General features: G+C 52.0%; 5 protein-coding genes and 1 long non-coding RNA gene across 8 annotated transcripts in view; 5 read left to right on the top strand and 1 right to left on the bottom strand.

The window, feature by feature from the left end:
• Window positions 1–5,120: 5,120 nt before the first annotated feature.
• Window positions 5,121–22,358, top strand: LOC117009818 (class I histocompatibility antigen, F10 alpha chain-like). Of its 3 annotated transcripts, none has more exons than XM_033084188.1 (8): window positions 5,121–5,231; window positions 6,735–6,998; window positions 7,193–7,465; window positions 7,767–8,039; window positions 8,132–8,239; window positions 8,338–8,370; window positions 8,489–8,520; window positions 22,091–22,358. In XM_033084188.1, exons 1-7 carry the CDS (start codon window positions 5,156–5,158, stop codon window positions 8,512–8,514), a joined length of 1,053 nt encoding a protein of 350 aa, XP_032940079.1. In that variant the 5' UTR covers window positions 5,121–5,155; the 3' UTR covers window positions 8,515–8,520; window positions 22,091–22,358. The 3 variants fall into 3 exon arrangements, with proteins under 3 accessions (XP_032940079.1, XP_032940077.1, XP_032940078.1); XM_033084186.1 differs by lacking the exon at window positions 22,091–22,358 and adding an exon at window positions 9,211–9,484; XM_033084187.1 differs by lacking the exon at window positions 22,091–22,358 and adding an exon at window positions 9,208–9,484.
• Window positions 17,476–22,358, top strand: LOC117009819 (class I histocompatibility antigen, F10 alpha chain-like). Its single transcript, XM_033084189.1, has 8 exons — window positions 17,476–17,564; window positions 18,928–19,188; window positions 19,713–19,985; window positions 20,444–20,716; window positions 20,809–20,916; window positions 21,009–21,041; window positions 21,160–21,191; window positions 22,088–22,358. Exons 1-7 carry the CDS (start codon window positions 17,489–17,491, stop codon window positions 21,183–21,185), a joined length of 1,050 nt encoding a protein of 349 aa, XP_032940080.1. The 5' UTR covers window positions 17,476–17,488; the 3' UTR covers window positions 21,186–21,191; window positions 22,088–22,358.
• A 20,614-nt stretch (window positions 22,359–42,972) lies between these two features.
• LOC117009835 (zinc finger protein 154-like) overlaps window positions 42,973–60,948 on the top strand; it is a 46,082-nt gene continuing 28,106 nt past the window's right edge. The window contains exon 1 of the mRNA XM_033084210.2: window positions 42,973–43,026. The gene's annotated coding sequence lies outside the window, so the exon portion shown is untranslated. The remainder of the gene's footprint in view (window positions 43,027–60,948) is intronic.
• LOC117009859 lies at window positions 52,403–53,357 on the top strand. The gene is made up of 3 exons (XR_004420549.1): window positions 52,403–52,495; window positions 52,597–52,765; window positions 53,136–53,357. It is a non-coding gene; the product is annotated as an uncharacterized LOC117009859 (long non-coding RNA).
• On the bottom strand, window positions 53,750–54,515 carry LOC117009833 (zinc finger protein 239-like). Its single transcript, XM_033084208.1, has one exon. It carries the CDS (start codon window positions 54,494–54,496, stop codon window positions 53,840–53,842), a length of 657 nt encoding a protein of 218 aa, XP_032940099.1. The 5' UTR covers window positions 54,497–54,515; the 3' UTR covers window positions 53,750–53,839.
• Window positions 60,338–60,948, top strand: part of LOC117009830 (class II histocompatibility antigen, B-L beta chain-like) — a 2,612-nt gene continuing 2,001 nt past the window's right edge. Inside the window, exon 1 of the mRNA XM_033084204.1 lies at window positions 60,338–60,556. Within this exon, the coding sequence (XP_032940095.1) occupies window positions 60,472–60,556 (85 nt within the window). The 5' untranslated portion in view covers window positions 60,338–60,471. The remainder of the gene's footprint in view (window positions 60,557–60,948) is intronic.

Below are 60,948 nucleotides of genomic sequence, written 5' to 3'. Positions count from 1 at the left end.
CATGTGGTGGTCTAGGCTATGAGATGACCATGACTGTGGCCATAACACAATCAAAACCATGAAATGATCAAAGTCATGACAGTATTATGACCATGTGCTGACCAAGAGACAACCACGACCATGACATGACCACAGCTGCAAGATGACCATGATGTGATTGTGACCATAAGTTGACCTTGAGATGACCATGAGGTAACAATGAGATGACCATGAGCATGACCATGAGATGACCATGACATCACCATGAGCATGAGATGATTGTGACCAAGAGGTGAGCATGAGATGACCACAACAAACCATGGCCACGTGGTGATCAAGACCATGAGATGATCATCACAATGAGATGACCATGAACATTGAATGACCATGACTGTGACACAATCACAGCTTTGAGATGACCACAATGTGATTGTGGCCTTGAGATGACCATGAGGTGACCATGAAACAACTATGGCCATGAGGTGATCAAGACCATGAGATGACCATGACCATGCAATTACCATGAAACAGTCATGACATTGAGATGAACATGAGGTGACCATGAGATGACCATTACAGTGAGATGTCAATTGGCATGAGATGATGGGGATCAGGAGATGACCATGACATCATGGTGATTATGAGATGATATTGACTGTGACACAACTATGGCCGTGAGCTGACGATGAGATGAACATGAGATGACCATGAGCATGAAATGATTGTGATCAGGAGATGACCATGAACCTGTGATGAAAGCGCTCAGAAAATGACCATGACTATGACTATGGCCATGAGCTGATCACAACATGCCCACCACCATTTCATGACTGTGAGCATTTCATGACCATGACACAGCCATGTGCTCATCAAGGTCATGTGGGGACCACAAGGTGACCATGACTTAACCATGGCCAGGGGGTCATAAAGACCATGACATGAGCAAGGTATCACCATGGCCATGATACAATAACAACCATGAGGTGACCGTAACAATGAGACAACCATGAGCATGAGATGACTGTGACACAGAGATGACCATGAGGTGACCACAACACAACCATGGTCATGAGACCATTGTGACCATGAGGTGATTCTGAGATGACCATGTGATGACCATGATTGTGAGATAACTACAACATGACCATGGCAGGATCCAGACCATGACAGGAGAGTGACCCTGAGTTTGGCACAAGATGATCATGAGATGACCAAGACCATGCAATGACCATGACACAACCATGACCTTGGGATGACCATGAACATATGATGATCATGACCATGATATGAACTTGACAGAACTATGACCGTGACTGTGAGATGAGGGTGATCCGGAAATGACCTGACCACGACCCAACCATGACCACGGGATTACCATCACAATGAGATGACTATGACTGTGCAATGACCATGACCATGAGATGATTGTGGCCAAGAGATGACCATAAGATGATCACAGCACACCATGGCCGTGTGTGATCATGATCGTGAGATGACGGTGAGATGACCATTACAGTGAGATATCCACGAGCAGGAGATGATGGTCATCAGGAAATGACCATGACCCTGAGATGGTCATGAGATGAGATGATCAAGACCATGAGATGACCATGACATAATCATTATCATGTGATAGTGACACAACCATGAACATAAGATGACCATTAGAGTGAGACTACCTGAATGTGACCATGACATGACAGTGACCATGAGATGACCATGAGCATGAGATGATTGTGACCAAGACATGACACCAACGCAACCATGGCCGTGTGGTGATCTGGCCCATAAAATGACCATGTCTGTGACCATAATACGGCCACATCCTTGAAATGATCAAGGTCATGACATAATTCCAACCATGAGATGAGTAAGAGACAACCATGACCATGACACAACCACAGTTTTGACATGACCATGATGTTATTGTGGCCATTAGTTGACCATGTGCTGACCATGAGACAACAATGAGATGGCCATGAGCTTGACCATGAGATGACCATGACATCACCATGAGCATGATAGGATTGTGTCCAAGAGGTGACCATGAGCTGACCACAACACACCACGGCCTTGTGGTGATCAAGACCATGAGATATCATTATGATGAGATGACCATGACCATTGAATGACCATGACTCTGAGATGACCATGAGGTGACCATGAGATGATTGTTATGGTGAGTTGACAATGAGCATGAGATGATGGTGATCAGGAAATGACCATGACTTTGATGATGATCCCACTGTGACTGTGATATGACAATGAGGATGAGATATTGAGACTAAGACATGACAAAGAGATGACCAAGAGATGACCATGACCTTGAACATGAGTGGACTGTGACCCTGAGATGACCATTACATGCCCACGTGGTGACCTGGATCATGAGGTGACCATGATATGACCAACAGGTGACCATGACACAACTATGGCCATGAGGTGATCAAGATCATGAGATGGCCATGACCATGCAATGACCATGACACAGTCATGACCTTCGGATGACCATGAAGTGACCATGAGATGACCATGAGATGACCATTAGAGTGAGATGACAATGGGCATGAGATGGTGGGGATCAGGAGATGACCAAGACCATGAGATCACCACGGCCATGCAATGACCACGACACAACCATGACTGTGAGCATGAGATGATGGGGATCAGGAGATGACCATGAGGTGACCACCATTTGACCATGGCTGTGAAATAATTGTGGCCACGGAATGACCACGACCATGAGATGGTGCTGATAAGGAGATGACCATGGCCATGAGATGACTGTGACCATGAGGTGGCTGTGACCATGAGGTGGCTGTGACCATGAGAGGACTGTGACCATGAGATGACCATGACACAACCACAGCCATGAGGAGATCAAGAAATGTTCATGACTGTGACCGTGACATGACAATGTCTGGGAGATGACCATGAGCATGAGATATTGAGACCGAGATGACCAAGAGATGATCATGACCTTGACCATGAGAGGATGGTGACCATGGGATGAGCACCACATGGCCATGTGGAGGCCAGGATCATGAGGTGACCATGAGATGACCGTGAGACGACCATGACCATGAGGGGATCGAGAAATGTCCATGATTGTGACCATGACATGATGATGACTGTGAGATGACCAGGACATGACCATGAACATAACATGATCCTGACCATGACCATGAGGTGTCCATGAGATCATTGTGACCAAGACATGACCACAATGCAACCATGGCAATGTGGTGATCTGGGCCATGAGATGCTCATGGCTGTGACCATAATACAACCACAACCATGAAATTATCAAAGTCATGACATGATCCTGACCAGGAGATGGCCAACAGACAACCATGACTGTGATGCGACCACAGGCATAAGATGACCATGATCTGGTTACGGCCATGAGATGACCATGAGGTCACAGTGAGATGACCATGAGATCACCATGAGCATGTGATGACTGTGACCAAGAAATGACCATGAGATGAGCACAATACACCATGGCCATGTGGTGATCAAGACCATGAGAGGATCATTACAAAAGGGATGGCCATGACCATTGAATGACCATGACTGTGAGATGAACATGATGTGATTGTGGCCGTGAGATGACCATGGAGTGACCATGACGCCACTATGACCATGAGGGCATCTACACCGTGAGATGACCATGATCATGTAATGACCATGACACAGTCATGACCTTGAGATGACTATGAGGTGACCATGAGATGACCATTACAGTGAGATGACAATGGGCATGTGATAATGAGGATCAGGAGATGACCACGTGGTGACCACAATATGACCATGGATGTGAAATAATTGAGGCCATTGGATGGCCATGACCATGAGATGGTGCTGATAAGGAGATGACCATGACCATGAGGTGACCATGACTGTGAAGTGACCGTGAGATGACCATTATGTTGAGTTGACCATGAGCATGAGATGATGGTGATCATGACTGTGATGATGACCCCACTGTGACCGTGAGATGGCCATGAGCATCAGATATTGATATCAAGAGATGACCAAGAGATGACCATGACCTTGATGCCGGGTCCCCCTGGACCCCATTCCTGCCTTTCCCAGCTCTCAGGTCCCCTTTCCCTCAACACCGGGGACCTCTGAACCCCATTTCTTGGGCACAGGCATCCCCTGGATCCTCCATCCCGCCTCTCCAGGTCCCTTCCTTGAACCTTGGACCCTTCCCGGCTCTCCCGGCTCTCCCCGCTCCGCTTCCTGTCCCCCCAGTCTCTGCGTCCCCCCAGTTCTCAAGCCCCTGCTCGTCCTGCAGGGAGTCCTGGGATGTTCCGGGGGAATTCCCAGGGTTTCCTCTGTCCCCTCCCTCTCCTCACGCTCCCCCGGTCACTTTCGCGTCTCCCAAGTTGCGCCTTCGGGATCTGCCCCGGGAGCGCCCCCGGCACCGGGATCCCCCTGGACCCCCGTACGTGGCAAGAATAACCCCCTGCACTTCCATTTCCCTCCGCATCCATTACCTGGCACCTGGACCCCCTGAACCCCCATTCCGCTGCACCGGAACCCCCGTGCGCCCCCATATCCAGGAATTAAACCCTTCCAAACCCTCCATTCTCACCCATCAGGACCACCCTGCATCCCCTCATCGAGAACCAGTGCCCCCCTGCACCCCCTTTCCTGCCATTACTGTGTATGGGGACCCCCCTTGCACCCCCTTACTTGGCACTGGGACCCTCTCCTGGACCCCTTCACGTGTACTGGGACCCCCTGCACCCCCTTCTCGAGCATCCCGCCCTTCCCAGACCCCAGACGCGCTCTTTTCCTTCACCTTTGCACCCCCAGATCTCCCAAATTTCCGTCTTCCCCCAGTTCTCACTCCCGGCGCTTTCTTAAGGGGTCCCAGGTGGTTCTCAGAGGGCTACAGGGGGGTCGCAGCGGGGATCCAGAGGGATCCAGAGGGATTCTCCGTTCCCTGCCCCCGCCCCGCGCTCTCTCGATCTCTTTCGCTTCCGCGTCCCAACCTGAAAAACCGGGATCTACCCGGCGACCGGTGACGTCATTGAGATATTGGTCTGCCATTGGCGGGCGGGAAATAGCGGAGCCAATGGCGGGGCAGCAGGCTGCTCTCGGGGCGGGGCCAGTGCTGAGGGCGGGGCCATCGCTGGGGGCCGTCCCGCAGCGGAGCAGCGCCATGGCTCCAGCGCTGGGGCTGGGGCTGCTCTTGGGGCTCCTGGGGCTCCTCTGGGACCCGGGGGGCGCGACGAAAGGTGAGTGGGACCTCCGAAATCGCGACCCTCCTGAGCTTCCATTTCCGGGCACCAGGAACCCCCTAAACCTTCATTCCCGGGCACGGAGAAACCCCTGAACCCCTGAGCTCATTTTGGGTCCTCTTACCCCTCCATCCCCTTCCTGGGCACAAGGACCCCCCTGAATCCCCATTCCTGAGCACGAGGACCCCCTTGAGCGCAAATTTCCGGGCAGAGGACCTCCCTGTACCCCCTTATCTGGCACCGGGCCCCCCCTGAACCCCCGTTCCTGGGGATCAGGATCCCTTTGAACTCAGAATCGCGGCACGGGAACCCCCCTGCACCACCATTCCTGGGCACTGGGACACCCTTGAATCTCCATTTCCGGGCCTCGGACCCCCCTGCACCCCCTTTTCGGGCATCCCGCTTTTCCCAGACCCGAGTCCCGCTCTTTTTCTTGACCTTCGGACCCCCTGGACCTCCCAACTTTCCATGTCCCCCCCGTTTTTCTCTCTCGCCGCTTCCCTAAACAGGGTCCCAGAGGGTCCCGGGTGTCCCAGGGGTCTCAGGGGGGTCGCAGCGGGGATCCAAAGGGATCCAGATTAACTCCCAGGAATGCCCCCTTTCTCCCCGTCCCCTCCCTCACCACCCTCCCTCGGTCTCTTTCCCGTCTCCCAGGCTGCGCCTCCGGGATCCGCTCGCCTCTCCCAGCACCAAACCCCCCTCTCCCGTGACTCAGGGACCCCTTGGACCTCTATTCCTGCCTTTCCCAGACCCTCCTTTCCCTCAACACCGGGGACCCCTCGTGCCCATTTCCTGGGCACAGGAACCCCCTGGATCCCTCATCCCACCTCTCCCAATCCCTTCCTTGAACCTTGGACCTTTCCTGCCTCTCCCAGTCCCTTCCTTGAACCTTGGACCCTTCCCCGCTCTCCCGGCTCTCCCCGTTCCGTATCCTGTCCCCCTCAATCTCTTCGTCTCCCCAGTTCTGCACCCCCTGCTCGTCCTGTGGGGAGTCCCAGGGGGTCCGAGAGAGTTCCTGGGATATTATGGAGGGTCCCAGTGGGGATTCTGGGCTCTGGGACTCCCCTGAATTTCCAGTTCTGGGCACTGGGACCCCCCTGTACTCCCTTATCCAGTACCAATCCCCCCTGCATCCCCTTTCCCATCCCTCCCGCCTTCCCCAGCCCCAGACCCCGTTTCCTTTACCCCCGAACCCCCATTCCTGCTTTTCTCAGCCCTTAACCCCTCTTTCCCTCTGCATCAAGGACCCCCAAGCCCCCCATTCCAGCCATCTCCCCACCTTGTGACCCCTTCCCTCTGGGGACACCTGGACTCCCTTTCCTGGGCACAGGGATCCCCTGGAGTGCCCATCCCCTCTCCCAGTCCTTGGAACCCCCTTTCCTTGACCCTGAGCCCCCATTCTTGGACACTGGGTCCCCTTGCACCCCCTTCCCAGCTCTCCCAGTTCCCCTTTCATTGATCCATGACCCCTCAACCCCCCAAATCTCCGTGTCCCCCCAGTTCTCCACTCCCTGCGTTACCTGGATGTGGCGGTGTCAGAGCCCAGCCCGGAGATCCCCCAGTACATGTCCATTGGGTACCTGGATGGGATCCCCTTTGAGCGCTATGACAGCGAGCGGGGCCGGATGGAGCCACTGACAGAGTGGGCAAAGGAGTCAGCTGATCCAGAATATTGGGATAGGAACACCCAGACCGGCGTGCAGAACCAGCACGTGGCTGCCTGGAACCTGCAGACAGTGCGGGACCGGTACAACCAGAGTGGGGGTGAGTGGGGATCTGTGGGGCTGAGGTGGGATCTGTGGGGCTGGGATGGGATCTGTGGGGCTGGGATTGGAATTCATGGGGCTGGGATGGGATCTGTGGGTCTCCATCAGACTCTGGGGTTCCATAGGGCTGGAATGGGGCTCTGTGGGGCTGGGACACAGTTCCATGGGTCTCTGTGGGTACAATCCTCCCAGGTCTCCACACATGGCTACGAGTTGCTGGCTGTGACCTCCTGTCCAACGGGAGCGTCCGTGGATCCCAGCGGCATGGCTACGATGGGCAGGATTACATCTCCTTTGACCTCGAATCCAAGAGATTCGTGGCGGCCGACAGCGCTGCTGAGGTCACCAGGAGGCGCTGGGAACATGGGAACGTGGCTGAGAGGGATACGAATTACCTGGGGCACGTCTGCCCGGAATGGCTCCAGAAATACATCAGATATGCACAGAAGGAGCTGGACCGCAAAGGTGGGAGCAGAATTCCTGTGGGAATGTGGGATTTGGGAATGGAGGAGTTGGGAACACAGGAATTCCTGTGGGAATTCCATGGGCAGATCTCAGCCTCATCCCATTCTCCTGGAATTCCATGAGCAGATCTCAGTCCCATCCCATTCCCATGGAATTCTATGGGCAGATCTCATCCCCATCCCATTCCAGTGGGAATTCCATGGGCAGATCTCACCCCTATCCCATCCCCATGGAATTCCATGGGCAGATCTCACCCCCATCCCATTCCCATGGAATGTCTCTCACTATTATCCTGTTCCAGAGCCCCCTGATGTCCATGTGTCTGGAAAAGAGGAATATGGGATGGTGATCTTGTCCTGCCACGCGTACGGATTCTACCCCAAAACCATCGCAGTCAACTGGATGAAGGGGGATGAAATCCGGGATCAGGAGACGGAGTGGGGCGGGGTCGTTCCCAACAGCGACGGCACCTTCCACACCTGGGCCAGGATCGAGGCGCGGCCGGAGGAGCGGGAGCAGTACCGGTGCCGGGTGGAGCATCCCGGAATGTTGGAGCCGGGGATCTTTGCTTGGGGTGAGGCTGGGAATGTGGAATGTGGGAACTGGGAATTTGGAATTCCCAAATGGGGATTCCCATCCCCCTCCTCACCATCCTGCGTTTCCCAGAGCCGCCATCTGGTGTGACTCTCACCGTGGTGATTGCTCTGTCCGTCATCGCTGCCATCATCATCGTCGCTGCTGTCATCGGATTCATCGTCTGGAAGCGCCAATCCGGTAACTCACGGGATGGGGGTGGGGAAGGGGTACGGATCCCCCTGGCACCGTTCTGGGAATCCTGGGGCATTAATGCTGATCTCACTGTTTTTCCACAGGAGAGGACAGTGCTGGATACAACATGGCAGCTGGTGAGTATCAGGGGTGGATCCAGCCCTGGATGCCCTCTGTGCAAATCCCAGGAGAGATCCTGGGTTAATCCCGGTGTGTGATCAGTGTTGGAATCTCATGGATCTTCTCTTTCTGCAGCAAATGATGCGGAAGCAACGGCTTGAGTGCAGGTATGGAGCAGGATCAGGGTGGGATTGCAGAGGGAGATCAGGGCAGGATGGACAGATTGGGATCAGGGATCAGAGCAGGGGTCCAGAGCAGGGTCAGATGGAATTGTGGAGCTGGATTCTGGAGCAGGATCAGGTGGGATGGATGGATGGATGATGGATGGATGATGGATGATGGATGGATGATTGATTGATGGATGATGGATGGATGATGGGTTGATGGATGGATGGGGATGGATGGATGATGGATGATGGTTGGATGATGGGTCGATGATGGGTGAATGATGGGTCAATGATGGATGGATGAGGATGGATGATGGATGATGGATGGATGATGGGTCGATGATGGATGGATGCATGAATGCATGATGGATGCCTGGAGCAGGATTGGTGTGTGATGGATGGAGAGCAATCAGTTTGGGATTCCAGAGCAGGACTGGGGCCAGGTGGGTGGACAGGATCCAGTGGGATTTATGGTAGAGGATTGGGGTGGGATCACATGGGATGGATGGATAGATTGATGGATGGATTGACGGATGGGGCAGGATTGATGTGGGATGGATGGAGCAGGATTGGGGCAGAATCAGGTGCGATTCCACAGCAGCTCCTGCTCTCCATGGGCTCCAGCCAGGTCCATCCTGTGGGATGGGGACAGGGACAGGGTGACACCGTGACCCTCTCTCATCCCAGCAGCAATCACCACCTAAGGGATCCCTGGAGCTGGATCTGGCCCCTTCCCTGTTCCCAGGAAAGCCAAGAGCTACCAGCAGAGCTCATCTCACAGCTCCCACACACCCACAGCTCTTGCTAATGGATCAATTTCCCATTTTCCAGCATTTTAAAGCCAAGAATCACAAGTATCACCAATGCTTTAGTTCTGGTTTTAGATTATCCTGCTTTGGGCAATAAATCCTGCTTGGGGCAGTAAATCCTGCTTGGGACAATAAATCCATGTTCTTTCCTCCAATGGCTATTAGTTCCTTTCTGGGAGCCAGGAGTGGAAATGGGGATACTGGGGACAGGAATGGGGATGCTGGGAGCAGGGATGGGGACACCAGGATGAGATAGGGACAGCAGGAGTAGGATGGGGACACCAGAATGGGATAGGGACAGCAGAGATAGAGATGGGAACAGCAGGAATGGGAATGGGACACCAGGACTGGAATCGGGACTTGCCAGCCAAGCTCGGCTAAATCTCCCAGGATTCATTTCCCGCTCTCTGTCCCATGTCCGAGGTGTCCCGAGGAGGGTTTGTCCACGTTGGGCTCCTGGAGGGGCAGTGGGATGGGGGGAGGGGTCAGACCAGGCCTTGTTGACCCCAAAGGTCCTTGAGTGTCCCAGAACTGGGGCTTGGGATCTCAGAGTGGTTCCTTGGCCATGACCATGGCCATGAGATGAGAGTGACCATGAGTGACACAACCCTGAGATGACCATGAAATGACCATGACTGTGACCGTGACCATGGGATGACCATGACACACCCACAATCCTGACCATGAGATGATTTGGACCAAGAGATGACCATGGGATGGTCATGGCACAGCCGTGGCCTTGAGGTAACCATGAGGTGACAATGACACGATCATGAGATGACCATTACAGTGAGATAGCCATGAGTGTAAGATGATGGTGATCAGGAAATTACCATGACCATGAGATGACCATTAGATGATCATGGCAATGAGATGACCCCAAGATGACCATGACAGCACCATGGTCATGAAATGCTGATGGCCATGAGATGACCATGACTGTGACCATGACACGATCTTGACCAAAAGGTGACCATGAGATGACCACAACACACTGTGGCTATGTGGTGATCAAGACCATGAGCTGATCATTCACATGAGATGACCACGACCATTGAATGACCATGACTGTGACACAACCATGACTGTAAGATGACCATGATGTCATTGTGGCCATGAGATGACCATGGGGTGACCATGAAATAACTACGGCCATGAGGAGATCAAGACCATGAGATGGCCATGACCATGTGATGACCATGACATAGTCATGAGCTTTAGATGACCATGCAGTGACCATGAGATGGCCATTACAGTGGGATGACAATGGGCATGAGATGATGGGGATCAGGAAGTGACCATGAGGTGACCACAATATGACCATGGCTGTGAAATAATTGTGGCCACGGGATGACCACAACCATGAGATGGTGGTGATAAGGAGATGACCATGAGGTGACCATGACCATGAGGTGATGGTGATCAGGAAATGACCATGACTGAAATGTCGACCCCACTGTTACTGTGAGCTGACCATGAGTATGAGATATTAAGACCAAGAGATGACCAACAGGTCACCATGACCATCAGAAGACTGTAACAATGAGATGACCACCACACGGCCATGTGGTGACCTGGACCATGAGGTGACCATGAGATGACCATGACACAACTACGGCCATGAAGTGATCAAGAAATGTCCATGACTGTGGCCATGACATGATGATGACTGTGAGATGACCACAGGCATGAGGTATTGTGACCAAGAGATGACCATGGCATGACCATGACCATAACATGATCCTGGCCTTGAGATGACCATGAGCATGAGATGATGGTGATTAGGAAATGACCCTGAACATGAGATGATGGTGCTGAGGAAATGACCTTGACGATGACATAACCGTGACCGTGACCATGACATGACTGTGGCCAAAGCTGACCACAAGATGACCATGACTATTTCATGACTGTGAACATGACCATGTCACAGCGTGTGGTGATCAAGGTCATGAGGTGACCATGAGGTCACCATGACTTAACCATGGCCATGGGGTCATAATGACCATGACATGAGCAAGGGATCACCATGGCCATGATACAATAATGACCATGAGATGACCATAACAATGAGACAACCATGAGCATGAGATGACTGTGCCCATGAGATGACCATGAGATGACCACAACACAACCATGGCCATGAGACCATTGTGACAATGAGGTGATTCTGAGATGACCATGTGATGACCATGTGACTGTGAGATAACCACAAGATGACCATGACAAGGTCAAGACCATGACATGATATTGACCATGAGATGGCCACAAGCTGATCATAAGATGACCATGACCATGCAATGATGATGACACAACCATGACCGTGAGATGACTGTGACCATATGATGACCATGACCATGATATGAACTTTACATAACTGTGACTGTGACCGTGACCATGATCATGGCCATGTAAGAACTTGACAGAACTGAGACCATGGCTGTGACCAAGACCATGAGATGGCGGTGATCAGGAAATGACCATGACCATGAAATCACCATGAGATGAGCATTATCATGAGATGACCAGGATCATGGGATGACCATTACAATGATATAACCATGACTGTGATGTGACCATGAGCATGAGATGATTGTGGCCAAGAGATGACCATGAGATGATCAAAACACACCATGGCCATGTGTGATCATGATCATTAGGTGACTGTGAGATGCCCATTGCAGTGAGATGACTGTAAGCATGAGATGACAAAGCAGTACTATGACCATGTAATGACCATGGCTGTGAGACAATCATGACCATCAGGTGACTGTGAGATGACCATGAGACGTTGGTGATCAGGAAATGAAAGCGACCATGAGATGACCATGATCATGGCACAACCACAGCCATGAGATGACCATGATATGATTACAGCCATGAGTTGACCATGAGATGATCATGAGATGACAATGAGCATGAGACAACCCTGACTGTGTCCATGACATGGCCATGGTCATGAGATGACCATTACAATGAGATGACCATAAATGTGAGCTTACTTTGAGTATGTGATGACTGTGACAATAGGTGACCATAAGATGATCATGCTCTTGAGATCATCATGACCATGACTTGGCCATGAGGTGACCGTGATTGGATTGTGACCATGAGATGACCGTAACAATGAGATACCTGAGAGGATGAGATGATGGCTATCAGGAAATGACCCATCACCACATGATGGCCACGAGATGTCTGTGATCACCATGACCATGATCCAACCACAGCTGAGAGATGATCATGGTAAGATTGTGGTAAATCAGTTGAACATGAGATGATTATAAAATGACCATGACCATGACACAACCATGACCATGGGATTACCATTACAATGAGATGACCATGACTGTGAGGTGACCATGCGCATGTGATGATTTTGACCAAGAGATGACCATCAGATGATCACAACACACCATGGCCATTTGTGATCATGATTGTGAGGTTATTGTGAGATGCCCATGACAGTGAGATAACCATGAGCTTAAGATGATGGTCATCAGGAAATGACCATGATCCTGAGATGGCCGTGGGATGAGATGATCAAGACCATGAGGTGAACATGAGGTGATCATGACCCTGACACAACCATGATCAAAAGATGACCATTACAGTGAGATAACCATGAATGTGACCATGACACGACCGTGACCATGAGATGACCATGAGATGAGACGGTTGTGACCAAGACATGACCACAATGCAACCATGGCCATGTGGTGATCTGGCCCATGAGGTGACCATGACTGTGACCATAATACAACCAGAACCATGAAATGATCAATGTCATGACGTGATTCTGACCATGAGTTGACCAAGAGACAACCATGACCATGACATGTACACAGCTGTGACATGATCACGATATGCTTGTGGTTATGAGTTGACCATGAGATGACCATGAGGTAACAATGAGATGACCATGAGCATGACCATGAGATGACAATGACATCACTAAGAACATGAGATGATTGTGACAAAGAGGTAACCGAAGAGGTGACTACAACACATCATGGCTATGTGGTGATCAGGACCATGAGATAATCATTGCGATGAGATGACCACAACCAATGAATGACCATGACTGTGACACACCCATGACTGTGAGATGAACATGATGTGATTGTGACCGTGAGATGACCATGGTGTGACCATGACACAACTATGGCCATGAGGAGATCAAGACCCTGAGATGACCATGACCATGCAATGAACATGTCACAATCATGACCATGAGATGACCACAACACAACCTGGTCCATGAGACCATTGTGACCATGAGGTGATTCTGAGATGACCATGTGATGACCATGACCATGGGATAACCATAATATGACCATGGCAGGATCAAGACCATGACATGATAGTGACCATGAGATGGCCACAAGATGATTATGAGATGAGCATGACCATGCAATCACCATGACACAACCATGACCTTGAGATGACCATGACCATGAGATCAACTTGGCAAGACTGTGACCATGAGTTTGACCGTGACCATGAGATGATGGTGATCAGGAAATGACAATGACCATGAAATGACCATGATCATGAGATGATGAGCACCGTGGGATGACCATTACAATGATATAACCATGACTGTGAGGTGCCCATGAGCATGAGGTGATCACAGCACACCATGGCCATGTGTGATCATGACCATGAGGTGCCTGTGAGATGACCGTTACAGTGGGATATCCATGAGCATAAGATGATGATGGTCATCAGAAGATTACCATGACCCTGAGATGGCCGTGGGATGTGATTATCAAGACCATCAGATGATCATGAGGTGACCATGAGATGACCATTACAGTGAGATGACAATCGGCATGAGATGATGGGGAGCAGGAGATGACCATGAGGTGACCTCAATACGACCATGGATGTGAAATAATTGTCGCCATGGGATGGCCACGACCATGAGATGGCGGTTATAAGGAGATGACCATGACCATGAGATGACCATGACCATGAGGTGATCATGAGATGACCATGACTGTGAGGTGACCATGAGATGACCGTTATGGTGAGTTGACCGTGAGCAAGAGATGATGGTGATCAGGAAATGACCATAACTGTGATGAAGACTCCACTGTTACCTTGAGATGACCATGAGCATGAGATATTGAGACCAAGAGATGACCAAGAGATGACCATGATCTTGACCCTGGGAACCCCTCGACCCCATTCCTGCCTTTCCCAGCTCCCAGATGCCACTTTTCTCAACACCGGGCATCCCTGGGCCCCTTTCCTGGACACAGGGACCCCCTGGATTCTCCATCCCGCCTCTCCCAGTCCCTTCTTTGATCCTTGGACATTTCCCAGCTCTCCTGCCTCTCCCCGATCCGCTTCCTGCCCCAGCCAGTCTCTGCGTTCCCCCAGTTCTCCAGCCCCTGCTCGTCCTGCAGGGAGTCCTGGGAGGTTCCGGGGGAATTCCCAGGGTTTCCTCTGTCCCCTCCCCCTCCTCACGCTCCCCCGGTCACGTTCGCGTCTCCAAAGCTGCGCCTTCGGGATCCGCCCCTGGAGCGCCCCCGGCACCGGGACCCCCCTGGACCCCCGTACCTGGGAAGAGCAACCCCCTGCACTTCCATTTCCCTCTGCACCCATTATCCGGCACCGGGACCCCCTGAACCCCCATTCCGCTGCACCGGACCCCCGTGCGCCCCCATATGCAGGAATCAAATCCTTCCAAACCCTCCATTCTCACGCAGCGAGACCACCCTGCATCCCCTTATCCAGAACCAGCGCCCCCCTGCACCCCCTTTCCTGCCATTACTGGGTATGGGGACCCTCCTTTACACCCTCTTACTTGGCACTGGGACCCTCTCCTGGACCCCTTTTCGTGTACTGGGACCCCCTGCACCCCCTTCTCGAGCATCCCGCCCTTCCCAGACTCTAGATCCGCCCTTTTCCTTCACCTTTTCACCCCCAGATCTCCCAAATTTCCGCGTCCCCCCAGTTCTCCACTCCCGGCGCTTCCTCCAGGGGGGTCCCAGGGGATCCCAGGTGGTTCTCAGAGGACTCTAGGGGGGGCCGCAGCGGGGATCCAGAGGGATTCTCGGGAATTTCCCCGTCCCCTCCCCACCCCTCGCGCTCCCTCGCTCTCTTTCGCTTCCGCCTTCCAACTTGAAAAACCGGGATCTACCCGGCGATTTGTGACGTCACAGACAGGTCGGACAGCCATTGGCGGGATGGAAATAGCGGAGCCAATGGCTGGGCCGGAGGCGGCTCTGGGGGCGGGGCCATCACGGAGGGCGGAGCCAGCACAGGCGGCGGCCCCGCAGCGGAGCAGCGCCATGGCTGCAGCGCTGGGGCTGGGGCTGCTCTTGGGGCTCCTCTGGGACCCCAGTGGGCGCGACGGAAGGTGAGTGGGACCACCGAAATCGCGACCCCCCTGAGCTTCCATTTCTGATCACCGGGAACCCCCTAAACCTGCATTCCCGGGCACGGAAACACCGATGAACCCTCCTGTCACCCCTTCATCCCCTTCCCCAGCACCAGGCCCCCCGAACGCCCATTCCTGGGCACGAGGGCCCCATTTAGCTCCAATCTACGGGCACCGGGACCCCCCTTTATCCCCTTCCCAGCAGCACCAACCCCTGCACCCCCTTATCTGGCACCGGGACTCTCCTGAACTCCCGTTCCTGGGCACTGGGACACCCCTGAATCTCCATTTCCGGAGCTGGGACACCCCCCTGCACCCCCTTTAGGGTATCCCGCTTCTCCCAGACCCTAGTCCCGCTCTTTTCCTTGACCTTTGGACTCCCCGGACCTCCCAACTTTCAGCGTCCCCCCCGTTTTCCAATCCCGCCTCTTTCCAAAACGGGGTCCCAGAGGGTCCTGGGAGTCCCAGGGATCTCAGGGGGGTCACAATGAAGATCCAAAGGATCCAGACGAACTCCTTGGAATTCCCCCTTTCCCCTGTGCCCTCCCCCACCGCACTCCCTCGGTCGTTTTCCCGTCTCCCAGGCTGCGCCTCCGGGATCCGCTCGCCTTTCTCAGCTCCCAGATCCCCCTTTCCCGTGACCCAGAGACCCCCTGCACCCCCATTCCTGCCTTTCCCAGCTCCCAGATGCCACTTTTCTCAACACCGGGCATCCCTGGGCCCCTTTCCTGGACACAGGGACCCCCTGGATTCTCCATCCCGCCTCTCCCAGTCCCTTCTTTGATCCTTGGACATTTTCCAGCTCTCCCGGCTCTCCCCGCTCCGCTTCCTGCCCCTCCAGTCTCTGTGTCCCTCCAGTTCTCCACCCCCTGCTCGTCCTGCAGGGGGTCCTGGGAGGTTCCAGGGGAATTCCCAGGGTTTCCTCTGTCCTCTCCCCCTCCTCACGTTCTCCCGGTCACTTTCGCGTCTCCCAAGCTGCGCCTTCGGGATCCGCCCCTGGAGCGCCCCCGGCACCGGGACCCCCCTGGACCCCCGTACGTGGCAAGAGTAAACTCCCTGTACTTCCATTTCCCTCTGCATCCATTATCCGGCACCGGGACCCCCTGAACCCCCATTCCGCTGCACCGGGACCCCCATGCAGCCCCGTATCCAGGAATCAAACCCTTCCAAACCCTCCATTCTCACCCACCAGGACCACCCTGCATCCCCTTATCCAGAACCAGTGCCCCCTGCACCCCCTTTCCTGCCACTACTGGGTATGGGGACCCCCCCCTTGGGCCCGCTTACTTGGCACTGGGACCTCCTCCTGGACCCCTTCACGTGTACTGGGACCCCCTGCATCCCCTTCTCGAGCATCCCGCCCTTCCCAGATCCCAGACCCGCCCTTTTCCTTCATCTTTGCACCCCCAGATCTCCCAAATTTCCGTGTCCCCCCAGTTCTCCACTCCCGGCGCTTTCTTAAGGGGTCCCAGGTGGTTCTCAGAGGGCTCCAGGGGGCTCGCAGCGGGGATCCAGAGGGATCCAGAGGGATTGTCGGGAATTTCCCCGTCCCCTCCCCACCCCGCGCTCCCTCGCTCTCTTTCGCTTCCGCGTCCCAACCTGAAAAACCGGGATCTACCCGGCGATTTGAGACGTCACTGACAGATCGGGCTGCCATTGGCGAACAGAAAAAAGCAGAACCTAAGGCGGGGCCGGACGCAGATCGGGGGCGGGGCCAGTGCTGAGGGCGGGGCCATCGCTGGGGGCCGTCCCGCAGCGGAGCAGCACCATGGCTGCAGCGCTGGGGCTGGGGCTGCTATTGGGGCTCTTGGGGCTCCTGGGGGACCCGGGGGGAGCGACGAAAGGTGAGTGGGACCCCCGAAATCCCGACGCCCCTGGGCTTCCATTTCTGGGCACCGGGAACCCCCTAAACCTTCATTCCCGGACACGGAGAAACCCCTGAACGCTCATTTTGGGTCCTGTTACCCCTCCATCCCGTTCCCCAGCACAAGGACCCCCTTGAACCCTCATTCCTGGGCACGAGGACCCCATTTAGCTCCAATTTCCGGGCACCGGGACCTCCCTTTACCCCCTTCCCCGGCATCAGCAACGACTGCACCCCCTTATTTGGCACCGGGACCCCCCTGAACCCCCATTCCTGGGCACTGAGACACACCTGAATCGCCATTTCCGGGCCTGGGACCCCCCTGCACCCCCTTTTCGGGCATCCCGATTTGCCCAGACCCGAGTCCCGCTCTTTTCCTTGACCTTTGGACCCTCCCGGACCTCCCAACTTTCCGTGTCCCCCCCGTTTTCCAATCTCGCCTCTTCCCAAAACGGGTCCCAAACGGTCCCGGGTGTCCCAGGGGTCTCAGCGGGGATCCAAAGGGATCCAGATGAACTCCCTGGAATTCCCCCTTTCCCCCCGTCCCCTCCCCACCGCACTCCTTCGCTCTTTCCCGTCTCCCAGGCTGCGCCTCCGGGATCCGCTCGCCTCTCCCAGCTCCCAGACCCTCTTTTCCCTCAACACTGGGGACTCCTGGACCCCCTTTCTTGGGCACAGGGACCTCTTGGATCCCCCATCCCGCCTCTCCCAGTCCCTTCCCTAAAGCTTGGACTCCTCCTGGCTCTCCCCGTTCCTCTTCCTGTCCCCCCCAATCTCTTTGTCCCCCAAGTTCCCCACCCCCTACTTGTCCTGCGGACCATGCCCAAGGCGTCCGGATGGTCCCTGGGAGATTGTGGAGGGTCCCTGGGGGGATTCTGGGCTCTGGGACCCCCCTGAATTTCCAGTTCCGGGCACTGGGACCCCGCCTGCACTCCCTTATCCAGTTCAATCCCCTCCTGCACCTCCTTTCCCATCCCGCCTTCCCCAGACACCCCTTTTCCTTCACCCTGAGACCCCCTGGACCCCCATCCCTGCTTTTCTCTGCCCTACTGCCCCCTTTTCTCTCTTCATCAAGGACCCCCCGAGCCCCCCAATCCAGGTCTCCTCACCTTGTGACCCTCCTTTCCTTGGCACTGGAGACCCCTGAACCCCCTTTCCTGGGCACAGGGATCCCCTGGAAGCCCCATCCCCTCTCCCAGTCCTTGTATTCCCCTTTCCTTGACACTGGGATTTCCCTGAGCCCTCATTCCTGGACACTGGGACCCTCTTTCTCAGCTCTCCCAGTTCCCCTTTCATTGATCTATGATCCTACTCAACACCCCCAAATCTCCGTGTCCCCCCAGGTCACTCCCTGCGTTACCTGCACGTGGGGGTGTCGGAGCCCAGCCCGGGGATCCCCCAGTTCATGTCCATTGGGTACCTGGATGGGATCCCCTTCACCCGCTACAACAGCGAGCGGGGCCGGGTGGAGCCACTGACAGGGTGGATAAAGGATGGAGTTGATCAGGAATATTGGGATAGGAACACCCAGATCGGCGTGCACAACCAGCAACTGGCTGCCAGGAGCCTGGATACACTGCGGGACCGGTACAACCAGAGTGGGGGTGAGTGGGGATCTGTGGGGCTGGGATGGGATCCATGGGGTTGGGATGGGGATGCATGGGGCTGGGGTGGGGTCTTTGGGGCTGGGATGTGGACCCCTTGGCCTGGGATTTGGATCCGTGGGGCTGGAATTGGGATCCATGGGGATGGGGTGGGATCCATGGAGCTGGGGTGGGATTCATGGGGCTGGGATTTGGATCTCTGGGGTTGGGGCTGGGATCCATGGGGCTGGGGTGGGATCCATGGAACTGGGATTGGGATCCATGGAGATGGGGTGGGGTCACTTGGGTTGGGATTGGAATCTGTGGGACTGGGATTGGGATCCATAGGGCTGGGGTGGGATCTGTGGGGCTGGGATGGGATCTGTGAGGCTGGGGTGGGATCCGTGGGGCTGGGGTGGGATCCATTATGCTGATATGGGATATCTCATGATCCATGGGTTGGGATGTGGGTACATAGGGCTGGAATGGGGCTCTGTGGGGCTGGGACACAATTCCATGGGTCTCTGTGGGTACAATCTCTCCAGGTCTCCACACATTTTTGCAAGTTGCTGGCTGTGACCTCTTGTCCGATGGGAGTGTCCATGGATCCCGCCGGGATGGCTACGATGGGCGGGATTTCATCTACTTTGATCTGGAATCCAAGAGATTCGTGGCGGCCGACAGCGCTGCTGAGGTCACCAGGAGGCGCTGGGAACATGGGAACGTGGCTGAGGATTATACATATTACCTGGGGCACGTCTGCCCGGAATGGCTCCAGAAATACGTCAGATATGGGCAGAAGGAGCTGGACCGCAAAGGTGGGAGCAGAATTCCTGTGGGAATGTGGGATTTGGGATTGGAGGACTTGGGAACCTGGGAATTCCTGTGGGAATTACATGGGCAGATCTCAACCATGGAATTCCATGGGCAGATCTCACCCCCATCCCATTCCAGTGAGAATTCCATGGGCAGATCTCAGCCGCATCCCATTCCCATGGAATTCCATGGGTGTCTCTCACCATTATCCCATTCCAATGGGAATTCCATGGGCAGATCTCACCCCCAGCCCATTCCCATGGAATTCCATGTGCAGATCTCAACCCCATCCCATTCCAGTGGGAATTCCATGGGCAGATCTCACCGCTATCCCATTCCCATGGAATTCCATGGGCAGATATCACCCCCATCCCATTCCCATGGAATTCCATGGCAGATCTCAGCCCCATCCCATTCCCATGGAATTCCATGGGTGTCTCTCACTGTTATCCCATTCCAGAGCCCCCTGATGTCCATGTGTCTGGAAAAGAGGAATACGGGATGCTGACCTTCTCCTGCCATGCGTATGGATTCTACCCCAAGACCATTGCAGTCAACTGGATGAAGGGGGATGAAATCCGGGATCAGGAGACGGAGTGGGGCGGGGTCGTTCCCAACAGCGACGGAACCTTCCACACCTGGGCCAGGATCGAGGCGCGGCCGGAGGAGCGGGAGCAGTACCGGTGCCGGGTGGAGCATCCCGGAATGTTGGAGCCGGGGATCTTTGCTTGGGGTGAGGCTGGGAATGTGGAATGTGGGGACTGGGAATTTGGAATTCCCAAATAGGGATTCCCCTCCCTCTCCTCACCATCCTATGTTTCCCAGAGCCGAAATCTGGTGTGAATCTCACCGTGGTGGTTGCTCTGTCGGTCATCGCTGCCATCATCATCGTTGCTGCTCTCATCGGATTCATCGTCTGGAGGCACCAATCCGGTAACTCACGGGGTCGGGAAGGGGCACGGATCCACCTGGCACTGTTGTGGGAATCCCGTGCCACTGACGCTGGTCTCACTGTTTTTCCACAGGGAAGGACAGTACTGGATACAGCATGGCAACTGGTGAGTATCGGGGGCGGATCCAGCTCTGGATCCCTTCTGTGCAGATCCCGGGAGAGATCCTGGGTTAATCCTGGTGTGTGATCAGTGCTGGAATCTCATGGATCTTCTCTTTCTGCAGGAAATGATGCGGGAACAAAGACTTGAGTGCAGGTATGGAGCAGGATCAGGGTGGGATTGCAGAGGGGGATCAGGACAGGATGGACAGATTGGGATCAGGGATCAGAGCAGGGGTCCAGAGCAGGATCAGATGGAATTGTGGAGCTGGGTTCTGGAGCAGGATCAGGTGGGGTGGATGGATGGAATGATGTATGATGGATGGATGATGGATGGATTGATGGATGGATGATGGGTTGATGATGGATGATGGATGGATGATGCGTCGATGATGGATGGATGATGCATGATGGGTCGATGATGGATGGTTGGATGGTTGGATGATGGCTGGATGATGGATGATGGATGGATGATGGATGGATGATTGATTGATGGATGATGGATGGATGAATGATGGATGGATGATGGATGGTTGGATGGATGGATGGATGGATGATGGATGGATGATGGATGGATGATGGGTCCATGATGGATGGATGAGGATGGATGATGGATGGATGATGGGTCAATGATGGATGGATGGATGATGGGTAGATGGATGATGGATGAGGATGGATGATGGATCAGTGATGGATGATGGATGGATGCATGAATACATGATGGATGCCTGGAGCAGGATTGGTGTGTGATGGATGGAGAGCGATCAGTTTGGGATTCCAGAGCAGGACTGGGGCCGAGTGGATGAGGCAGGATCCGGTGGGATGGATTGTACAGGATTGGGGTGGGATCTGGTGGGATAGATGGATGGATGGATGGATGGATGGATGGATGGATGGATGGATGGGCAGGATTGATGTGGGATGGATGGAGCAGGATTGGGGTGAAATCAGGTGGGATTCTGGAGCAGCTCCCACACTCCATAGGCTCCAACCAGGTCCATCCTGGGGATGGAGACAGGGACAGGGTGAGACCATGACCCTCTCTCATCTCAGCAGCAATCACCACCTGAGGGATCTCCGGAGCTGGATCCGGCCCCTTCCCCCTTCCCAGGAAAGCCAAGAAATGCCAGCAGAGCTCATCTCATTGCTCCCACACACCCACAGCTTTTGCTAATGCATCAATTTCCCTTTTTCCAGTGTTTTAAAACCACGAATCACAAATATCACCGATGCTTTAGTTCTGGTTTGAGATCCTACTTGGGGCAATAAATCCTACTTGGGGGAATAAATTTTGCTTGAGGCGATAAATCCAGGTTCCCTCCTCCAGTGTCTGGCAGTTCTTCTCTGGGGGCCAGGAATGGGAATGGGGATACTGGGGACAGAGATAGGGACACCAGAATGGGATAAGGACAGCAGAGATAGAGATGGGAACAGCAGGGATGGGAATGGGGACACCAGGACTGGGATGGGGACACCAGGACTGGAATTGGGACTTGCCAGCCACCCCTGGCTCCACCCCCCAGGATTCATTTCCTGCTCTCTGTCCCATGTCCGAGATGTCCCCAGGAGGGTTTTGTCCACACTGGGCTCCTGGAGGGGCAGTGGGATGGGGGGAGGGGTCAGGCCAGGCCTCGTTGTCCCCAAAGGTCCTTCAGTGTCCCAAAATAGGGCTTAGGATCTCAGAGTGGTTCCTTGGCCATGACCATGACCATGAGATGAGAGTGACCATGAGTGACACAACCCTGAGATGACCATGACTGTAATGATGACCATGGGTTGACCATGGAACAACCATGGCCTTGAGGTGTCCTGATGTGATTGTGGCCATGAGATGACCATGAGGTGACAATGACATGGTCATGAGATGACCATTACAGTGAGATGGCCATGAGCATAAGATGATGGTGATCAGGAAATGGCCATTACCCTGAGATGACCATAAGATGATCATGACAATGAGATGATCACAAGATGACCATGACACCACCATGGTCATGAAATGCTGATGGCCATGAGATAACCTTGACTGTGACCATGACAAGATCTTGACCAAGAGGTGACCATGAGATGAGCACAACACACCGTGGCTATGTGGTGATCAAGCCCATGAGATGATCATGACACAACCATGGCTGTGAGACGATTGTGACCACGAGGTGACCATGAGATGACCATGAGGTGACCATGACCATAACAAGATGGTGATGAACATAACTGTAGGAAATAAGCCCTACAGAGTAAATGTGGGAAGAAAGGTTGAAAGGATAGTGCAGAAGGCAGTATTTCCCAATTAATTACACATGTACTGATTACTGAGAAGTTGAAACAGCCTTGCCTGCCCAATTAGGATGGATGTTATCAAAGACTGGGCTAGCTGGTCACTGGTCCCAGTTGCAGTTGGAGCTTCAGACCCAGGGTGTGCTGCAGTTTGGGATGGAGTCTGCTGGCTGTGCTGGGGGGAGATAAGGGACATGTGGTCGTGCAAGGGTCTGATAAGGTAAGAAAACGTTGTGTGAGGCACAGATAAGGTTAGGCAGCTGGGTAAGGGACAGGTTGGGTTTAGCCAGTCCTGTAGTAGGAAGAAGGAAACTTGCAGAGAGGAGAGAAGGAGTCAGAGCTGTGTAGAGCTGCCTATGAGGGAAGGAGACAGAGTTGCCTGAAAGAAATTCATTGAGAGAAGGCATGAAAAGTTTTTAATAAAGGGCTGTTGATGATGCCAGTCATGTCCATCTTGACATAACAACCACATCCTCCCATGTCCCCACCCATGTCTCAGTTCAAAGTCTTTATTTTTACCCCAAGGTTGGATGTTTTAAAGGGATGAACAGAAATCAATTTGAAAAGCAAATCAAGGCCAAAAGAAAGGCATTTCCTTGTCCATGCCAGCTGAGGATCCATGTGCTTGGGTGCGAGGGAAGAACCTTTTTGGAGGGATTTCTACCCCCTGTCTATCTTGGTCTGTGCCCCAGTTCATCACCATTTTGCTGTGGAAGACACTCTTGGACAAAAGGAAATCAAAATTGTGACATCACGGAGGTTGGAAAAGATCTCCAAGACCATTCAGTGTTCCTGGATGCCACCAGAAGACAGGATTGAAAACAGAAGTTTTTCTGAAAGTCAACAAATCCACTCTTCCCAAGTGTAAGGGTTGGTCCAAAGATTCCCTGATCTGCTTCACAATCATCGTCAGAGACTGAGATCCTGAGACCCTTCAGACCCTTGAGACCAGGACCCTTCCTCTCACTTTGAGCAGGAGTTGCTGACCCACCTAAGGCGGATGATTGCCAAGGGACTGTGTACAGTTGTGCTTGCCAGTGCTGCTTCCATGGTGCACTGCTCTCCGGTGAGTACTGGTTGTAGTGTTCTGTCCTGCACCTGATTTTTGAAGCCACGGGCTCTTGAACACAACAGTCCATAAATCTCCCCACCTTTTACCAGCGGCCCCTCGCCTTGAAACGGACAATAAAATTATTACTCTCAGAAGAGACCTTTGGGATTTCTCTGTCCCCACGGATGGAAGACATCACCGGATGATCCAAGGATGTCCCATCTGTTGGTAGCTATTCCCCCTATTCTCTCTCTCTCTCTCTCTCTACTTCTGCATCTTTATCTCTCTCCCTCTCAACATCACCCCAAAACTGAATTGTTTGCCCTCAATAATCTGTTTTGGGCTTGCTGCAGAACAAAACCTTAGTCTCTTGCTCTTGTCTTTTGCACCTGGTGGTCAAACGAACCATCACGACCCCTGCTCAGGTTGTGCAGACCATGGCACCATGAGATGACCATGATGTAACAGTGAGATGACTGTTAGATGACCATGACATCACCACGAGCGTGAGATGGTTGTGACCAAGAGACGTTCATGAGATGACCACAATACAGCATGGCCATGTGGTGATCAGGACCATGAGATGATCACTATGATGAGATGACCACGACCATCGAATGACCATGACTGTGACAAAACCATGACTGTGAGATGACCATGGGGTAACCATGACACATAACTATGGCCATGAGGAGATCAAGACCATGAGATGACCATGACCATGCAATGACCATGACACAGTCATGAGCTTGACATGACCATGCGGTGACTATGAGATGACCATTACAGTGGGATGACAATGGGCATGAGATGATGGGGATCTGGAAGTGACCATGAGGTGACCACAATATGACCATGGATGTGAAATAATTGTGGCCACGGGATGACCATGACCGCGAGATGATTGTGATAGGGAGATGACCATGACCATTATGGTGAGTTGTCCATGAGCATGAGATGATGGTGACAAGGAAATGACTGAAATGATGACCCCATTCTGACTATGAGATGACCATGATGTTGAAATGACCCTGATGATGGCCATGAGATGGCCATGACGATGACTCAGCTATGATCCTGACATGACCATGATATGATTGTGGCCATGATTTGACCACAAGACGATCATGAGATGACCATGACCATGAGATGACCATGACGGTCATCATGACACAACCATGACTATGAGATGGCCATGATATGATTGTGGCCATGAGTCGAACATGAGATCATCATGGGATGAGCATGACCATTTGATGACCATAACTGTGACCATGGCCACGAGGTGATCATGAACATCAGAGGACTGTCATCATCAGATGACCATAACACAGCTGTGAGGTGATCAAGATCATTAGCTGACCATGAACATGACACAACCATGGCCGTGAGATGGTGACCATGACAGGACGATGACCATGACACTGGGATCATGACCTGCCATGAGATGACCATGATATGATTATGGCTCTGAGTTGACCAGAAGACGATCATGAGATAAAGATAACCATGACAAAACAATGACAATGGGACTACCATGACAATGATATAACCATGACTGTGAAGTGCCCATGAGCATGAGATGGTTGTGACCATGAGATGACCATGAGAGGTTCAGAACACACCATGGCCATGTGTGATCATGATCATGAGGTGACGGTGAGATGCCCATTGCAATGAGATATCCGTGAGCATAAGATGATGGTCATCAGGAAATGATCATGACGCTGAGATGGCCATGGACAAGATAATCAAGACCATGAGATGACCATGAGGTGACCATGGGATGATCATGACCATGACACAACCATGATCAAAAGATGACAATTAGAGCGAGATAACCATGAATGTGACCATGACACGATTGTGACCATGAGATGACCATGAGCATGAGATGATTGTGACCAAGACATGACCACAATGCAACCATGGCCATGTATTGATCTAGGCCATGAGATGACCATGACTGTGGTCATAATAATACCACAACCACGAAATGATCAAGGTCATGACACGATTCGGACCATGAGTTGTCCAAGGGACAACCACGACCATGACCCAGCCGTGTGGTGATCAAGGTCATGCAGTGACAATGAGGTAACCACGACTTAACCATGGCCAAGGGGTCATAATGACCATGACATGAGCAAGAGATCACCATGGCCATGATACAATAATGACCTTGAGATGACCATAACAATGAGACAACCATGAGCATGAGATGACTGTGACCAAGAGATGACCATGAGATGGCCACAACACAACCATGGCCATGAGACCATTGTGACCATGAGGTGATTCTGAGATGACCGTGTGATGACCATGACTGTGAGATAATCACAATATGACCATGACAGGATCAAGACCATGACATGATAATGACCATGAGATGGGCACAAGATGATCATGAGATGAACATGACCATGCAATGACAATGACACAACCATAAACTCGAGATGACCATAACCATATGATGACCATGACCATGATATGAACTTGACAGAACTGATTGTGACCATGACCATGAGATGGTAGTGATCAGGAAATGACCATGACTATGAAATGGTCATGAGATGACCATGATCATGAGATTACCTGAACCATGGGATGACCATTAAAATGCTATAAACATGACTGTGAGATGACCATGAGCATGAGATGATTGTGACCAAGAGATGATCACAGCACACCATGGCCAGGTGTGATCATGACCATGAGGTGACTGTGAGATGACCATTACAGCGAGATGACTGTGAGCATAAGATGATGGTGATCAGGAAATTACCATTACCCTGAGATGGCTGTGACCATGAGATGACCATAAGATGATCATGACAATGAGATGACCTCAAGATGACCATGACACCACCATGGTCATGAAATGCTGATGGCCATGAGATGACTGTGACTGTGACCATGACATGATCTTGACCAAGAGGTGACCATGAGATGACCACAACACACCGTGGCTACGTGATGACCAAGACCATGAGATGATCATGACATAACCATGACTGTGAAACGATTGTGACCACAAGGTGACCGTGAGATGACCATGAGGTGACCATGACCATGACAAGATGGTGATGACTATAACTGTAGGAAATAATAAAAGCCCTACAGAGTAAATGTGGGAAGATAGGTTGAAAGGATAGTGCAGAAGGCAGTCTTTCCCAGTTAAATACACCTGTACTGGTTACTGACAAGTAGAAACAACCTTGCCTGCCCAATTAAGATGGGTGTTTTAATAAAAGACTGGGCTAGGTGGCCACTGGTCCCAGTTACAGTTGGAGTTTGAGACCCAGGGTGTGCTGCAGTTTGGGATGAAGTCTGCTGGCTGTGCTGGGGGGAGATAAGGGACATGTGGTCGTGCAAGGCACTGATAAGGTAAGAAAATGTGTGAGGCACAGATAAGGTTAGTCAGCTGGGTAAGGGACAGGTTGGGTTTAGCCAGTCCTGTAGAAGGAAGAAGAAAACTTGCAGAGAGGAGAGAAGGAGTCAGAGCTGTGTGGAGCTGCCTATGAGGGAAGGAGTTACAGTTGTCTAAAAGAAGTTCATTGAGAGAAGACATGAGAAGTTTTTAATAAAGGGCTGTTGATGATGCCAGTCATGTCCATCTTGACATAACAACTACATCCTCCCATGTGCCCACCCGTGTCTCAGCTCAAAGTCTTTATTTTTACTGAAATCATGACACAACTGTAACTGTGAGATGACCATGAGAATGAGATATTGAGATCAAGAGATGACCAACAGATGACCATGACCATGAGAGGACTGTGACCATGAGATGAGCATCACAAGGCCATGTGGTGACCTGGATCATGAGGTGACCATGAGATGACCGTGACACAACCACAGCCATGAGGTGATTAAGAAATGTGCATGACTGTGACCATGACATGATGATGATTGGGATATGACCACAGCATGACCATGACTATAACATGATACTGACCATGAGACATCCATGAGCAAGACATGATGGTGATCAAGAGAGGAGCATGACATGATGGTGACTATAAGATGATTCTGGCCATGACACAAGCATGGCCGTGAGCTGACCATGATCTGACTATGAGATGACCATGAGCATAACATGATGGTGACCATGAGAGGACTGTGACCATGAGATGATTGCGATGGAGATGATCATGACCATGAGATGATGGTACTCAGAAAATGATCATGACCATGACATGACCATGACTGTAACCATGACATGACTGTGGCCATGAGCTGACCATGAGATGACCATGACCATTTCATGACTGTGAGCATTTCATGACCATGACACAGCCATGTGGTGATCAAAGTCATGTGGTGACCAAAGTCATGTGGTGACCATGAGGTGACCATGACTTAACCGTGGCCATGAGGTCATAAAGACCATGACATGAGCAAGGCATCACCATGGCCACGATATGACATGACCGTGAACTGACCATAACAATGGGACAACCATGAGCATAAAATGACCATGAGATGACCACAGCAAAACCATGGCCATGAGACCATTGTTACCATGAGGTTATTCTGAGATGACCATGTGATGACCATGACCGTGAGATAACCACAAGATGACCATGACAGGATCAAGACCATGACATGATATTGACCATGAGATGGCCACAAAATGATCATGAGATGAGCATGACCATGCAATGACAATGACACAACCATAAACTTGAGATGACCATAACCATATGATGACCATGACCATGATATGAACTTGACAGAACTGTGACTGTGACCGTGACCATGAGATGGTAGTGATCAGGAAATGACCATGACCACGAAACGGTCATGGTATAACCATGGTCATGAGATGACCAGGACCACAGAATGACCATTACAACGACATAACCATGACTGTGAGGTGACCATGAGCACGAGATGATTGTGGCCAAGAGATGACCATGAGACAGCCACAACACACCATGGTCATGTGTGATCATGATCATGAAGTGACTGTGAGATGCCCATTACAGCGAGATGACCGTGAGCATGAGATGACCAAAAAAGAACTATGACCATGTCATGACCATGGCTGTGAGACAATCATGACCATCAGGTGACTGTGAGATGCCCATGAGATGACCATGACCATGAGATGATGGTGATCAAGAAATGACTGTGACCGTGAGATAACCATGACCATGACACAACCACAGCCATGAGTTGACCATGAGATGACCATGAGCATGACATGACACTGACTGTGGCCATGACTTGGCCATGGTCATGAGATTATCTTTAAGATGAGATGACCATGAATGTGAGCTTACTATGAGTATGTGATGGCTGTGACCAATAGGTGGCGATAAGATGATCATGCACATGAGATCATCGTGACCATGACATGGCCATGAGGTGACCATGATGGGATTGTGACCATGACATGACCATAACAATGAAATGCCTGAGAGGATGATATGATGGCTATCAGGAAGTGAATGACCCATCACCATGCGATGGCCATGAGATGTCTGTGATCATGAGATAACCATGACCATGACCCAACCACAGCCGAGAGATGTCCATTATAAGATTGTAGCAAATGAGGTGAACATGAGATGATCATAAAATGACCATGACACAACCATGACCGTGGGATGACCATTACAATGATATAACCATGACTGTGAGATGACCATGAGCATGAGATGATTGTGACCATGAGATGACCATGAGATGATCACAACACACCATGGCCATGTGGCGATCAAGACCATGAGATGATCACTATGAGATCACCACAACCATTGAATGACCATGACTGTGACATAACCACGACTGTAAGATGACCATGATGTGATTGTGGCCATGAGATGACCGTGAGGTGACCATCACAGAACTATGGCCATGAGGGGATCAAGACCATGAGATGACCGTGGGGTGACCATGAAATGTCCATGTGTCCTGGGGTGAAGTTATGGTGTCTTGTATCCCCAATTGTGTGTTCTGTTTAAGTGAAGGTTTGTTTTGTCTACTTATCAGTTGGCTCCCCTCCCCCATCGTCTGTGCTTGGGAGGCTAGGTTTTTGCTCGCTCTGGCTGGCTCTGCCTGCTTGCTGGCTTGCTAGCTTGCTCGCTTTGCTTTGCTTGCTTTTGTTTTGCTTGGCTTACTAGCTTTAGTTTTACTGGCTTTTGCTAAATAGTTAGTTTAGTTTAGGCAGTTCAATCTCTTTCTCTGGACTATTTTTTGTTCTTTCCTTCTTTCCCTTTCTGTATACCTTCTGAACCTGTTTTGGACTTGACCTGGAACACCGAGGAACACCGGGACTGTGCAATTTGAGATCTGCAGTCATTCCCAGCGACGGAGACTGACACCACCCGTAGGAGTGATTTTCTGAGTTTGTCACCCTCTCACACCGGTGAAAGAGTTTTTTTGTCATCTGGGGTTGTTCATTTTCTTCTCTTGTGTTGGGGAGTGCTTTGTTTGATTAATAAACAGTTTTTTTTTCCACTTTTCCTCTGAGGAAATTCTTCCTGAACCTGGTGGTGGGGGAAGAGTCTTGGGAGGTTTGTTTTTTTTCTGGGGAGGTTTTTCCCTAAATTTGCCCTAAACTAGGACAAATTTTTGGCGCCCAATTGCAGGGCAAGAGAAAGTGGAAAAAACTTTGTTCTAATAATGTTGTTTGAATTTATAATGTCTCTGGGGGTGGAGGCCTGCATGTATTTTTGCTCTTTAGGGGTTTTTTAGGTCTTAATACCTCTGTGGTCCCTGGGTTTATTTTCTCTCCTAGAAATAGCTCCGGTGTTTTCCCTAATACATAGTTTCTGTAGTAGAGGGGCAATGACCAGAATATCCATCGGGCTGGGCTTGGTTGTAATGGCTTGTAGGAGGTTTATAAAGATGCTGGAGTCTGTTCCAGGAATGTATGGTTCATGGTTATGGTTATGTGCCCAGTTTGTTAGAGGAGAAGCAGGGGATGAGGCTTTTCAGCCTTTGTTTTCCTTCGTCTCCCCTGAATTTTTTACATCCCTATTAGAGTATGTTCAGTTTCCCCTGACTGCTAAAGAGACCATCTTTCTGCTGTTTAATCTAGTAAGCTTTCTTTATACAGTCTGCAGCTTCCATAGGATAAGAGCTGAGATTTCTAGAGGGGCTGATGAGACTCCTGATTTAGGACTAGAGCAAAGTGTGAGGAATCCTGAGTGGTGTGGGAAATGGGAGCATATAGGCCAAATCTTAAAGGAATTTTCTGACCCTATAGTCTGGGATTTTCCACCTGAACAAATTCAGAACCCAGATGAGGTGGCAAAATACCTTAAAGAGAAATGCCATGATAACTCCAAGGAGGAAAAGATCATTGCAGTGAGCTGGTCCCTGGCATATGCTTATCGCACTCTGCTAGATACTGTAGGGCAGCAGGCAGAGGAAAGGGGACAGGGAGATAAATCAGCCACTATCCCAGTCACTCAGGCTGCAGCCAACACCCCAGGCTCGAGGCCAGCAGCCAAACCAGACAGTAAGCCTCAACCAATGGCTGTTGCTACTAGCACGAGAAGTGGGAAATCCACAGACAAGACCAATCGACCAGTGGATGATGAGGATGATGAGGATGCAGGAGAAGGACCCTCAGTGCCTCCTGACATAAAACCAGGAGTCAAAGCAACTGGTACAAGATCAGAGGCCAATATTGAGTCCTTTTCCCTAAAGGACCTCCGTGGTCTAAGAAAGGATTACACTCGATGACCTGATGAGTCTATAATTAGTTGGTTGGTCCGTCTTTGGGATGCTGCAGGCGAGGCTACAATTCTGGACAGCACTGAAGCGAGGCATTTGGGATCCCTGTCACATGATCCTGTCATCGACCAAGGAATGATGAGGGGGACTAACCCTCACAGCCTCTGGGCACGGGTCCTGGACAGTGTAGCACAAAGATACCTGTGTGCAGACGATCTCTATATGCAGCAGACACAGTGGAAGACTATAGAACAAGGGATCCAATGCCTGAGAGAAATGGCAGTGGCAGAGATTATCTTCTCAGATGACATAACAACTAGGAATCCAGATTGGTACCATGTATATCTGTGATGTGGCGAAAACTTGTGCGACTTGGGCCACATGAATACGCTTCTGCTTTGGCAATAATGAAGCGGGATGAGAGGGATGAGACCGTGCTCGATATGGCAAAGAAGCTCCGAGCATATGCAGATGCTGTACATGGTCCAACACATGCCAGAATCGCAGCTGTGGAAACACGTCTGCAGAAATTAGAAGACAAGATAGAGGAGAATCATAAGAGACTCAGGGAGGAGATTAAAGAGGACCTTCTCCAAATCTCGGCTGCACCAGTTAGAGGCCCTGGTATCCAATGCAGACGTTCCTCCGATGGGGAGAGAAGGTACACCCCACGGGCTGAGCTGTGGTTCTTCCTGCGTGATTGTGGAGAAAACATGAGGAGATGGGATGGAAAATCTACTGCTGCTCTGGCACAACGGGTGCGTGAATTGAAGGAAGGCAAGACTCAAAGAGGAAGTTCCACCAAAAGGAGAGCAGCTCCAGTTGCCCGTAGCCAAATTGCCAAGTATGATGGTGATGATGACATGTCTGATCCCCTTGAAGGAACCTCCAAAACATGTGCCCAAGGGAAGAAGGATAAACAGGCTTAGAGGGGCCCTGTCTCTAGCCAGGGTGAGGCGAGGGAAAATCGTGTTTTCTGGACTGTGTGGATTCGTTGGCCTGGCACATCGGAACCACAAAAGTATAAAGCTTTGGTTGATACTGGTGCACAATGTACATTAGTCCCATCAAGATATGTGGGGGCAGAATCTGTCTCTATTGCTGGCGTGACAGGTGGATCACAGGACTTTACCTTGGTGGAAGCTGAAGTGAGTCTGACTGGAAAGGAATGGAAAAAACACCCTATTGTGACTGGCCCAGAGGCCCCATGCATTTTAGGCATAGATTACCTCCGAAGGGGGTATTTTAAAGACCCAAAAGGATTCAGGTGGGCATTTGGGATAGCAGCTGTGGTGACAGAGGGCATCCAGCAATTGAACACCTTACCTGGACTGTCTGAGAACCCAACTACAGTAGGACTTCTGAAGGGAGAAGAGCAAAAGGTACCAATTGCCACTTCAACAGTGCATCACCAGCAATATAGAACAACATGAAATGCTGTAGTTCCCATCCATAAGATGATCCGAGAGCTGGAGAGCCAAGGGGTGGTCAGCAAAACCCACTCACCCTTCAACAGCCCCATCTGGCCCATGCGCAAGTCTGATGGAGAATGGAGATTGACTGTGGACTATCGTGCGTTGAACGAAGTGACTCCACCACTGAGCACTGCCGTGCCGGACATGCTGGAGCTCCAGTACGAGCTGGAGTCCAAGGCAGCAAGGTGGTATGCCACTACTGATATCGCAAATGCATTTTTCTCCATTCCCCTGGCAGCAGAATGCAGGCCTCAGTTTGCCTTTACATGGAGGGGCGTGCAGTACACGTGGAATCGTCTGCCCCAGGGGTGGAAGCACAGACCCACCATCTGCTATGGACTGATCCAGGCTGCACTAGAGAAGGGTGAGGCTCCAGAACATCTACAATATATTGATGACATCATTGTGTGGGGGAGCACAGCAGCAGAAGTGTTTGAGAAAGGAGAGAAAATCATCCGAATCCTCCTGGAAGCCGGCTTTGCCATCAAGAAGAGCAAAGTTAAGGGACCTGCTCGGGAGATCCAGTTCCTGGGAGTGAAGTGGCAAGATGGACGGCATCAGATTCCTACTGATGTCATCGACAAAATCACAGCTATGTCCCCACCAACCAACAAGAAGGACACACAAGCTTTCTTAGGCGCCATAGGTTTTTGGAGGATGCACATTCCTGAGTACAGTCAGATTGTGAGCCCTCTCTACCTGGTTACCCGCAAGAAGAATGATTTCCATTGGGGCCCTGAGCAGCAACAAGCTTTTGCCCAGATAAAGCAAGAAATTGCTCATGCCGTAGCCCTTGGCCCAGTCAGGACAGGACCAGATGTAAAGAATGTGCTCTACTCTGCAGCTGGGAGCCATGGTTTGTCCTGGAGCCTGTGGCAGAAGGCGCCTGATGAGACTCGAGGCCGACCTCTGGGATTCTGGAGTCGGAGCTACCGGGGGTCTGAAGGTAACTATACCCCAACAGAGAAGGAAATCTTGGCCGCCTATGAAGGAGTCCAAGCTGCCTCAGAGGTGATCGGCACAGAAGCACAACTCCTCCTGGCACCCCGACTACCAGTGCTGGGGTGGATGTTCAGAGGAAAGGTTCCCTCCACCCACCATGCCACCAGTGCTACATGGAGCAAATGGATTACCCTTATGACACAGCGCGCCTGGATTGGAAAACTGAATCGCCCTGGGATTTTGGAAGTAATTACAAATTGGCCCGAAGGTGAAAGTTTTGGTGTCACAGATGAGGAACAAGAACCAGTGACACGGGCTGAAGAAGCTCCGCCATACAACCAACTGCCGGCAGAGGAAACTCGTTACGCTTTATTCACCGACGGTTCCTGTCGCATCGTAGGGATGAATCGGAGGTGGAAAGCAGCCGTATGGAGCCCCACACGACGGGTTGCAGAGGCCACTGAAGGAGAGGGTGGATCAAGCCAATTTGCTGAACTCAAAGCCATTCAACTTGCCCTAGACATTGCAGAAAGAGAGAAGTGGCCAAAGCTTTATCTGTACACTGATTCCTGGATGGTAGCCAATGCTTTGTGGGGATGGCTGGAGAGATGGAAAGAGGCGAACTGGCAGCGTAGAGGAAAACCAATTTGGGCTGCTGAAGAGTGGAAAGACATCGCTACCCGGTTAGAGAAACTACCTGTGAAGGTTCGCCATGTAGATGCCCATGTCCCCAGAAGCAGAGCTAATGAAGAGCAGCAAAACAATCAGAAGGTAGATCAGGCTGCAAAGATAGGGGTGTCGAAGATAGACCTCGATTGGGACCACAAGGGAGAGTTGTTCCTAGCACGATGGGCCCATGACGCCTCAGGTCATCAGGGCAGAGATGCCACCTATAAGTGGGCACGAGACCGAGGGGTGGATCTAACCATGGACAGTATCTCTCAAGTTATCCATGACTGTGAGACGTGCGCTGCCATCAAACAGGCCAAGTGGGTGAAGCCCCTCTGGTATGGTGGGCGTTGGTCCAAGTACAAGTATGGGGAGGCCTGGCAGATTGACTACATCACACTGCCTCAGACCCGCCAAGGCAAGCGCTACGTGCTGACCATGGTGGAAACCACCACGGGATGGTTGGAGATCTACCCTGTGCCTCATGCCACTGCTCAGAACACCATCCTGGGCCTTGAGAAACAGGTCCTTTGGAGGCATGGTACCCCTGAGAGGATTGAGTCAGACAACGGGACTCATTTCAAGAACAGCCTCATAAACAGCTGGGCTAGGGAACACGGCATTGAGTGGGTGTACCACATCCCTTACCATGCACCAGCTGCAGGTAAAGTGGAGAGGTACAATGGATTGTTGAAAACCACTTTGAAAGCATTGGCTGGGGGTTCTTTTAAAAACTGGGAGCAGCATTTAGCAAAGGCCACCTGGTTAGTTAACACTCGAGGCTCCACCAACTGAGCAGGTCCTGCCCAGTCTGAATCACTTAATATAGTAGATGGAGATAAAGTCCCAGTGGCCCATGTCAGAGGTTTGTTAGGGAAGACAATATGGATAAATTTTGCCTCGAGAACAGACAAACCCATTCGTGGGATTGTGTTTGCTCAAGGACCAGGTTGTACATGGTGGGTAATGCAGAGAGATGGAACAACACGGTGTGTACCTCAGGGAGATCTGGTTGTGGGGTAAGAGCCATATACAAATATGATTGTTTGATGAAATTTTTACATGGTGTTTAGTAGTGGACTCACAGTATGGAGATAAGGGATGGAATGTCCTGGGGTGATGATATGGTGGCTTCTATCCCCAATCATGTGTTCTGTTTAAGCGAAAGTCTGTTTTGTCTACTTATCAGCTGGCTCCCCTTCCCCATGTCTGTGCTTGGGAGGCTGGCTCTGCTGGCTCAGGCTGCCTCTGGCTGCTTGCTGCTTTTGCTGCTTTGGCTGCTTTTGCTAGCTTTAGTTTTGCTTTTGCTTATTAGTTAGGCAGTCCAATCTCTTTCCGTGGACTGTTCTTTGTTCTTTCCCCCCTTTCCTTTCTGTATACCTTCTGAACCTGTTTGGACCGGACCTGGATCACCGAGGAACACCGGGACCCTGCAATTGAGATCTGCAGCAGCCATTCTCAGCGCCACAGACCGCCACTACCCACAGGAGAGATTTTCCTGAGTTTGTCACCCTCTCACACCGGTGAAAGAGTTTTTTGTCATCCGGGGTTGTTAATTTTCTTCTCTTGTGTTGGGGAGTGTTTTGTTTAATTAATAAACAGGTTTTTTCCCCTTTTCCTCTGAGGAAATTCTTCCCGAACCCGGTGGTGGGGGAGGAATCTTGGGGTTATTTTTTTTTTTTTTTTCTCCTGGGGGCTCCTCCAGGAGCTTTTTCCCTAAATTTGCCCTAAACTAGGACAATAGATGATAGAAAGGAGGGGGAAGAGAAAAATACTGAGGATGGGGATGTTTTTCAGCAGGCTCTCATCCTCAGAAGTTGCCAGCTGATGCAGATCCTTTGTGTCCCCGGTTGCCAGGCCAGGCAAACAAGGAGGTCAGGATTTCAGGGGGTTTCTCTGTGCTGGGCAGCGGCAGGAGCGGGCGCAGAGCTGCGGCACCGGGAGCACGGGCTGGGGGCCTGTGGGGAGCTGCGGGGCCGGGCCGGGGCTGTGGGGCAGCCGGGGCTCAGCGCCGGGCGCTGCCTGAGCCCAGCACCCCCCGGGCAGGGCCGGCAGTGGCCCCCGGCCCCCAGGAGGCTGCGGGACGCCCCGGCCGCTGCCCGGCCCCGTGGAGCTGCCGGCCCTGCCCGCCGGGGGGGCCGCGTTTGGACACTGCGGCAGGACAGGCACCGGCTCTGGGATACGGGCTGGCCAGGGCACGGCGAGCACAAGGACGAGCAGCAAGGAACAGCTGGGAAATGGGGATTGGACCTGGAAGGATCCAGATTAGCTTTTAAGCATTTTGTTTGGGTCACTGCAGAAAGGAATGATTTTGCAGCAAGCTCAGCAGCTGTCAGAGGATGAGCACCCCCAGGCACTGAGGGGGCTGCAGGAGGGGCAGAAGAAGCCCCTGGAGCAGTTGCTCAGAAAGGCACAGCAGGGGAATGCAAGAAGGGATGAGGAAAAGGCCAAGGGGAAGGCAAAGGCCATGGCAGAGTTTCTACAGCCCCTGAGGGATGAACCCCAGGGCCCAAGGGGGCCCCAGCACCCAGGGGCTCTCAGATCCTTTCACCATCCTGAACCAGGTTCCCTCCTCACACTGCCACCATTCAGTGCTTGATGTCAAAGATGCTTTCTGGGGATGCCCACTCACACAGGATGCTAAACTGTATTTTGCCTTGGAGTGGGAACAAGAGGTAGAAGGGAAAATGGTAAAGACATGGACGCTCCTTCTGCAGGGATGCACGGAAGCACCAGCCTTATTGGGGCAAGCCTGGCAGAAAATATCACAAGAATTTACCCCACCCCAGGGATTGGGTTAAATCAGGATGTGGATGTCTTGCTCCAATAAGGAGGACAAGAAGGAGTGGTAGAAGAACCCTCTACGAAATGGCTGAATTTTCAGGATAAAAAGCATCTTGGAATATTTGAAAAAACTGTGCAAATGGTAGAGAAAAAGGTTAAATATTTGGGACATATATTGACTCAATTTTCTGGTCAAGGACAAGGGAATCTCAGGAGTAACCTTTCCCAAGACTAAAATGGAGCTGGGACAATTCTGAGGATTAGTAGGAAATTGCAGGATCTGAATTGAGGATTCTCTGTTCTAGCCAGAACATTGTATGACTTTTTAACCCCAGAAACCCTCAATGTTGTGGTATGGACACAAGAAACAGCAAAACTTCAGAAAATGAAATAAAACCAAAATGATTGGTGCCCCTGTCATGGCTTCTCCAGACTCGGGAAAGAAATTTGAATTGTATGTGTGTTACAGTACATATTATACTATTGGCTTTTGACAAATATTAACATGAATGCTATGGTATAATGTTGGAAAACTTTGCTGTATGAATTTCTTTTAGTTTTGCTATTGATAAAACTTAAAAATAGTAGAGTGATAAATATATTTCTCTTGGTGATATAAACATGTTGATGTAAAAAGATTTTGTTCTTATAACTAACTCAGAGAATTGAAGAAAAGAAAAGAAAAGAAAAGAAAAGAAAAGAAAAGAAAAGAAAAGAAAAGAAAAGAAAAGAAAAGAAAAGAAAAGAAAAGAAAAGAAAAGAAAAGAAAAGAAAAGAAAAGAAAAGAAAAGAAAAGAAAGAAAGAAAATCAGGAAATTCTTCACGTTCTTACATTATGGGACACCAGACCCCTAGGGAAGGAAAAAAGGTTGGGGGGGGAACAATTTTGAATAATGCATGAAGATCTATGAATATGGAGCAGGTTGATGCATTTAAGGAAGTGTTTTTAAAGTTAGGCAGAAGGCCAAGCACCCTACTGTTATAATCCTTTGCTTCATCGTTGTTGTTATTGCTTTTTATTAAACCTTTTAAAATCTATCAGGAAAGTGAACCTCGTTTTTTAAAATATGGATTTTAAACAGGGCCATGACAAAGGAGATCTTGTGCTAAAATGTTTAACCCAGGGGCCAGAGTGGCCTCATTGTCTGCAGAACTGTGCAGCCACAGCTTTAATGGGATCTGAGACAAAAAAAAACTGATGGCAGGAGGATCTCCTGTTGTTCAAGTCTGGCACCAAGTTAAAGCTTTGAGAACCAAAAGAGCCTCTACATGGATGAGCAGTGCTCAGGTGATTACAGAATGAAACTTGTTCAGTGGCACAGGAGGATTTAGAATTGAGGACAGGGGAAGGGTTTAACCCAGCCTCCTGTTTGAACAGCCTGCACAGGGGCTGGCAACAAACCCATGGCTGCATTCAAGGGACAGAGCTCCAGAGCCAGCACAGGAGAGACTGAGGAGACATTCCCTGGCCTCAGGGACAAAATGTGTTTATGGATGGGTCTGCAAGGGCAGGAGAAGGGAAAAGAGTTCCAAGACACGCTGTGATTAAGGAAAGGGAATCAGACCAAGCGCAGGTCACCGCCCGCATGCTCAGCTCAACCGGCGGAGCTGGGTGTGCTTGGAAGAGCCTGGCACTGAAATGCCCTGAGCAGGAAGGCTCAAATATCTGCTGGTGACAGCATGGCAGCTAACAGGGTGCCAAAAGCAATTCTGACTTCTTCAGAAATCACTGGATCTCTTCTAAAGGAACTTCAAAAACCAATAATTCCAAGGTAATGGACTGTGGAAGCAACAGACTCAGATGGGGAACTCATTTGACAGGAAAGATCCTTCAGGGGGTTCTGGCTGCTTTAGGAATACAATGGGACCAACACAAGCACTGGCACCCCAGAGCTCAGGTCAGGTAGAAAGAATGAATGGGGAAATAAAGAAACTCCTTTGGAAGCTGGTGATAGAAACCAAGATGCCACAGGTACGGCTTTTGCCATTGGCTTTGGCAAGGATAAGAGCCAGACCCAGGGCAGATATTCAATGATCTCCCTTGGAATTGGTGTTTGGAATTCCTTACCCTGGTAATTCTCCACCTAGGTGCAGGGTGCAGATAAGGGATGTGTATTTCAAATAGTCTGTGGCCACAGTCCTGGAGCTTCACTGCTTTCTGTGCCTGCACTGCCACAGCTGCTGGGGAACACAAGGGCACAATTCCACTCTGGCTCTCAATTACACTCACACACTGGGCTGCCTGAGATTCGATTGTTGGAAAAGATACCAACTTTAAATTTTTTAAAAATCTTATCTCTCTACTCAGGCTTGGTTTGCCTTTGCTTTGGGTAAAAGAATTTTAAAGGGTTTTTTAATGTTACACCACTCACCAGAGATGAGTTTAACATCTCAACAGACTGGGAATGGCCCAAAGGATACCCACAAAGAGAAAGAGCATCAATAAAATATCTATCGACCATCAGCAAACATCAAGCAACACCCACCCCTAACAGGGCCCCCGGCAAAGTTGGAGACACCTGGTCTGGAAAAGGCTGAGAAGGAAATCCAATACTGGGACATAATTAACATCAGAGAAGGAGAAATCCGGGTCCGATAGGAAATCAAATAGTAAGAACTACACAACTTGCAACTAATGAACATTAAACCAATGGAATTCAATGGATTTAGACGATATAAAGTTTAGGAAAAATCTGGTAAAACTCACGTGTCATGGCAATGATTTTCTCTGCACACCCGGGCTATGTGTGGATGAAATGATTTCTGCTTGCACATCTTGGCAAGAATCAAGTAATGCCTTGTACTCTGTAACAACAAAGATATCAAGTTAAGAGCAGATTGTGGGGGGGCCACATGTGAGTCATCCAATGGCTGCTCGGGAAGAGAAGCATCAGTCCAGACAGTCAGGAGAGGAGCTTTAGAAATGCAGATTAACACTGCGGGGGCAAAGTACCCATTTATCTGGAATTACAGTCTTCTTGCAACACCTCATAGCTGAGATTCCCTCCAATGTATAATCCTCCCTTTTAATTTTTAATGCTTATAAAATTCATAGTTTTTCCCCATTGCCTTTTTTCATCTTTCAATATCCTGTTTCACTTATCAGCAAACCTACAGTTTGCTATAAAGGCAAACATCTTTTTCCATTCATCCTTCAGTGGAATCCATCCCATTGTTTCTTTTATCTCTCAATGCTGCTCTTATCTACCAGCAGATCCACAGCTCGTTTGTAAAGACAAATCCAACATTCCTCTCAAGAATAACCCCAAAACCAAATCTTTGTACATGACTATGAAATCTATTGAGAGAACAAACTGCCATTTAGACACACCCGTGCAAGTCATGCACAGATTACAGGGATTCAATGGAAACTTAAACACTACTAAATTTGGTAGAAATCACTGTACACAACCTTAAATATATTTTAGCAAAGTTATAGGTAAGGGTGAATTCCTCTCCCTACAAGAACAGAGTGGACACAGAGAGCCAGGGGCCACTGCAGCCAGCAGAGCCCAGCAGTGACAGAGAGACAGACAGACACAGACACACAGACACAGACACACAGACAGACAGACACACACACACACAGACACACATGTACACTGTGCAAAGCAGGACGGGTACACTTCCATCTGGGCACACTAGAAAATACACGTGTGTGCAGTTCTGCACACTGACACACGTGTGCACTGCGGTGTCTGTGTGTGCACACAGAGCTGGGCACACTGGCACACACGTGCTCAGCACTTTTCTAGAGCCCTCCTGGCCCTGACCCCCCTGTGGGTCTCTCTGTGGGATCATGACACGGTGGGGATGGGGACAGGAGAGGGGAGTATGGGTGGGACATTGTGGCACAGTTCATGCCTACAATTAGTTAAAATATGTCACTAGAAGTTCTTCTTGCTTCCCCAACCCTCCCCCACACACACACTCGAAGATAGGTCCTGCATTCCTGCAGGTAACACAAGGTCACACAGAACCCTGTCTTTGGGGACAATTTCTTGGTTATTTCCCTCTGGCGAGGCTCAGGGGGGACAATGGGATGGTTCCTCTCCTCTGATGGTCTTAGGGACAAACAACCCTGTTCCTTTCCTCATCTCACTCTCTACAGAGCTCTGCCCACCATCATTCACCTTTAATGAGGAAACAAAAGGCAACCTAGAGATCTCCCTGCCAGTGCAAACAACACACAGAGAATCTGTGCTGCAAAGAGAGCACCCACAGTGACAGTGAGCTCACTCTGCACAAACAGGAAAGGCCAGGCCAGGGCTGACATGAGACGAGTCCCATCCAGTGCTTGCCACCCTCCCAGGCAATATTCACACAGAGAAACCAAAACAAGTGCTGGGAACTGTTTCCTTAGGAGCCAACAAGTGGAGTCAGACAAGAAATAGAGGGTAAGACTGGGCTGGCCCCTGTGTTCACCACCGAGAAGATTGTACAGCCCTGCTGTGGGCAGCAACCCCATAGCCATGGTAAGGTGGGGGCAAAAAGGCCACACCAGACCTCTGTCATTCCTCCAGTTGGTGTTTAACAGGTAAGATACACCTGCTATGGGCAGTAACCCCATCAGCACTGGTAGATGGCCACACCAGGCCTCTGGGATTCCCTTTTGTCCATTATGAATAAGTTTGGCTTAAGGAAAAGCTGAGATTTTTCTGTTCCCAGTGTCCTCACCCACCTCAACAGATGTTTGTATGAAAAAACTCGGTTTTGAAAAGTAAGAGTGAATTCTCAGAATCGAAAATAAGATTTAATTGTTTGAGCCAAATGCCATATGAGAAGGAAAAATGATCCTGGGAGTGTCGGTCCCGGTGCTCCAAACAGGACGCTTGGAGATGGCAGGCTGAGGCAGGAGAGCGTCCTAGCAGGGACCCAACACCAGAAGAGGCAGCTCCCGGCGCTGGGATGGCGGGGCGAGGTTTTCCAGCGGCTTTCTGCCTCCTGAGAGCCAAAAGCGAGCGAGTGCCAGCACTGCCCCCAACTCTCCTTTACCTGCCTCGAACCTCGCGCACTTCGTGAGGCAGCACAGGCGCCATGGTGAGGGGTTCTGTGCGGGCTCGGTGAGGCGGCGGCGGAGCTCGGAGGCGGCCCCAGCGCAGGTGAGGGCTGTGCTTGGTTCTGCGGGGGCTCGGGGCTCGCTGCGGGCGGGCCCAGGGGGCGGCAGGGGGCTCTGGCGGCTTCGTTGTGCCGTGGCCGGCCCGTGTTCCCCCTGGGCTGAGGGCGCTGCGGGAGCGGCTGCCCGCGCTCTCCTTCCCGCTGGGGCCTCGGCAGGAGCCGCTGCCGGAGCAGCGCTGGCTCGTCCCGGTTCCTGGCGGTAGCACAGAGGTGGCTGCCCTGGGCCCGGGGCTGGGCGGCAAAATTCCCGTCGCCAGAGGTTTGTGTGCCCAGAGGAGACAGAGGAGTCCTGGAAAAGTGACTTTATTCCTGAACAAAGGGAGAGGCCATGCGGCATTTGCCATGCGGTCTCTAAAACGCAGCCTCCTTTTTATCCTCATTTTCCGGCTGCATCTCCCTCTCCCTTTCCCCACTGGCTGAGGTACTTGGAAGGTTCAGACTTCCCGATCCGCCTGCTGCATGTCCTCGTTAATATGCACCCCCACTGCGATATTAATCTTACTGCTTTCACTCCCTCCTCTTCTTATTTCCTCAGGAATTGTCTTTACAATATTTTAATTACTGTTGACTCAATCTTTTCTCCTGGGTCCTCTTTGGTTTTGCGATTTTACTTGAGTGGAGTGTTGGATTCGTGTATTCAAACGAGCTCTGGATCTGCTGGTAGATAAAACCAGCACTGAGAGATAAAAGAAACAATGGGATGGATTCCACTGATTGATGAATGGAAAACGATGTTTGTCTTTGTTAGCAAACTGTAGGTTTCCTGATAAGTGAAACAGGATATTGAAGGATGAAAAAAGGAATGTTGCAAAACTATGAATTCTATAAGTATTAAAAATTAAAAGGCTGGTTTATACATTAGAGGGGAATCTCAGGTATCAGGCGTTCCAGGAAGTCTGTAATTCCAGATAAATGGGTACTTTGCCCCAGCAGTGTTAATCTGCATTTCTAAAGCTCCTCTCCTGGCTGTGTGGAGCTGATGCTTCTCTTCCCGAGCAGCCATTGGATGACTCACATGTGGCCCCCCCACAATCTGCTCTTAACTTGATATCTTTGGTGTTACAGAGTCAAGGCATTACTTGATTCTTGCCAAGATGTGCAACAGAAATCATTTCATCCACACATAGCCCGGGTGTGCAGAGAAAATCATTCCATGACACGTGAGTTTTACCAGATTTTTCCTAAACTTTATACCGTCTAAATCCATTGAATTTCATTGGTTTAATGTTCATTAGTTGCAAGTTGTGTAGTTCTTACTATTTGATTTCCTATCGGACCCGGATTTCTCCTCCTCTGATGTTAATTATGTCCCAGTGTTGGATTTCCTTCTCAGCCTTTTCCAGACCAGGTGTCTCCAACTTTGCCTGGGGCCCTGTCGGGGGTGGGTGTTGCTTGATGTTTGCTGATGGTCGTAGATATTTTATTGATGCTCTTTGTCTTTGTGGGTATCCTTTGGGCCATTCCCAGTCTGTTGAGATGTTAAACTCATCTCTGGTGAGTGGTGTAACATCCTTAAAAAACCCTTTAAAATTCTTTTCCTCAATGCAAAGGCAAACCAAGCCTGAGTAGAGAGACTAAGATTTTTTAAAAATTTAAGTTGGTATCTTTTCCAACAATCGAATCTCAGGCAGCCCAGTGTGTGAGTGTAACTGAGAGCCAGAGTGGAATTGTGCCCTTGTGTTCCCCAGCAGCTGTGGCAGTGCAGGCACAGAAACCAGTGAAGCTCCAGGACTGTGGCCACAGACTGTTTGAAATACACATCCCTTATCTGCACCCTGCACTAGGTGGAGAATTACCAGGGTAAGGAATTCCAAACACCAATTCCAAGGGAGATCATTGAATATCTGCCCTGGGTCTGGCTCTTATCCTTTCCAAAGCCAATGGCAAAAGCCGTACCTGTGGCATCTTGGTTTCTATCACCAGCTTCCAAGGGAGTTTCTTTATTTCTCCATTCATTCTGGAGGTGCCAGTGTTTGTGGAGGTGCCATTCTATTTCTAAAGCAGCCATATCCCCCTGAAGGGTCTTTGCTGTCAAATGAGTTCCCCATCTGAGTCTGTTGCTTCCACAGTCCCTTATCTTGGAATTATTTGTTTTAGAAATACCTTAATAAGTGATCCAGTGGTTGCTGAAGAAGTCAGAATTGCTTTTGTCACCCTGTTAGCTGCCATGCTGTCACCAGCAGATATTTGAGCCTTCCTGCTCAGGGCATTTCAGTGCCAGGCTCTTCCAAGCACACCCAGCTCCGCCGGTTGAGCTGAGCATGCGGGCGGTGACCTGCGCTTGGTCTGATTCCCTTTCCTTAATCACAGCGTGTCTTGGAACTCTTTTCCCTTCTCCTGCCCTTGCAGACCCATCCATAAACACATTTTGTCCCTGAGGCCAGGGAATGTCTCCTCAATCTCTCCTGTCCTGGCTCTGGAGCTCTGTCCCTTGAATGCAGCCATGGGTTTGTTGCCAGCCCCTGTGCAGGCTGTTCAAACAGGAGGCTGGGTTAAACCCTTCCCCTGTCCTCAATTCTAAATCCTCCTGTGCCACTGAACAAGTTTCATTCTGTAATCACCTGAGCACTGCTCATCCATGTAGAGGCTCTTTTGGTTCTCAAAGCTTTAACTTGGTGCCAGACTTGAACAACAGGAGATCCTCCTGCCATCAGTTTTTTTTGTCTCAGATCCCATTAAAGCTGTGGCTGCACAATTCTGCAGACAATGAGGCCACTCTGGCCCCTGGGTTAAACATTTTAGCACAAGATCTCCTTTGTCATGGCCCTGTTTAAAATCCATATTTTAAAAAACGAGGTTCACTTTCCTGATAGATTTTAAAAGGTTTAATAAAAAGCAATAAGCAACAACGATGAAGCAAAGGATTATAACAGTAGGGTGCTTGGCCTTCTGCCTAACTTTAAAAACACTTCCTTAAATGCATCAACCTGCTCCATATTCATAGATCTTCATGCATTATTCAAAATTGTTCCCCCCCCCAACCTTTTTTCCTTCCCTAGGGGTCTGGTGTCCCATAATCTAAGAACGTGAAGAATTTCCTGATTTTCTCTTTTCTTTTCTTTTCTTTTCTTTTCTTTTCTTTTCTTTTCTTTTCTTTTCTTTTCTTTTCTTTTCTTTTCTTTTCTTTTCTTTTCTTTTCTTTTCTTTTCTTTTCTTTTCTTTTCTTTTCTTTTCTTTTCTTCAATTCTCTGAGTTAGTTATAAGAACAAAATCTTTTTACATCAACATGTTTATATCACCAAGAGAAATATATTTATCACTCTACTATTTTTAAGTTTTATCAGTAGCAAAACTAAAAGAAATTCATACAGCAAAGTTTTCCAACATTATACCATAGCATTCATGTTAATATTTGTCAAAAGCCAATAGTATAATATGTACTGTAACACACATACAATTCAAATTTCTTTCCGAGTCTGGAGAAGCCATGACAGGGGCACCAATCATTTTGGTTTTATTTCATTTTCTGAAGTTTTGCTGTTTCTTGTGTCCATACCACAACATTGAGGGTTTCTGGGGTTAAAAAGTCATACAATGTTCTGGCTAGAACAGAGAATCCTCAATTCAGATCCTGTAATTTCCTACTAATCCTCAGAATTGTCCCAGCTCCATTTTAGTCTTGGGAAAGGTTACTCCTGAGATTCCCTTGTCCTTGACCAGAAAATTGAGTCAATATATGTCCCAAATATTTAACCTTTTTCTCTACCATTTGCACAGTTTTTTCAAATATTCCAAGATGCTTTTTATCCTGAAAATTCAGCCATTTCATAGAGGGTTCTTCTACCACTTCTTCTTGTCCTCCTTATTGGAGCAAGACATCCACATCCTGATTTAACCCAATCCCTGGGGTGGGGTAAATTCTTGTGATATTTTCTGCAAGGCTTGCCCCAATAAGGCTGGTGCTTCCGTGCATCCCTGCAGAAGGAGCGTCCATGTCTTTACCATTTTCCCTTCTGCCTCTTGTTCCCACTCCAAGGCAAAATACAGTTTAGCATCCTGTGTGAGTGGGCATCCCCAGAAAGCATCTTTGACATCAAGCACTGAATGGTGGCAGTGTGAGGAGGGAACCTGGTTCAGGATGGTGAAAGGATCTGAGAGCCCCTGGGTGCTGGGGCCCCCTTGGGCCCTGGGGTTCATCCCTCAGGGGCTGTAGAAACTCTGCCATGGCCTTTGCCTTCCCCTTGGCCTTTTCCTCATCCCTTCTTGCATTCCCCTGCTGTGCCTTTCTGAGCAACTGCTCCAGGGGCTTCTTCTGCCCCTCCTGCAGCCCCCTCAGTGCCTGGGGGTGCTCATCCTCTGACAGCTGCTGAGCTTGCTGCAAAATCATTCCTTTCTGCAGTGACCCAAACAAAATGCTTAAAAGCTAATCTGGATCCTTCCAGGTCCAATCCCCTATTTCCCAGCTGTTCCTTGCTGCTCGTCCTTGTGCTCGCCGTGCCCTGGCCAGCCCGTATCCCAGAGCCGGTGCCTGTCCTGCCGCAGTGTCCAAACGCGGCCCCCCCGGCGGGCAGGGCCGGCAGCTCCACGGGGCCGGGCAGCGGCCGGGGCGTCCCGCAGCCTCCTGGGGGCCGGGGGCCACTGCCGGCCCTGCCCGGGGGGTGCTGGGCTCAGGCAGCGCCCGGCGCTGAGCCCCGGCTGCCCCACAGCCCCGGCCCGGCCCCGCAGCTCCCCACAGGCCCCCAGCCCGTGCTCCCGGTGCCGCAGCTCTGCGCCCGCTCCTGCCGCTGCCCAGCACAGAGAAACCCCCTGAAATCCTGACCTCCTTGTTTGCCTGGCCTGGCAACCGGGGACACAAAGGATCTGCATCAGCTGGCAACTTCTGAGGATGAGAGCCTGCTGAAAAACATCCCCATCCTCAGTATTTTTCTCTTCCTCCTCTTTTCCATCATCCTTTTTCTTCCCACATAGATTCCTCCTGCTGCTTCTTGCCTGAACCATATTCCTGCACACTCCCCTTCACCCAATCCCTTCCCAGCACACCAACAGCATCCATCCCCTGTTGTCTAAATCCCTTCTGGACTTCCCTTATTGCCCCCTGGGTGTCCCTGTCCTTGATTACCTCTGGGAGAATGTGCAAACTCCCTCACCATGCTCCCAAGGGACCCTTCAGAGATATTTTGGGATCATCATCCCTTTTGCTGGGAGCCCTTCCTGGCTTTCCCTTTCTCCCCTCCATGGGTGCCCTGCCATGTTTAGTCCCCGAAGATCCCACTGTAGTCACTGATGAGATTTTCAGAGCTCTCTGGCTGCCGACTCTTCCCAGCCCCCCTGATGTGTCACTCGTCTGTCTCCTGGTCACTCTCGGGTACCCAATCCATGCCCGGTGCCGCCGGCACCCAAGGGAGCCGATCACCCAAACTGGGTGAGGCACCTTCAGCTCCACTCACTGCCCCCGCCCCGGACGGGGGAAGGAATTCTGGCTGAGCCCCAAGGTGTGTGGAAAAATTCACATCACCAGAGGTTTCTGTGCACAAAGAAGACAGAGGAGTCCTGCAAAAGTAATTTCATTCATAAAAAACGGGAGAGGCCATGGACAATTTCCCATGCGAGGGGAATTTGGGGAGGTGGGAGGGGGGCAGCGCCAAGGCCGGGCCCCCCCGCTGTGGTGGCGGGAGCGGCTGCAGTGGGGACCGAGTGCGGGCGGGAGCGGCCGAGAGCCCAGCGCTGCCCCAGGCCGAGCTGCCCCAGCTCCATCCCTGCCCCTCGGCTGGGATGCTGTGGGTTTGGGGGGAAGAGGGAACCGGCACTGGGTGCTGGGCCTGGGGGCAGCAGGAGAAGGGAAGGAGCATCAGGGTTGAAGAACAGAATGGTCAGAGGATGCACATGGGGGGAGACGGTGGGATTGTGCAGGAAGAGTAATAGTTCGAGGAAGAGCAGTGTGAGGAAGAGTGGGGACACAGGAGGAGGATCAGAAACGGGCAAGAGCCCAACCTTCCACCCCTCCCTGTATCTACAGTGTTCCCCTCAACTCCTGCATTGGTCCCCTACCATCCCCCACCCCCGAAAAACAAAGGAGGTTACCGGAGAGAGGGATCCATAATTTTCACAGGGTGAATTTTGGTGTTTCTGAGCTTTATTGGACTAATAGTTGTCATTCTGTTCTTTTGTGGGGCCTGAGCATTTATATTTTAGGGGACATTTTGGCTCAGTCTTGCTGTTTTGGACGTTTTTTATCTGTGTCTTGATGTTCACAGGATTTTTAGGCCAAATCTTGGTGTTTTGAGGCTCTTACAAACACAAGATGCCAAATTACTTCCTGAGTTGCATCTGAGCAAGAAGGAACTCCTGTCCAAAGGCCCTCTCCTCTTTTTTTCCCCAAACCAGGACTTTTCATTCCTAAAGCGTGGGCGGATGGAGGAGGAGGAAAAGCCCCAGAGATCCCTCTTGGTGAGGAGCTGCAAACGCAGCCCAGGGAGCTGTGAGGAGGAAAGACCCTCCCTGAGCCGGGAAGGCGGCTGGAGATCCAGGCAGAGCTCAGAGCTGGTGGAGAAGCCTCCTGGAGGGGAGAAGCCCCACAAGTGCTTGGAATGTGGGAAGGGTTTCAGCTGCAGGTCCAAGCTGATCCAGCACCAGAGGATCCACACTGGGGAACGGCCGTACCAGTGTGGGAAATGTAGGAAGGGATTCAGAGGCAGCTCCAGCCTGATCCGGCACCAGAGGATCCACACTTGCTTGGAAAAGCCCTACGAGTGTGGGAAGTGCAGGAAGTTTTTCTGGACATTATCTCACCTGCTCCATCACCAGGTGGTCCACGCTGGAGAACGGCCCTACACCTGCTGGGAATGTGGGAAGAGCTTTGGATGGAGCTCCGCCCTGAGAGGCCACCAGCGCATCCACACTGGGGAGAGGCCCTACGTGTGTCCTGTATGTCGGAAGAGGTTTCAGAGAAGCTCCCATCTCCTCATACACGAGCGGATTCACACAGAGGAGAGGCCCTTCCGCTGCCCCGACTGCGGGAAGGGATTCAAACAAAACGCCCATCTCACCAAACACCGGCGCATCCACACTGGGGAGAGGCCCTACGAGTGTCCTGAGCGTGGGAAGAGCTTCTCCAACAGTCACCACTAAGGGAAGCCCTGTGAGTGCCCCGAGTGTGGGAAGAGCTTTGTGCTCTGCTCCAGCTCCATCCCCCATGGGAGGATCGGTGTTGGATGATCCCCAGTGACCCCTGTTGGGCAGAACCCTGGTGATCCGTGATGGGAACACACCTACCTGGGGGGGCTATGCATCATCCTGTATCCCTCTGGGCACCTGGATGAATGAAGGAGCAGGAACGTCCACTGGAATGCAAACTGACATTGGGAATTCCTTGGAGAGAGGGGATTTGTGTGCTTTCAACACCTGAAAATCTTCTGCTTTCAATCCTGTATTCTGGTGACATCTAGGAATTCTGAATGGTCTTGGAGGTCTTTTCCAACCTCAGTGATTGCACAGTTTTAATTTTTTATTACAAGAGGGTTTCTTCTGTAGACAAATTGTGATGGATTTGGGCAAAGACCAAGATTTTGGAGACAGTGGGTTGGAAACCCTTCCAGAAAAGTTTCTTCCCTCTCACCCAAGCATTTGGATCCTCAGCTGGCAAAAGGAAATGCTTTTCTTCTCAACTTGATTTGCTTTTGATTTCTCTTCATCCCATTTAAAACAGGGATGGAAAGATGGTGGGGACACAGCCGTGGGTGAGGACATGGTGGGACATGGCCAGTGACATGTGGGGACACGGCCATGGCCAGTGCCATGGGGGGAACTTGCAGGGGCTGTGGGGGATGCTGGGTTTGAGGGAGCTTGAGGGTTCCTGGCAGGGACTTGGGGCTTGCTGAGGGCTTTGGGGACCCCAGGCCGAGCGGCTCCGGCTGCGCTGGGAGACCCTGGCGGAGGTTCTGGGGCAGCTGCTCAAGGACCCCCTGCCCTGGAGCCCCAGCCAGGCATTGGGCTCCTGGAAGGGAATGAACGTCCTTGTCCCCAGGAGGGAAATCCCAGCACCCCCAGGGTGTCAGGGGCAGCTGAGAGGCCACAATAGGGAGGGGAAAGCCAGACAGAGCTGTCCCCCTCCAAAACTGCAGCCCAAAAATCCCAAACCCCAGGAACTCCTCCCAGGTAAAAGCGTCAAAGAGGTGCCTGAATTGTGAGATAGTGAGTATGGGACCTGCAGAATAAGAAGGAAGGGCCTGGAATCCCCAAAGCCCAGGATGCCCAATGGAGGTGGTGGACTGGGGGACAGTGGAAAAGAGGAGCAAGAGCAGGGGAAAAGAGGAGTTGGGACCCCCAAAGAGTGGGGGAGGGGGCTGGAACCCTCAAATGTCATTGGTAGGGGTCCCACTCCTCCTCCTTTCTAGTCCTGCATTCTCTTCCTATTCTATCTGGCCCTTCTCCTGCTTCTTCCTTTGCGTTCCTCCTCCTCCTCCTCCTCCATCCCTTCTCCTGCTCCCCCTGGGCCCAGCGCCCACTCTTGGCCTCCCCATTTTCTCAACACCATCACATCCTGTAGGAGGAGCTGGGATGGAGCTGGGACAGGTTGGGCTGGGGCAGTGCTGGGCTCTTGGCCCAGCCTGGACACCCCCATGTGCCCCCTCCCCAAATTCCCCTGGAGGCTTGGGGCAGTCCCGGCACTTTTGGGGTTTGTGCCGTGCCATGTTGGGGTTCAGGTTCCTCCCAAGGCCCCCAGAGCAGGGTGAGAAGGGGGGACACGACCTTTCCTGGGGGTCCCCATTCCTGATCCATGCCAAGGCTCGTTCTGCCCCCCTCCAATCACGGCCCCCCTGCGGGATCCCTCCAAGTCCTTCCTCACTGACCCCCAATAAACAAGACTGGGGCAAACTGGGAAGCTTTATTGGGAATACTGGGAGCAGCCGTTCGGGGGCAGAGTGACACCGGGCTGGGGGTCCCTGGGGGGAGCACACACGTTCACCCAAGTCCTGCTGGCTCCCAGACAGGTGAGCTCCCAGCACCACCAGTACCACCAGTGCAGCCCCAGCTGCCCCGACACGCCCCATCCCCAGTGCCGGGCGGTGCCCCCAGCCCCAAAGCAGCCACACTGTGCTGTGGGGGTTGTCCCCATGGTCCCTCCCTGCACAGTGCTGGGAGCACCAGTCCAGACCAGTTTGAAGTGTGGGTGGCCAGCATCAGAACCCACAGAAGTGAGTCCACCACAAGCCATTTAGAATGCATGAAACAGGCAGAAAGCATCAGGATTGTCCCAAAAAAGGTGGGTCCTGGGAAGACTAGGAATAGATTGGGAGGAGGTCTCAGGGAGTTCTGGGTGGGCTGGGGGCGAATGGGAGGGTGCTTGGAGGGGCTTGGACTATCTGTGAGAGGTTTAGGTGGGTTCTGACCCCTGCAGACCCCCAGAGCTGCTGCCAGACACCGCCCATAGCGAAGGTGGTGATGGGGATCAGGGGCTTTGTGTTGGGCTTGATCTTCCTGGAACTGGGGCGTGGCTTCTACCTGCGGAAGAAGGTGAGTGGGGGTCCCAGGGAGTCGTGTGCCCCCTCCTCCAGAGCGTGTGTGCTCTCCCTGGGGACCCCAGCCCGGTGTCACCCCCTTTTCTCTGACCTCAGAGTTCCTGAGCCAGCAGCAGCTGAAGCCCCACCCCGTGACCTCAGGCCCGGCCAGGACCCCCCACTCTTTCCGCACGTTTATTTTGGAGGGCGGCGGTGTGTTCCTCCCAGCCCTGCTATAGCTCTGCCCCTGCCCGGCTGCTCCCAGCGTTCCCAATAAACCTTCCCAGTTAGACCCAGTTCCGTTTATGCTGGGGCGGGACTGGGGAGGGACTTGGGGGGACCCCGCGGGGGGATCGTGATTGGGCGGGAGGGTGGGGTCCAGGTGGGGAACACTGGGTGCTGCGGGTCTGCCCGGCAACCGGTGAGTCATCAGAGCTGCTCTCTCTGATTGGCTGAATCTTCTCATCGCATTGTCTGATTGGCTGAGGAGAGGCCCGGGAGTTGAGAGCAGGAACAGGAGAGATCCCGCCCCGAGCCCCGAACGGGAACAACAGACCCAGCCTGGGCACGGGGAGGGAATTTATTACCAACCAAATCACTGCAGGACACGGAGAACGGAGAGAAATTTCTAAAACCCCTTCCCCTCCACCCAACAGGGACCACCAGGAGCACGGATCACCAGGGCTGTGCCCAACGGGGGTCACTGGGGATCATCCAAGGCTGATCCTTCACACAACGGCCAGAGCTGAACTCACTTTACCATTACGATCCTGTGCCCAGAGTGGGTCACAACCCGGGAACAGGAGGCCTTAGATGTGGCTCGAGCTGTGGCTCCATGGCCTTTTGGCTGTCAGATTGCATTCGAAGGAGGCAAGGAGGAGGGGAGAGTTCTTTTGCATAGGATAAAAAGGATTTATTACTTTGGGGAATCCATGGGGCAAATGACAAAGATGGCAAATGTGCAACAACTTAAATATAGAGGAGGTTCAAGGGGAAGGTACAAATTCTTAGCAAATTGGAGAAATTCTGGGGAGGAATAAAGGGTAAGGTTCACAAAGGCATTATCCAATGAGAAGGTAGGGGGGAAAACTGGGTAACATGAACTAATGAGACCTTGAATTTTAGTGGATTTCCAAAGGGGAATTCTAAGCAGGGGGTAGGCTAAAATCAGGATTGAGAGGGAAATCAGGATAGATTGACAAGGTGGGTGGGAGGGTATAATTTTGGACCAAACTATTAACTTGGGAAAAAACACAACATACCATTAACAAGAAACACTGCAACAGATCCTCCTATGGGGGATGGAGCTGGAGCAGAGCACAAAGCTCTTCCCACACTCAGGGCACTCTCAGGGCTTCCCTTAGTGGTGCCTCCGTTGGTGTTGGGTCAAGTTAGAGCTCGTGGAGAAGCTCTTCCCACACTCAGGACACTCGTAGGGCCTCTCCCCGGTGTGGATGCGCTGGTGGGCAGTGAGGTTGGAGTTCTGGTTGAATCCCTTCCCGCAGTCGGGGCAGCGGAAGGGCCTCTCCTCTGTGTGAATCCGCTCATGCATGAGGCAGTTGGAGCTGGTGTGAAACCTCTTATTACACACAGGACACTCGTAGGGCCTCTCCCCAGTGTGGATGCGCTGGTGTGCTCTCAGGTTGGAGCTCTGCCCAAAACTCTTCCCACATTCCGAGCAGGTGTAGGGCCGTTCTCCTGTGTGGATCACCTGGTGCCGCAAGAGGTTGGAGGTGTCACGGAAGCTCTTCCCACATTTCCCACACTCACACGGCCGTTCCCCAGTGTGGATCATCTGATGCCGGATCAGCTTGGACCTGTAGCTGAAACCCTTCCCACATTCCAAGCACTTGTGGGGCTTCTCCCCTCCAGGAGGCTTCTCCACCAGCTCTGAGCTCTGCCTGGATCTCCGGCCGCCTTCCCGGCTCAGGGAGGGTCTTTCCTCCTCACAGCTCCCTGGGCTGGGTTTGCAGCTCCTCCTCATGAGGGATCTCCGGGGCTTTTCTGTCTCCTCCATCCGCCCACAGACTGGGAATGGAAATCCTAGATTGGGGAAAAAACAAAAGGAGAGGGCCTTTAGCTGGGGGTTCCTCCTTCCCTCAGTTCATCTCAGGAAGTCATTGGGCATCGTGTGTCTGTAAGAACCGCCAAACACTGAGATTGAGCCATAAAATTCTCCAAACCTCAAGACACAGATACAAACCTCCCAAACATCAAGATTTAGCCAAAACCCCCTCCAAAATACAATCACGCCCTGCAGAACACCAACACAAGAACGTTTATCCCTGTAAAGCTCAGAAACACCAAGATTCAGCCCTCTGAAAATGGTGGATCCCCCTCTACAGTCACCTGCCGCATGTGGCGGGGAGTAACACTCCTGGGGCTGGGGGAGGCTGCAGCTACAGGCAGGGGTGAAACCTTGTGCTGCTTCCTGTTTCTGCTCCTCCTTCCCCTCCTCCATCTCCTGTGTCCCTGCTCTTCCTCACACTCCTCTTCTTCCTTTTATTCCTCCTTCACCTGCCCATTCCCAACTACTCCTCCCACGTGCATCCTTTGACCATTTTGTTCTTCCACCCTGCTTCTCCTGCCCTTCTCCTGCTGCCCCCAGGCCCAGCACCCAGTGCCGGCTCCCTCTTCCCCCCAAACCCACAGCATCCCAGCCGAGGGGCAGGGATGGAGCTGGGGCAGCTCGGCCTGGGGCAGCGCTGGGCTCTCGGCCGCTCCCGCCCGCACTCGGTCCCCACTGCAGCCGCTCCCGCCACCACAGCGCGGGGGGGCCCGGCCTTGGCGCTGCCCCCCTCCCACCTCCCCAAATTCCCCTGGCGGGGGGCGCTGGGGCCCGGGGGGCGCAGGTGGGCTCCAGGTGGGGAACGCTGGGAGCTGCGGGTCTGCCTGGACACTGCTGAGTCATCAGCGCCGCGCGCTCTCATTGGCTGAGCGCTGCCCCAGGGGCGGGGCTGCACCAAGGGGGGACACCCTGCTCCAGGGGGGATGGCCAGGGGAAGCCAAGATGGCTTCATTCCAGCTGCCATCATTTGCACTTCTGGTTCTGGTGTTCCAGGACCCAGAAGGGAGTGTGCCAGCAGGGCAGGAGCCAGCGCTGGAAAGGGAGGAGGAGGGGATGGGGTCTGTGACAGGAGGGGTTGGTCAGTGAGAGGGGAGGGGCCCAATGCAGGGCAGGGACCGACACAGTTACAGCCGAGCGTGATGGAGGGCAGGGGAAAAGGCAGAGGAGAAGGGGGAAATGGCCATTTGGTGATGAAAGGGCAGGAAAACTTGGACAAGGGGGTGACAAAATGGCGGGGCTGGTCACATTATCAGTGCCATTCTGTGAGGTAGAACCAAAGGGAGAAGAAACTGGGTATGAGGGCACAGGACAGAGGTTTAGGGCAGGTCCAGAACAGCATGGCCAGTGTCGTCCTGGCAAGGAGAGAGGGGAGATCGGGAGGTGTCAGGGAGTCGGTGGCAGCCCTGTGTGCTTTGGTGAGGCCGCCTGCTGATCGCCCCTCAGGTGGGGAAGAGGGTTTGGGAGCATGGGGAGAGGAACAAGGGGAAAGGGGTTTCAACTGGGGCACAAAACTTCTACCGAATTTTCCCAGAAACATTCACCAAATTATCTAGGACTTAACAAGGCGGACCAAAAGGAAAAAAACTTGGCTACTGAAAGATCCCACAAGCTTGATCTATATGTAACTTTCTCCCCACAGAATCCCAAAAAGAACTTGACCAGAAAGAATCAGAACTGTATGTGGAAAACATGTAAAAACTCAACCAATTAAACACTTCAATTCCCCTCTAGAAAACTTAAAATTTCCCACAACGGCCCCCTTAACTTGGAGATAAAAGTCCCTTTGAGAAGGACTGAGCTTCAAGCAGCTTGGTTTTTTTGCCCATCCTCTACACTTGTCCCACACCCAGCAGTAAAACACAAACCAAAAAAGCCCAAATTGAACCAACTCACACTTTTTCTTCAGGCAATGGAAGCCCGCTGGGCCAATGAAAATCTGCTGGGCAGGTGCTCAGCCCACTGACCGCTCCTCCAGGAGTCTTCTTCCTCCCAGGTGCTCTTCAGAGGGTCCCGGTCACCCCTCAGACAGCCCCAGCTAAAACACAAGGGGCTCTCCTTGGGGAAGGGGCTGCACGAGAGCAGCTTGTGTCCAGCTGCACGAGGCAGGCGCTGGCTGCAGCGGCAGCGATGGTCAGAGCGCCGCCACCTTCCCAGAGAAGCGTCCTTGAAAGGACGTCCTGGGGGCACAGGCACGTCTGCTGCCCCGCAGGGATTCCAGCTCAGCTGGGAGCAGCTGCTGCAGGCGACGCCCAGGAAAAGGACAGGAGCCTCTGGATGGGGTTCCACAGGATCTTGATTCTTCTTCCACAGCACACTCCAGAGACAAAGACTGACCAGAGAGGGCTGAGGGAGCAGGGTTTATATAGGGAAAGCAGGGGGCAGGGTAGAGCAACAGGGCCAATGATTTGAGGGTTCAGGGGTGGAACAAAGTGAAAGGGCCAATGGGGTACAAAGTATCTACATACAACTGAACAGCATTGTGGGAGAGATTTTGTCTTTGCCATAACTTAAGAGGATTCTGCCTAAGTGTTAGCTCTTCAAGGGAGGAAGCTGTCTTTCTATGTTAAGGGCTTTGTTTGCAGGGAGTAGCCCTGGCCTCTGTTAGGCCCTGTCCCTCCACATGTGGGCGTGCACAGCTTCACAAGGGTGAGCCTGGCTGTGTGTGGGACATCTGTGAGTGACACTGCACAGACCAGTGCAGACTCTGGCTGAGTCTCAGACACATTAAGCATTTCAGTTCCTTCTTCCAATACTCAACAAGAAGTTGTGTGTAGGAAAATGCACATTGACATGTGTACATTGTCTGCAGTGTCTGTCTTTTAGAGAAAGAGCAGCTTTTAACCCCTCAGTGGGGAGGTCCCTTTCAGGTACTGCTCACCACTGAACGGGCTCTGGGAACTGCAGAGTGGGAGTGGAGTCATGGCAACAGAATGAAAGGCCCAGGAAAAGAACCCAAAGAATAAACTATAACATCCAGATGGGGTGAGATAGAATTGACTCTCAAGCAGAGATCAAGGGATAACCAAAGAAGTACGAGGACATCCGAAAACAGGGTGAAGCTTCCACCAGCTGGCTCAAAGATTAATTTAACAACACTTTGATGTGGGAGGGGTTGAACCACATCAGTTATTAATGTCATTGACTCATTTTCATGGATGGAAATTACAAGCATCTGTGGAGGGAAAGTTCACAGAGAGCTCTAAGAGGTGCTGGGGTCGTTTTCTTAGGAGCCAGCAAGTGGAGTCAGACAAGAAATAAAGGGCAAGACCAGATCGATCCCTGTGTTCACCACCGAGAAGATTGTATACATCTCTCCCAGTGCCACCTCAGTCCATCCCAGTTCCTCCCAGTTCATCTCAGTTCCACGCCACCCATCCCCTCTCTCCCAGTTCTCCCAGCTGATCCCAGTGTGTCCCCACTCACTCCCAGTTCCCACCAACGTGTCCATCTCGCTGGTGTCCTCGAGCTCCCAGCCTAGCCCTGGCCACCTCCCCTGCTCAGTGATGGATTTCTACCCTGCCCAGATCCAACTGAGGTGGTTCCAGGGCCAGCAGGAGCTCTCAGAGCACGTGGTGGACACCAACATGTTGGCCAACAGCGACGGGACCTACCAGCTGCTGGTGCTGCTCGAGATCACCCCCCAACGTGGGGTCACCTCTAGCTGCCAGGTGGAGCACGTCAGCCTGGAGCAACCCTGAAACAGCTCTGGGGTACGGGAGAGGCACTGGGAGAGAGTTTGGGGGTGCTGGCTGTGACTGGGAGGGAGCTTGGGGGTGATGGGTGTAACTGGGAGGGATCTGAGTGAGCCTGGATGGGCTGGAAGGAGATTGGGGATGGGAAAGCAGGGGTTGGGATGAGGTTGGTTGTGCTGGGAATAGAATGGGAGGGGTCTTGGTGAGAACTGGTGGGGCTGGGAACGGACTGGGAGAGGGTTTGGGGGTCCTGAGGGGGCTGAGGGCGATCGGGAGGGTGCTGGGAGGGGCTCGGGGTGTCCGTGCGAGGTTTTGGGGGTGCTGAGCCCTGCACACCCCCAGAGATGCCGCCGGACGCCGCCCGCAGCAAGACGCTGACGGGGATCGGGGGCTTCGTGTTGGGCTTGGTCTTCCTGGCCTGGGGCTCGGCTTCTACGTGCGCAAGAAGGTGAGGGGGGGTTCTGGGGGTCGTGTCCCCCCTGTCCTGGAGCGTGTGTGCTCCCCCCGGGGCCCTCAGCCCGGTGTCACCCCCTTTTCTGTGCCCACAGAGCTCCTGAGCCGGCAGCGGCCGCAGCCCCTCCCCGTGGCCTCGGGCCCGCCCGGGACCCCCTGGGCCGTCCCCGCGCTGATTTTGGGGGGCTCGTGTGTCCCCCCCAGCGTGGTGTCACTTTGCCCTCACTAGGCTGCTCCCAGGGTTCCCAATAAAAGCTTCCCAGTTGGATCCAGTCCTGTTTATTGGGGAGCACTGGGAAGGGACTGGGGAGAGGGGATGCGATGACTTTGGGAAAACGGGGGGATGCCAAGGGTGGGAGTTGGGACCGGGTGGAGTCGGAGGCGGGGGAGGAGGAGGAGGAGAGTTGGAGTCTGAAAAACCGAGGCCTCTCTGAGTTCCTCAAAGAAACGTCAAAATACAGGGTTTGAATTAAGGCTTTTAGAGTAATTAAAATATATTTAGCCACTCATACATGAAATAGAGGTGTAAGTTTAAGTAGGGAAGAATATGTTTTAAGTGCCTTAACATACATAGTCCTCGACATCAGTGTAGAAAAAGTCTCAGTAAGTCTCAGTGAGAGATTACAAACACAGTCCTAGATATCAGCGTAGAAAACAAGTCTGAAAAGTACCTCTCAGTGAGAACTCGAAAATATAATTTCAGACATAATAAAAATAAAGTAAGAATATTGCTTACATTTTTCAGATAGAACCAATAGGCCATAGCAGAGATTATACATAAACTTTCGTACTAGAAAACTGGAATTCTAACAGGTTAAGAAGAAATGCTTCAGATTGGTGTGTTTTCCTTATTGCTTAATCTGTAAATGAGACTCTTGTGCATTGGGCACAGACTCTTTCTCGCTCTCTCGCTTTTCTTCTCCCCTCACCGCCATCAGCACCGCCCGGAAGGAGAGAGGAGCTGCGGCTGCAACTTCGGCCCTCCTGGGGCCTCGCACCAGGAGCGGCTCCTGATTCTGATCGAGATTTTTCTTCTATTTGGGACTCTGTGGAAGTTTTTACATGGATTTTAACGTTTGAGACTCTTTGCCTTTCAAGACCGATGTGCCTTTACAATAAACAACTTTATAGTAACTAATAAATTTTTGAAGATCTAATACCGACAAAAAACCGACACAGGAGGAGGAGGAGAGTGGGGAGGAAAAGGAGGAGGTGGAGAAACAAGGGGAGAGGGGGAACCCCAGGAGCCAAAAGAAGGGGAAACCCCATAACCCCAAAGTGCAGAAATAAGAGAGAAGGAACTCCCGGGAGGGTTTTCTGGGCTGAATCGTGGTGGATTCGGGATTTTAGAGACACAGAACACCCGGAGAATTCCAGAGCTGCGAGTAGAAGATGTGCTAACCTGTAAACACGGAAAATCTGTGCAATAAAGTGTATTTTCTGTGCCGGGCTGAGCGCAGTCCGTGTCTCTCAGTGCCCGCTCCCCCCTGCCCAGCACCCCAAGGTTCCCCCTCCCCAAAAATCCCCACCCGGGGCCGCAGCGTCCCGGAACCGCCTCAGCCAATGGCGAAGCAGGAGGAGCGCGCTCAGCCAATGAGAGCGCGGAGCGGTTGTTGCGTCATCACCTCCCGGGCCGAGCCGCTGCCAAACGGGTCCCCAAAAGTGCTCGGAGCCAATGAGAGCGCGCGGCGCTGCTGAGCCCGCGCTGCTCCGGCCTGGCGCTCCCAGCGCAGCCCCAGCGGCTGCTTTGGGGCTGGCGGCACCTGCCCGGCGCTGGCCATGGGGCGAGGGGCGGCAGCTGGGGCCGCACTGGTGGCACTGGTGGTGCTGGGAGCCCCCCCTGGTGCGGGCGCGGAGCTCTCGGGTGAGCGGGGGGCGGTAGGCGGTGGGACAGGGGGGAGAAGGGGGAAAAGGGGGCGGGGGGGGGGGAGCCCGGAATGGATGGGGCAGGAGGAAGAGGAGGGGACGCTCCCAAGGGAGAGGTGGAGGGACTGAGAACTGGGGGGAAAATAATTGGAAAGGCGGACGTAGGGGAATGGGTTGCCAAAGGTGATTTTGGGCGCGGCTTGAGGTTGGAGGGAAGAGGATGTGAAAGAGGAACTTGGGGAAGGGTGGAGAAGAGGAAGTGGGAGCGCGGGCAGGGGGATCCCATAGCAGCCGTGGAGCACAGGACGGGCGGGGTGGGGATCCGGGGTTGCCCCGGAGCTCTGAGGGGTGCTCGGAGGATCACTCCCTGACCTTTGTCCTGCACACACA

This window comes from Catharus ustulatus, chromosome 36, assembly GCF_009819885.2.
Source record: "Catharus ustulatus isolate bCatUst1 chromosome 36, bCatUst1.pri.v2, whole genome shotgun sequence".
NCBI lineage: Eukaryota > Metazoa > Chordata > Aves > Passeriformes > Turdidae > Catharus > Catharus ustulatus.
The sequence above is the reverse complement of the archived record's forward strand: the minus strand, read 5'-3'. Positions and strand labels throughout refer to the sequence as shown.

What these genes read in the sequence shown, in the direction of transcription:
- LOC117009818 (XM_033084188.1), top strand. Translation starts at nt 5,156, where the DNA reads ATGGCTCCAGCGCTGGGGCTGGGGCTGCTCTTGGGGCTCCTGGGGCTC. An exon ending in GAAGGAGCTGGACCGCAAAG is followed by an intron (nt 7,466 to 7,766) that starts GTGGGAGCAGAA and finishes ATCCTGTTCCAG; the next exon opens with AGCCCCCTGATGTCCATGTG. An exon ending in GCCGGGGATCTTTGCTTGGG is followed by an intron (nt 8,040 to 8,131) that starts GTGAGGCTGGGA and finishes TGCGTTTCCCAG; the next exon opens with AGCCGCCATCTGGTGTGACT.
- LOC117009819 (XM_033084189.1), top strand. Translation starts at nt 17,489, where the DNA reads ATGGCTGCAGCGCTGGGGCTGGGGCTGCTATTGGGGCTCTTGGGGCTC. An exon ending in CCCGGGGGGAGCGACGAAAG is followed by an intron (nt 17,565 to 18,927) that starts GTGAGTGGGACC and finishes GTGTCCCCCCAG; the next exon opens with GTCACTCCCTGCGTTACCTG. An exon ending in TGGATACAGCATGGCAACTG is followed by an intron (nt 21,042 to 21,159) that starts GTGAGTATCGGG and finishes CTCTTTCTGCAG; the next exon opens with GAAATGATGCGGGAACAAAG.
- LOC117009833 (XM_033084208.1), bottom strand. Translation starts at nt 54,496, where the DNA reads ATGGAGGAGACAGAAAAGCCCCGGAGATCCCTCATGAGGAGGAGCTGC.